This window comes from Aegilops tauschii, chromosome 6 (genome assembly GCF_002575655.3).
Source record: "Aegilops tauschii subsp. strangulata cultivar AL8/78 chromosome 6, Aet v6.0, whole genome shotgun sequence".
NCBI classification, from domain to species: Eukaryota; Viridiplantae; Streptophyta; class Magnoliopsida; order Poales; family Poaceae; genus Aegilops; species Aegilops tauschii.
This window is the reverse complement of record NC_053040.3, coordinates 130,723,355-130,787,432: the sequence shown is the minus strand read 5'-3', so window position 1 is coordinate 130,787,432 and position 64,078 is coordinate 130,723,355. Positions and strand designations below refer to the sequence as shown.

Sequence of the window (64,078 nt, the reverse complement as noted above, 5' to 3'; positions counted from 1 at the left end):
AACAATGGAAAGGAAAACATGATTATCAGATTAAACCGAACAATGGAAAGGAAAATGTGCTTAAACACATATTTCAGGGGTATATCTTTCCCAAGGACAAACACAGCATGATATCCATGACAGGATATAATGTAGAAAACTCTTTAGGTAAGGGGAGAGAAATTTCATGACATTACCCATACAGCGGTGTTTGGATAATTGAGCAGGAAACATTTAGCTTTGGGCTTCAAATGTTCTTGTTGAAAAACGGAGTACCACAGACATGCTTCGAGATAGCATTGACATGGTCTTCAAGCAATGTCAGACGTTGGATACACAAGGGATCCATCAGGAACATCTCATAGAATAAGTCTTACAATTTCCTCATGGAAGAATGGATAACCTTGCTAAAAAGGAAACTATAACAGTAGGTCCTTCGGCCAGGTGTGCTGGGCATGACATCACCTTACCGGGTCATATAAAGACCAACGTTATAACTCTTGGAAATATGTTCCAACCATCATATCAGACCGAGATTCAGTTCTGATAGGTGGCAGGATACCTCAGACTCAGGATGCCTGAGAGGAAAGGTGCAACACAAATTGTCGAGATGACATTGTAAGGTTCTCAGGCAAATGAACTATGGAAGCGAGTTCCGAAACAAGAGTTCATCATTAAACCAAGGAGAGGATGAGGAGGTGGTTGATGGACTCAGCGATGATGGATTCCCACAATTATGTGAACAAGGAGATAACATTTGTCAGATCAAATGATATAATGATGTATGCCCGAGGAGAACATCCACGAGTAAACATTGGTTGAAGGGTGCACCCAAAATATGGGCTTAGGTAGCATGACCAATGTTAGAATGGTGATTCAATAACCAATACACCAGGAATACTATCGTTCATAACTTTACAAGCAATAGGGTTGCTGGAAGTTTTGAATTATACACATCACAGTCCATGTGTGGGTACTCCAGTTAGAAACAACACAGAGATCAAGAATGAATGGAGACGGCGATAAGTATTACTATATCAAGAATTTCTTAAGAGGTGGTGAAATTCTCACAACATTCTTGACATAAAAGATGGTAATACTCCAAGGTAAAGAACAAATGTTGGATAGCAAGGAACTCAAGGTATAACACAAAACACGAACAAGTTTGTGTTGGGGGGAGGCAAAAATGTTGTCGATGATAACACAAATCATCGAGGGGCAAGGATGGTATTTCCCATCATGAATTCGATTGATATACTAGAAGAGCTCAAAATGTTGATGATGATCACGACAGAATTGTCGAGAGATTTCATGAAGGTGTAATCGATCGGCGATGACATCAAGTAAAAGGAATGATGAAGCGAAAAGTTATTGGAACCACGAGTACGTCACAAACTCGGAATCCAGCTTGTTGCTCAAGGCAAAAAGATATGACGAGGAAAATCGACGTAAGCTTAGCTCATCGTCAAAAATTGTGCTCAGGGAAGAAGGACCAGGTAGCACAGTTAAAATTAGCATGATAATGATGTAGCCGATCAGGCTCGGAATGCCGTGATGGAGTATTAAACTTCTCAACAATGAAGTACTGGAAGTACTGAATCACAGTGTTGATTTGATTCACAAATCAGTGTTCTCGATTGACGACAACCCTGAACCCGTGGAGTGACCATGACGGGGAAAGGTACTACTTCATCAGAAATTCATAAGATGTAGTGTAATGGGTTGATATCCTCGAGATACCAGGGGGTATTACTCGAAGGTAGATCAAAATAGAGGTTGGGCAGGCGTATTGATCTGCACAAGGCAAGTACTTCAACTTGTTCGAGAAAAGGATCAAAGATGATCAATCATGTTTGGAACCACGTTTGCAAAGGACCAACATGGATACAAGATGAACTTATAACAAGGGGACCATTATTAATACAAGAAGCTTCCATGATAAGTTCCACATCGGGTCCATGGGCATGAACACAAGTTCAAGGTCGACTCCCACTTCTCCAAAGCACAACCTTACATTCACTTCTCATTTCGATAATGGCATTAGTGTTGAAAGTTTTACCTAGTGAAATACCAAATGAGTATGGCCCGTGAAATCTTTCGGACTCACATAGGTTAGGTAAGGCATTGGTTCAACCCATCGGGGCATCTTAGGAACATATACCACAAGCTTCGAGAGTAATTATCACCAGCTCGAAAATAGAGCATGGTTGGCCAAATCAGAGAATAGGATTTACCAATGGCATTATGTATCAGGGATAGAACTTCCAAAGTGATTGAATATGAGGGACGTTGTCGGATAAAATCCAACAAAGGATCCGATGGTCCTCAAGGGATCTGATGTGAGCATCGGTACTCAATCAAAAGAAGAATGAATGCAATGAAATCAGATTGTAGATACAACTGACTAATTCACAGCTCAAATGTAAAGGAATTAAGATTTTCCAAATCAAGGGATCAAAAGCAAACGCTCTGATTAAGGATGGATAAGCTGAATAGACTTAGAGGTACAACCGACGGCAATTGATTGGTCGAGAACCAGCTCATGTTCAAAAATGACGTCTGAGCTGGAAGGATGAATTCTAATTGCGACTGATGATTGCGAACATCCGCATCATACTGAATCAACGGTCTCAAAATGCTAGTGCAAAGGATGTCAATGAATAATGCTATGCATTTGGATTTAACCATAATGCATGCAGACAAGAATTTCTAGAGCCATAGGCTGCAGAGGATTCTCGAAAGGTCGGATAATATTTCGAAGAATTTTGTGAAACACCTGAACAACTGGGGAGAAATAAATCCTCGGTAAGTGTGAGGATTAATTTGTAGGTGTATTCAGGCAACAAGGAACTGCAAGGCAGTAGGCACAAAGGATTATCGAAACAACGACAAATAGTTCGGGGTATCTTGTAATAACAAGACCAACTGGGGATGAATATAAGAATGATAACTGCATGTAGTTATCCATAAGGGTTAACAATGGAAGGGGAATTGCAAACGCGATGAACACAAGTTCTCGGGTTAACAGCGGAGAGTATCTTCAGGGTCTTCTGGTGCAGCAGACGATCATCGGTAATAAGGTGCTCTCCGCGTGAAAGTGATAACGAGATCCTAATGTTAGATTTAGCAAAATTCATTTTAACCCGAATAGAAGAGAGATCAGAGTCCCAGAGTATAGACGAGGAATAAAAGATCCTAATACCACCCAATGGCGACGTGGGCCCGTAAGGCACACAGCCATGTTAGTAAAAGTTTTGTAATGACTAGACTCGACTTCGGCCAAGGAGTGTGGAAGGGCGATTCCTACAGGCAGTCGGCTCTGATACCAACTTGTGACGCCCCCGATTCAATCGTACACTAATCATACACGCAAACGTGTATGATCAAGATCAGGGACTCACGGGAAGATATCACAACACAACTCTAAAAATAAAATAAGTCATACAAGCATCATAATACAAGCCAGGGGCCTCGAGGGCTCGAATATAAGTGCTCGATCATAGACGAGTCAGCGGAAGCAACAATATCTGAGTACAGACATAAGTTAAACAAGTTTGCCTTAAGAAGGCTAGCACAAACTGGGATACAGATCGAAAGAGGCGCAGGCCTCCTGCCTGGGATCCTCCTAAACTACTCCTGGTCGTCGTCAGCGGCCTTCACGTAGTAGTAGGCACCTCCGGTGTAGTAGGAGTCATCGTCGACGGTGGCGTCTGGCTCCTGGGCTCCAGCATCTGGTTGCGACAACCAGGTAGAATAGAAAGGGGGAAAGGGGGAGAAAGGCAACCGCGAGTACTCATCCAAAGTACTCACAAGCAAGGAGCTACACTACATATGCATGGGTATATGTGTAAAGGGCCATATCGGTGGACTGAACTGCAGAATGCCAGAATAAGAGGGGGATAGCTAATCATGTCGAAGACTACGCTTCAGGCCACCTCCATCTTGCAGCATGTAGAAGAGAGTAGATGGTAAGTTCACCAAGTAGCATCGCATAGCATAAACCTACCCGGCGATCCCCTCCTCGTCGCCCTGTTAGAGAGCGATCACCGGGTTATATCTGGCACTTGGAAAGGTGTGTTTTATTAAGTATCCGGTTCTAGTTGTCATAAGATCAAGGTACAACTCCAAGTCGTCCTGTTACCGAAGATCACGGCTATTCGAATAGATAAACTTCCCTGCAGGGGTGCACCACATTACCCGACACGCTCGATCCCCTTTGGCCGGACACACTTTCCTGGGTCATGCCCGGCCTCGGAAGATCAACACGTCGCAGCCCTACCTAGGCTCAACAGAGAGGTCAGCACGCCGGTCTAAATCCTATTGCGCAGGGGTCTGGGCCCATCGCCCATTGCACACCTGCATGTTGCGAGGACGACCGAAAGCAGACCTAGCCTAGCAGGCGTTCCAGTCCAATCCGGCACACGCCGCTCAGTCGCTGACGTCAAAAAGAGCTTCGGCTGATACCACGACGCCGGTTGCCCATATCTTGTCCCACGTGGCGGTTAGTGCGTATAAGGTCAACGACCCAACTCAGATCAAATACCAAGATCTCGTTAAGCATGTTATTATGATGTAACCGCGGATGCCGACCAGGGCCAGGCCCACCTCTCTCCTAGGTGGTCTCAACCTGCCCTGTCGCTCCGCCACAGAGATCCACTCGCGGGTACTCCTACGAGCCGACCCGTCCTTAGTCACCACAGGTATCATGTAAAGTATATAAGTATATACCCATGATCACCTCCTGAGTGATCACGGCCCGATAGTATAGCATGGCAGACGGACAAGAATGTAGGGCCACAGATGGAATACTAGCATCCTATACTAAGCATGTAGGATTGCAGGTAAAGGTAACATTAGTAGTAGCAAGGACATGCTATGCAGCAGAATAGGATTAACGGAAAGCAGTAACATGCTACACTACTCTAATGCAAGCAGTAGAGAGTAGAGTAGGCGATATCTGGTGATCAAGGGGGCGGGCTTGCCTGGAAGCTCAGCCGAGAAGGAGGGGTCGTCAACACCGTAGTCGTACTGGGTAGCAGCGGCGTCGGTCTCAGTGTCTAGCGAGAGAAGAGGGGGAAGAAACAACAAATACAATGCAAACAAAAGCATGACGATGCATGACATGACAAAGCGTGATCCTAGGTGTGCCCAAACGCGGTAGTAGGTGATACCGGCGAAGGGGGGAAACATCCGGGAAAGTATTCCTGGTGTTTCGCGTTTTCGGACAGATGAACCGGAGGGGGAAAGTTGCGAGTTCGATAGGTTAGGGGTGTGTGGGGGACGAACGGGCTGCGTATCTGGATTCGTCTCGTCGTTCTCAGCAACTTTCATGTAGAAAGTATTTTCATCTAAGCTACGGTTTATTTTATATGATTTTCTAAAGTTTTAAATCATTTTTAGAATTTATTTAATTAATTTAATTCAACATTATGCATAATAGGGAATGCTGACGTCAGCAGTCAACAGAGGTATTGACTGGTCAAACTGACGTGTGGGTCCAGTGGGACCCACCTGTCATACTCTGTTTAGATTAATTAGGATTTAGCTAAACTAATTATTGTTTAATTAAACTAACTGATTAATTAGATTAATTAAACAGGATTAATTAAATTAATTAATTCATTAATTAATAATTAATTTTATTTATTTCATTTTATTTATTTATTATTATTATTTTTAGAAAAAACGTTTTGGGCGGGCCCCACGTGCCATAGGCACAGGGGCCATAGTGGGTTCGGGCGGGCGGTTAACGGGGCGGGCGCCCGATGCGGGCGCTCGTGCCCGAGGCCACCAGGGGGTGGGGAACACCCGGGCGCCCAGGAGGGCGCGCGCCAGCGGCCACGGCGCGACTGGAGCCGCGGGGGAGGTGGGGCGATGACCGAAGGCGGCGCGGGGGAGCCGCGGGGGAGGTGGGCGCGCGGCGGCGAGCCGGGGCGCGGCCAAGCGCGGATGCGCGCGCAGTAGCAGCGAGTGGCCAGGGGCGGATGCGGGTGGTGCTGCAGGGGCGAAGGCGGCCGGCGTAAGGAGCAGGTGCAAGCGGGTAGCGGAGAGGGCTGCCGCGGCAGACGGCGCACGGCCGCGGAGCAGAAGCGGCGTACGGCGCGGCGGAGGAGGGAATGGGCGCGGCCGGGCGGTGCGAGCGCGGCCTGGCGCGGCGAGGGAGAGGCGAGCGAGGCAGAAGCGAGGCCAGGAGGGCGCAGGCCGGCGCGGTGGTGTGCACAAGCGCGACCAGGGCGCGGCCGCAGGGGCATGTTCAGTGCGGCCAGGAGCGCGAGCTCCGCCACGCGAGCGCGGTCCGGACTTGGGAGCGACGGGGTCATGGTGAGCGTGAGGCGAGGGAGAGAACAGAGGCCGGGGGGCCTCACCGTGGGTGTAGGGCACGGGTAGTGGGGCGAGGGGAGGAGTTCGGAGACGACGTGCGGTGGGGAAGCAGGCCGGCGGGGAGGAGACGAGGTCGAGGGCGACGGGGTCGACGACGGAGTGGCCGAGGCGGTGACGGGGTGGCATCTCCGGGCGGTGACGTCCGGTGCCCCGATCCGATCTGGATCGGGGGGAGAGGGAGAGCGAGTGTGGGGAGAGTGGGGGTGTCGGTGGGTTAGGGTTTGGCCTGGGAAGGCCATATAGGGGGCGAGGTGGGCCGGCCTGGTAGGCCACTGACTGGGCCAAGGCCCAGTTGGGCCAAGGCCTAGTTGGGCCGAGGAGGGGGATTGCTTTTCCTTTTCTGTTTGTCTTTTTTTTCTTTTCTTTTATTTATTCTTTTCTGTTTGTTTAATCTTTCAAATTGTTTTAGTTATGTAAAACATATAGTTAGCACCTAAACTAGTAATAGTAATTATACCACTGCCACAATTATTCTTGTAGTTATAAAAAGTAGTTTTCAATAATTTAACCATTTAAGAGACGATTAAATAATTATTTCAGCTAATGTTTCTATTATTTAGTGCATCTAAACATTTTATAAAAAATTGGATTCACCACGACAACCATCTATGATTTACTTGCTACACTTTGAACATTTTAGATTTGACTTTTGAAAACTTTTACCGTTTGACTTGATTTTGAATTTGAATACGGAATGAGATTTGAATGATCGTGAAACTAACAACAGTAATCGTGGTGACGTGGCATCATTAGTAGATGGTTACTGTAGCTTAACTATCCGGGCGTCACAAAGGAGTTCATCATCAACACACCATCTATTACCTTTTGGAGAGTGGTGTCTCCTAGATTGGTTAGGTGTAACTTGGGAGCCTCCGTCAAGATTGTGGAGTTGAACCAAGGAGTTTGTACGGGCAAGGAGATCGCCTACGTCGTGAAGATCTACCCTAGTGAGGCAAGTCCTTCGTGGGCGATGGCCATGGTGGGATAGACAAGGTTGCTTCTTCATGGACCCTTCGTGGGTGGAGCCCTCCATGGACTCGCGCAACCGTTACCCTTCGTGGGTTGAAGTCTCCATCAACGTGGATGTACGATAGCACCACCTATCGGAACCACGCCAAAAATCTCCGTGTCTACATTGCGTTTGCTCCCTCCAAACTCCTCCCTTTACCTTCATGTGCAATGTTTTACATTCCGCTGCTATACTCTTAGATTTGCATGTGTAGGTTGTTTGCTTGACTAGTGCTAAGTTGCTAAAATCTGCCAAGACTTAAAATTGGGAAAAGGCTAGATTTTTATTTGGTCAAGTAGTCTAATCACCCCCCTCTAGACATACTTTCGATCCTACATTATATGTTCCAATCCATTATGCTATTTAATATCCCTCTGATCTTGAACATGAATATTATTTACGAGTAGTTGCTTTTGTTCTTGAGGACATGGGAGAAGTCTTGTCATAAGTAATAATGTGAATTTGGTATTCGATCGATTTTTTTTTGCGAGAAACTATCGATCTATTTATCTTCAATCATGGCAGTAGAACAAACTCCAAAAATAATAAAATTTACATCCAGATTCCTAGACCACCTAGCGACAACAAGCACTGCAGCGAGCCAAAGGCGCGCCGCTGTCATCGCCCCTCCCTCGCCGGAGTCGGGCACAACTTGTTGTAGTAGACAATCAAGAAGTTGTCGTGCTAAGGTCCCATAGGACCAACGCCCTAGACATCGATGATGTGACGCCCCCGATTTGACCGTACACTAATCATGCACGCAAATGTGTACGATCAAGATCAGGGACTCACGGGAAGATATCACAACACAACTCTAAAACATAAATAAGTCATACAAGCCTCATAATACAAGCCAGGGGCCTCGAGGGCTCGAATACAAGTGCTCGATCACAGACGAGTCAACAGAAGCAACAATATCTGAGTACAGACACAAGTTAAACAAGTTTGCCTTAAGAAGGCTAGCACAAACTGGGATACAGATCGAACGAGGCGCAGGCCTCCTGCCTGGGATCCTCCTAACTACTCCTGGTCGTCGTCAGCGGGCTGCACGTAGTAGTAGGCACCACTAGTGTCGTGGGAGTCATCGTCGACGGTGGCGTCTGGCTCCTGGACTCCAGCATCTGGTTGCGACAACCAGGTAGAAAGGAAAGGGGGAAAAGAGGGAGAGAAGCAACCGTGAGTACTCATCCAAAGTACTCGCAAGCAAGGAGCTACACTACATATGCATGGGTATATGTGTAAAGGGCCATATCGGTGGACTGAACTGCAGAACGCCAGAATAAGAGGGGGGTAGCTAGTCCTGTCGAAGATTACGCTTCTGGCAGCCTCCATCTTGCAGCATGTAGAAGAGAGTAGATTGAAGTCCTCCAAGTAGCATCGCATAGCATAATCCTACCCGGCGATCCCCTCCTCGTCGCCCTGTTAGAGAGCGATCACCGAGTTGTATCTGGCACTTGGAAGGGTGTATTTTATTAAGTATCCGGTTCTAGTTGTCATAAGGTCAAGGTACAACTCCGGGTCGTCCTTTTACCGAGGGACACGACTATTCGAATAGATAAACTTCCCTGTAGGGGTGCACCACATAACCCAACACGCTCGATCCCATTTGGCCGGACACACTTTTCTGGGCCATGCCCGGCCTCGTAAGATCAACACGTCGCAGCCCCACCTAGGCACAACAGAGAGGTCAGCACGCCGGTCTAAATCCTATGCGTGCAGGGGTCTGGGCCCATCGCCCATTGCACACCTACACGTTGCGTACGCGGCCGGAAGCAGACCTAGCCTAGTGGCGTTCCAGTCCAGTCCGGCGCGCGCCACTCAGTCGCTGATGTCACGAAGGCTTCGGCTAATACCACGACGCCGGGATACCCATAACTACTCCCGCGTAGATGGTTAGTGCGTATAGACCAAATGGCCAGACTCAGATCAAATACCAAGAACTCGTTAAGCGTTTTATGTCGAAGTAACTGCGGATGCCGTCCAGGGCTAGGCCCACCTCTCACCTAGGCGGTCTCAACCTGCCCTGTCGCTCCGCCACAAAGATCCACTTGCGGGTAGTCCTACGAGCTGACCCGACTTTAGTCACCACCTGTGTCATGTATAGAGTATATAAGTATATACCCGTGATCACCGCCCAGGTGATCACGGCCCGATAGTATAGCATAGCAGACGGACAAGAATGTAGGGCCACTGATGGAAAACTAGCACCCTATACTAAGCATGTAGGATTGCAGGTAAAGGTAACAACAGTAGAAGCAAGGGCAGGCTATGCATCAGTATAGGATTAACGGAAAGCAGTAACATGCTACACTACTCTAATGCAAGCAGTATAGAGAAGAATAGGCGATATCTGGTGATCAAGGGGGGGGCTTGCCTGGTTGCTCTGGCAAGTAGGAGGGGTCGTCAACTCCGTAGTCGAACTGGGCAGCAGCAGTGTCGGTCTCGTAGTCTACCGGAGAAGGAGAGGGGGAAGAAACAGTAAATACGAAGCAAACAAAGCATCACAAAACATAAGGAGGCAAAACGCGGTGCTAGGTATGCACTAACGCGGTAGGAGGTGATACCGACGAAGGGGGGAACATCCGGGAAAGTATTCCCGATGTTTCGCAATTTTGGACAGATGAAACGGAGGGGAAAGTTGCGAGTTCGATATGTTAGGGATGCGTGGCGGACAAATGGGCTGCGTATCCGGATTCGTCTCGTCGTTCTGAGCAACTTTCATGTAGAAAGTATTTTCATCTGAGCTACGGTTTATTTTATATGATTTTCTAAAGATTTAATCATTTTCTGATTTTAATTATTTATTTAAATCCAACATTATCCAGAATAGTGCATGCTGACATCATCATGACGTCAGCATGATGTCAGCAGTCAACAGAGGTTGACTGGTCAACCTGACACGTGGGTCCCACATGTCATACTCTGTTTATTCTAATTTAGGGTTTAACTAATCTAATTACTATTTAATTAGTTAAACAATAGTTAATTAGGTTAACTAATCAGGATTAATTAAGTTAATTAATTTACTGAGTTAATTAATTATTTAATATTTTTATTATTTATATTTTTTTTGTTCGGGGGCTAGGCCCACTTGTCATAGGCCCATGGGGCCAACAGGGTTAACGGGCGCGGGGTGTGGGCGTGGGCGCCCGTGAACCCGAACGGGGCAACAGGGGGCGCCGGCGGTGGCCGTAGCCCGACGCGGCGGGGCGAGGCCATGGCCTCGGCGAGGCTCGTGGGCCGGTGCGGGAGGAGCGGTGCGGGGCGGCGGTGAGCGCTGCCGCGCGTCGGGCTGCGACGTCAGCGGCGGGCGATGCCGCGGAAAGCAGCAGTGCAGCAGCGGGGCGCGCGCGGGGAAGGGCGCGTACGGCGAGGGCGAGGGTAGCGGGGCAGGGGCACGATCATGCGAGCGGGAGGGGGGAATGCCCAGGGAGCGACAGGCGCGAGCCGGGCAAGCCCAGTGCGCGGTCGGCGCGCCGTGGCCATGCGCGGGCATCGGGACAGCCGCGGTGAGAGCGAGGACGCGGACCGGATCCGGTGATGGGGAACAGGGGGAAAAGGAGGGGCGCTCACGAGGGGAACGCAGGGCACAGGGCAGTGGGCTCGGGGAAGTTCGGGGTGGCCGGCGATGGAGAGGCGGGGAGGCGAGGCGACGCGGAGCGGCTCCGGTGAGCGGCGTCCGACGACGAGGTCGGGGCGGGGATGAGGACGCGATCCGGCGGCGTCGTGGCTCCGGCGAGGAGGGCTCCGAGCGGCGATGGCGTCGGAGCCGAGCCCGAGTTCCAGATCGGGGCAGAGGGGACGAGGCAGCGCGGACGGGTGTCGGGGTCGGCTCGGGGGCGAGCGCCCCCGATTCAGATCCACGCGGGGAAGGGGAGAGAGATCGGGGCGATCGTGGGGAGTGGGGGGTTAGGGTTTCTGGTAGTGGGGGGTTATAGGCGGGGTGGGCCGACCTGGTGGCCCGGTTGGGCCGAACGGCCCAGGGGAGGGGGTCTTTTGTTTATTTTGTTTTCTTTTACTTTTTCATATTTTCTTTTCTGTTTTATTTTAGTTACACATTATTCTTAGTTTAGTAAAATATGACAATAGCTCCAAATTAGTGTTTCAAAACAACCCACTACCCTAAAAAGTTTTACCTCAAAATAAAATAGTTTATGATTTTATAAAATATCAAAGGCATTTATTTAATAGTTTTACCTACTGTTTTAATCATTTAAGTGCATTTAAACCTTTTATAAAAATGTGGTTTCTCCACAATAATTACATATACATTATTTGGCAACACCCCAACATTTTAGTTTTAATATTTGAAAATCTTTACCGTTTGACTTTAATTCAATCTTGAATTTGAATCGGTTTTGAACTAACCCGAGATTAACTACAGTGACAGAGGTGACGTGGCATCATTAGCAGGGAATTACTGTAGTCTAATTATCCGGGCGTCACAATTCTCCTCCACTACAAGAAATCTCGTCCCGAGATTTTAAGAAGGGGAGTAAGGGGGAAAGGTCTGGTTACGATATTCTAACGGATCTTCTCGTCTTGGTTGAGCTTCTCGAAGAGGTCTATCCACTATGTTGATGTGTTCACTTCTCTGCTTCAGGTCATCATGATGAAGCCGGCATCCTTTCTTAAGGATCTCCATCGTAATACGAATAGGAAAGGGGCAGCTTGATAACGATAGAACGCTACCAGGGGTTATCCCACGAATGAACATTTGAGTATCTCTCGAGTTGAACAAATGAAACACAGCGAGAGCAAAGTAGGACAGTGCAATAAGAAGTTTCGAGCGGATAGGCAATCGTTCATTGCCTGAAACAGAGTGTGAAAGGGGTTCAGAGCAACGGGAATAAGTATTGTGTCCGATACCAGAATTGATCACTAGGAAGGTGGCTCGCAAATTACATACGAAACGAAGCGCAAGGGATAACTTCGAACAGGGATGTACAGGAGAGTCAGGTTTCGATCCTGTGGAATTGTGGGTTATGGGCCCACAATGTGGGTTAAAATTAGAAAGGGGGCTGACATGTTGCACGGTCATGATAGCAAGGCATGTCAGAGGGTAGCCTGCCAGCTATGTTGGCAACAACGCTGGTACCAAGGGCAAGGGACGAAGAGAACCATTTTCCTGCTCGTTGAACGAGGCGGACCAATAGGCAAGGTTCTCGTCCATCGGTGGCTACCGGAATGTCATCAACAATAGTAACAGGGTCTTATTGACAGAATTGTACACCGAGGTGTTTACATAAGTAGGAGAATATTATTGCTTAGATCATATAGATCACAAGAATGGTTAATCCAAACAAGGGAAAGGAAAAATATGATTATCAGATTAAACAGAAGAATGGAAAGGAAAATGTGTTTAAACACATATCTCAAGGGTATATCCTTCCCAAGGACAAGCAGAGCATGATATCCATGACATGATATAATGTAGAAAACTCTTTAGGTATGGAGAGAATTTTCATGACATTACCCATACAGCGGTGTTTGGATAATTGAGCAGGAAACATTTAGCATTGGGCTTCAAATGTTCCTGTTGAAAATTGGAGTACCATAGACATGTTTCGAGATAGCCTTGACATGGTCAACAGGTGAAGATCAGACTTTGGAAACAAAAAGGATCCATCAGGAACAACTTATAGAATAAGTCTTACAATTTCCTCACGGAAGAATGGATAACCTTGCTAATAAGGAAACTATAACAACAGGTCATCCCGCCAGGTGTGCTGGGCATCATCACCTTACCCGGTCATAAAAGACCAGTGTTATAACTCTTGGAAAAATGTTCCAACCATCATATATGACCGAGATTCAGATATGATCGGTGTTTGGATACCTCAGACTCAGGATGCCTGAGAAGAAAAGGTGCAAAACAAATTGACGAGATGACATTGTAAGATTCTCGGGAAATGAACTATGGAAGCGAGTTCCGAAACAAGAGTCCATCAGTAAGCCAACGAGAGGATGAGGAGGTGACTGATTGACTCAGCGACAATCCATTGAGATTTCCAAAAGATGGATTTCCACAACTATGTGAACAAGGAGATAACATTAGCTAGATCGAATGACTTAATGATGTATGCTCGAGGAAAACATACACAGTTAAACATTGGTTGAAATGTGCACCCGAAATATGGGCTAGGTTGCACGATCAATGTTTAGACTGGTGATTCAATAACCGATAGGCTAAGAATGAACTATCGATCATTAATTTCAAAGCAATAGGGTTGCTAGAAGAGCAGAATCCAAACAACACCGTTCACTTGTGGGTACCCCGGTTGGGATCAACACGAGGACCAAGAAAGAATGGTGATGGTGAGAAGTATCATTATAGCAAGAATTCTTAAGAGGTGGAGCAATCCTCACAACATACTTGACATCAAATATGGTAATACTCTCCTGTAGAACTTAACATAAGTTGGATAGCAAGGAAATCAAGGTACAACACAAAACACGAACAAGTTTGTGTTGAATGAAAGGCAATAAAATGGTCGATGATAAAACAAATCATCGCGGTCAAGGATGGTATTTCTCATCCAGAATTCGATAGATATCTTGGAAGAGCTCAGAATGTTGATGATGTTCACGACACATTTGTAGCGAGAATTTATGAAGAGGTAATCGATCGGCGATGACATCAAGTCAAAGGAATGATGAAGCGAAAGGTTATTGGAACCAGGGGTACGACACAAACTCGAAATCAAGCTTGTTGTTCAAGGCTAAATGATACGACGAGGAAAATAGACGTAAGCTTAGCTCATTATCGGAAGTGGTGCTCCGGGAATAAGGACCAGGTAGCATAGTTAAAATTTAGCACGCTGATGATATAGCCGATCAGGATAGGAATGACTTAAATGCTTATTAAACTCATAAGCAACAAAAATTACTTAGAGTTATTGAATCGGAGTGTGGAATTGATTCACTTATCGGTGTCCTTGAGGGGTTCTAACAACTCAGAACCCATTGGAAAAATGGAATCGGCAAGAATATTATTTGATGAAGAACTCATAAGAAGTTAAGTAGTTCCTTGGCATTCTCGAGATACCAGGGGGGTAATACTCGATGACAGACCAAAGTAGAGGTTGGACGGGGGGTATTGCTCTGCAGAGGACAAGTGCTTAAACTTGCACGAGAAATGGTATTTAAAAGAGAACATGGTCGGAACCACGTCCACGGATACCAGATGAACTTATAACAAGGGGATAATTATTTTAAGAGAAGCTTCCATGATAAGGTATACATCGTGTCCATGGGCATGAACTCAGGGTTCAAGGTCGACTCCCACTTGTTCAACGCAGAACCTTTCATTCACCTCTCGTATTTCAAAAATGACATTAGTTGTTGAAAGTTTTTACCTGGTGCCATACCAGATAAGTATGACCCGTGTAATCTTTCGGGTTCACACGGATTAGGGAAGGCGTAGGTTCAACCCATCAGAGCATCTTAGGAACATATACCACAAACTTCAGGAGTAAATAACACAAGCTCAAAAGTAGAGCATGGTTCACAAAGCAGAGGATACAATTTACCAAAGGCATCATGTATCCGAGGAAAAGCTCACAAGCTTATTTAATATGGAGGACATTGTCGGATAAAATCCGACAAAAGGGTCTGGTGGTCCACAAGGGATCTGATGTGAGCATCAGTACTCAACCAGAGGAAGAAAGAATGCAAGGAGATCAGATTATAGAAACAACTGACTAACTCAAAGCTCAATGCAAAGGATTTATAATTTCAAATTCGAGGGATCAGAAGCAAACGCTCTGATTGAGGATGGGTAAGTCGAGTAAACTTACGGGTATAATCGATGGCAAATTTGATTGGTCGAGATCCAGCTCATGTTAAAAATGATGTCTGAGCCGGAAGGATGAATTCTAGGATCTGATTGAGGATTGCGAGCATTCGCAACATATTGAATCAATGGACTCAAAAATATAATGACAAAGGGTGCCAATAAGATTTCGAGACTTATGGGATTAATCATAATGCTAGTAAGCAAGAATTTCAAGAGCAATAGGCTCCTGAGGATTTTCGGAAGATCGAATAGTATTTTGAAGACTATTGTGAAATACATGAATCAACTGGGGACGAGTCGATACTCGGTAGGTGCGAGTAATTATCCGTATGGGTATTTCTGCGGCAAGGAACTACAAGGCAGTGGTACAAGGGATTCTTAAAAAGCCGGAGAGCAATTCGATGTATCTGGTAATAACAAGAGAAACTCAGAGTAATTGTATGAACTACAAGTGTATGTTGTTATCCATATGGATATATCGGTAGTAGGGAATTGAAAAGGCAGAGGGCACAAGGGTCTCGGGAATGATCGAAGAGTATCTTCAACATCTTCTGGTGCAGTCGGCGACCATCTGTGATAAAGGGCTCTCCGGGAGAAAGTATTTACGAGAGCCTACAGTTAGTCTTTTTAGCAAAATCATTTAACCCGAATAGGAGAGAGATCAGAGTCCCAGAGTATAGACAAGGAGTAAAAGATCCTAATACCACCCAATGGCGACGTGGGCCCGTAAGCCACACAGCCATGTTAGTAAAAGTTTTTCAATGACTAGACTCGACTTCGGCCAAGGTGTTGGAAAGGGGGATTCCTACAGGCGGTTGGCTCTGATACCAACTTGTGACGCCCCCGATTTGACCGTACACTAATCATGCACGCAAATGTGTACGATCAAGATCAGGGACTCACGGGAAGATATCACAACACAACTCTAAAACATAAATAAGTCATACAAGCCTCATAATACAAGCCAGGGGCCTCGAGGGCTCGAATACAAGTGCTCGATCACAGACGAGTCAACAGAAGCAACAATATCTGAGTACAGACACAAGTTAAACAAGTTTGCCTTAAGAAGGCTAGCACAAACTGGGATACAGATCGAACGAGGCGCAGGCCTCCTGCCTGGGATCCTCCTAACTACTCCTGGTCGTCGTCAGCGGGCTGCACGTAGTAGTAGGCACCACTAGTGTCGTGGGAGTCATCGTCGACGGTGGCGTCTGGCTCCTGGACTCCAGCATCTGGTTGCGACAACCAGGTAGAAAGGAAAGGGGGAAAAGAGGGAGAGAAGCAACCGTGAGTACTCATCCAAAGTACTCGCAAGCAAGGAGCTACACTACATATGCATGGGTATATGTGTAAAGGGCCATATCGGTGGACTGAACTGCAGAACGCCAGAATAAGAGGGGGGTAGCTAGTCCTGTCGAAGATTACGCTTCTGGCAGCCTCCATCTTGCAGCATGTAGAAGAGAGTAGATTGAAGTCCTCCAAGTAGCATCGCATAGCATAATCCTACCCGGCGATCCCCTCCTCGTCGCCCTGTTAGAGAGCGATCACCGAGTTGTATCTGGCACTTGGAAGGGTGTATTTTATTAAGTATCCGGTTCTAGTTGTCATAAGGTCAAGGTACAACTCCGGGTCGTCCTTTTACCGAGGGACACGACTATTCGAATAGATAAACTTCCCTGTAGGGGTGCACCACATAACCCAACACGCTCGATCCCATTTGGCCGGACACACTTTTCTGGGCCATGCCCGGCCTCGTAAGATCAACACGTCGCAGCCCCACCTAGGCACAACAGAGAGGTCAGCACGCCGGTCTAAATCCTATGCGCGCAGGGGTCTGGGCCCATCGCCCATTGCACACCTACCTGTTGCGTACACGGCCGGAAGCAGACCTAGCCTAGTGGCGTTCCAGTCCAATCCGGTGCGCGCCACTCAGTCCCTGACGTCACGAAGGCTTCGGCTGATACCACGACGCCGGGATACCCATAACTACTCCCGCGTAGATGGTTAGTGAGTATAGACCAAATGGCCAGACTCAGATCAAATACCAAGAACTCGTTAAGCGTGTTATGTCGAAGTAACCGCGGACGCCGTCCAGGGCCAGGCCCACCTCTCACCTAGGCGGTCTCAACCTGCCCTGTTGCTCCGCCACAAAGATCCACTTGCGGGTACTCCTACGAGCCGACCCGACTTTAGTCACCACCTGTGTCATGTATAGAGTATATAAGTATATACCCGTGATCACCGCCCAGGTGATCACGGCCCGATAGTATAGCATAGCAGACGGGCAAGAATGTAGGGCCACTGATGGAAAACTAGCACCCTATACTAAGCATGTAGGATTGCAGGTAAAGGTAACAACAGTAGAAGCAAGGGCAGGCTATGCATCAGTATAGGATTAACGGAAAGCAGTAACATGCTACACTACTCTAATGCAAGCAGTATAGAGAAGAATAGGCGATATCTGGTGATCAAGGCGGGGGCTTGCCTGGTTGCTCTGGCAAGTAGGAGGGGTCGTCAACTCCGTAGTCGAACTGGGCAGCAGCAGTGTCGGTCTCGTAGTCTACCTGAGAAGGAGAGGGGGAAGAAACAGTAAATACGAAGCAAACAAAGCATCACAAAACATAAGGAGGCAAAACGCGGTGCTAGGTATGTCCTAACGCGGTAGGAGGTGATACCGACGAAGGGGAGGAACATCCGGGAAAGTATTCCCGATGTTTCGCATTTTCGGACAGATGAAACGGAGGGGAAAGTTGCGAGTTCGATATGTTAAGGATGTGTGGCAGACGAACGGGCTGCGTATTCGGATTCGTCTCGTCGTTCTGAGCAACTTTCATGTAGAAAGTATTTTCATCTGAGCTACGGTTTATTTTATATGATTTTTTAAAGATTTAATCATTTTCTGATTTTATTATTTATTTAAATCCAACATTATCCAGAATAGTGCATGCTGACATCATCATGACGTCAGCATGATGTCAGCAGTCAACAGAGGTTGACTGGTCAACCTGACACGTGGGTCCCACATGTCATACTCTGTTTCTTCTAATTTAGGGTTTAACTAATCTAATTACTATTTAATTAGTTAAACAATAGTTAATTAGGTTAACTAATCAGGATTAATTAAGTTAATTAATTTAGTTAGTTAATTAACTAATTAATATTTTTATTATTTATATTTTTTTCGTTCAGGGGCTAGGCCCACTTGTCATAGGCCCATGGGGCCAATAGGGTTAACGGGCGCGGGGTGTGGGCGTGGGCGCCCGTGCACCCGAACGGGGCAACAGGGGGCGTCGGCGGTGGCCGTAGCCCGGCGCGGCGGGGCGAGGCCGTGGCCTCGGCGAGGCTCGTGGGCCGATGCGGGAGGAGCGGTGCGGGGCGGCGGTGAGCGCGGCCGCGCGTCGGGCTGCGACGTCAGCGGCGGGCGATGCCGCGGAAAGCAGCAGCGGCAGTGCAGCAGCGGGGCGCGCGCGGGGAAGGGCGCGTACGGCGAGGGCGAGGGTAGCGGGGCAGGGGCACGATCATGCGCGCGGGAGGGGGGCATGCTTAGGGAGCGACAGGCGCGAGCCGGGCAAGCCCAGTACGCGGTCGGCGCGCCGTGGCCATGCGCGGGCATCGGGACGGCTGCGGTGAGCGCGAGGACGTGGGCCGGATCCGGTGACGGGGAAAAGGGGAAAAAAGGGGGGCGCTCACGAGGGGAACGCAGGGCACAGGGCAGTGGGCTCGGGGAAGTTCGGGGTGGCCGGCGATGGAGAGGCGGGGAGGCGACGCGACGCGGAGCGGCTCCGGTGAGCGGCGTCCGACGACGAGGTCGGGGCGGGGATGAGGACGCGGTCCGGCGGCGTCGTGGCTCCGGCGAGGAGGGCTCCGAGCGGCGATGGCGTCGGAGCCGAGCCCGAGTTCTAGATCGGGGCAGAGGGGACGAGGCAGCGCGGACGGGCGTCGGGGTCGGCTCGGGGGCGAGCGCCCCCGATCCAGATCCACGCGGGGAAGGGGAGAGAGATCGGGGGGATCGTGGGGAGTGGGGGGTTAGGGTTTCTGGTAGTGGGGGGGGGGGTTATAGGCGGGGTGGGCCGACCTGGTGGCCCAGGGGAGGGGGGTCTTTTGTTTATTTTGTTTTCTTTTACTTTTTCATATTTTCTTTTCTGTTTTATTTTAGTTACACATTATTCTTAGTTTAGTAAAATATGACAATAGCTCCAAATTAGTGTTTCAAAACAACCCACTACCCTAAAAAGTTTTACCTCAAAATAAAATAGTTTATGATTTTATAAAATATCAAAGGCATTTATTTAATAGTTTTACCTACTGTTTTAATCATTTAAGTGCATTTAAACCTTTTATAAAAATGTGGTTTCTCCACAATAATTACCTATACATTATTTGGCAAGACCCCAACATTTTAGTTTTAATATTTGAAAATCTTTACCGTTTGACTTTAATTCAATCTTGAATTTGAATCGGTTTTGAACTAACCCGAGATTAACTACAGTGACAGAGGTGACGTGGCATCATTAGCAGGGAATTACTGTAGTCTAATTATCCGGGCGTCACAGATGAAGAGAAGTTTAGATCGGAAGGATCCAACCTGAAGACACATGAACAAAGACGAACAAAGACTCCGAGCGGATCCACCAAAGACAACCACCGACCAAATCCCGCGAGATCCGTTGGAGACACACCTCCACACGCCCTCCGACGATGCTAGACACACCATTGGGACAGGGGCTGGGCGGGGAGAATCTTATTCCATCTTCAAGAAGCCGCCGCCGTCTCGTCTTCTTGAGCTGGACACAAATCCTAACAAAACTTGAAGAAGCACATGAAAACGGAGCCCTCCCGCCGGCTACATGGCACTTCACCATCTTTGATATTTTGATGATGTGTATGTTGTGATTCCCTTAGTGGTGTTATGTGAACGTCGACTACTGACACTTCATCATCTTTGGGCCTAAGGGAATGCATTGTGGAGTAGTTATTAGATGATGGGTTGCTAGAGTGACATAAGCTTAAACCCTAGTTTATGCATTGTTCCGTAAGGGCCTGATTTGGATCCATATGTTTAATGCTATGGTTAGATTTTATCTTAATTTTTTTTCCATAGTTGCGGATGCTTGCGAGAGGGGTTAATCATAAGTGGCAAGCTTGTTCAAGTAAGAACAACACCCAAGCACCGGTCCATCCACATATCAAATTATCAAAGGAGTGCATGCAAATAAAACAAACATGACGAAAGTGACTAGATAAAATTCCTATGTTTCCTTGAGAACGTTTTACTTATTATAAGAGACCGTTCCCACCCGTCCTTTGCTACAAAAAGGATCGGGCTACCTTGCTGCACCTATTGTTACTATTGTTACTTGTTACAAATTATCTTGCTACCAAACTATCAGTTACCGATAATTTCAGTGCTTGCAGAAAATACCTTGTTGAAAACCGCTTGTCATTTCCTTCTGCTCCCCGTTGGGTTCGACACTCTTATTTATCGAAAGGACTACGATTGATCCCTTATACTTGTGGGTCATCAATGGAAGACGGGAAGATTTGTTGAACCAACTTTCAAGACCGACAACCGAAGATGAAAACAGTTCGGAAGAACCGAGGAGCGTCCCTAACTTGAGGACCGGTTCAGGGGGCTACTGACGGTGTCTTGGACTAGGGGTACTCACCACGTCGTCTCCCGACCAGGTGGATCGGGCCGAGGACCCCCATGGCGGTTCACTAACGGGCCACTTCGGACAGCACATGACATATACGAGGAAGATACCACAAGACTTGGTGATCAATACAAGGACTCCTCTCCACCGACGTATCTGACTAGGACTCTTATTGTCCTAGGCCTCTGGTACATTATATAAGGCGAGGTCAGGCTAGTCAATAGATTATTATTATGGCCAGGGCCGTTTCCAGAAATTAGAGGCCCACGTGCGAAACGCAAATTGTGCCCTAAAATCTGAAAATTGCTATAGCTAAAAAACACTCACTTCTTCACACAGAAAAAACACACTGTACTATTTAAATTATATAACTTTTTTCATACCATATCTAGATATATATCTCATACTGACTATCTCCCTCCAAATAGTTCGATCACTGAGCAACGAACATATAGCAATTTGTTAATTAATTGGAGAACTAGATTCACATGTTTAAGTATACTCGTTAGTCATTAACTCTTGGACAGAAAAATAGCCTAAAGAAATCAGCTTTGACGCACCTGATGGGCATGGACAGTTAGTCTGTGATGCGTAAATCCATCGGCGGTTTTCTGCTTTCCTTGGCGGCGTTGGCCCCTGCTAGCCCGGCGCTGATTTCTGTTCGAATTCATGGCGTGAATTCTACCGCCTGGCACTGCCCTCCTATCCTTGCGATCGCGCCGATGCCAGGCAGATACCGAGATACGATCAAGCCGGGGAACTCGGGAATGCCGGAAAAGAAGCGACGACCTAACTAATCGGTAGCAGGCCCACATCGTGAGGGATTTCGTTCAGAGGAGGCTCGGGCTATTAGGCTAGGCAGGCCGAGAACCATGCAAACAAAAGGAAATAGCCTACTAAAAAATATAACTAGGCCCAAAACGGGGGCCCCTGAAATATTGGGGGCCCTGTGCGGTCGCACTGTTCGCACAGGCCTGTGGACGGCCCTGATTATGGCATCCATATAGCCATTCATCATATCTCTAGGGCTTATCTCACAACTCGCGATTTCGTGGTAGTCAACTATGTACTTTGACACTTATATAATACTCCCTCCGTCCCAAAATTCTTGTCTTATATTAGTCTAGACAAGAATTTTGGGACGGAAGGAGTACAAGCAAGAGTAGGACGTAGAATTTTACCTTCATAGAGAGGGCCCGAACCTGGGTAACTTTGTGCATGTTTTCTCTTGTTACCCATTGATCTGATCTAACAGTTCGAGCCCCCCTACTCAAGATCTACCGGTTTTGACACTGACACATGGACTTGGTGTAATGTCCTTTTACTTCTATAGATCTGCATCCTATCTAGAACATCCATTCTCTTGACAAGTAATCTAGGACGAAGGGAGTATTACTGTTGTTACATCTCGTTCCTCCGTCTGGGAATACTTGTTGAAGAAAATAGATATATTTAGACGTATTTTTAGTTTTAGATACATTATTTTTTATTTTTTTATTTATTTCTCCGACAAGTATTTTCGAACAGAGAGTAGTTCGGAATTTACATTTGGGTCCCTTCCCACCTCCCTCGGACTGGGTCAATTTACAACCCCACATTATCTATATAGCATGAAAGATCACTAAAAAAATTCAAAAAAGAAGAAACATTAAAACCTGTCATTCAGACATTAAGTAGGTTCTTGTCAGGCTGCGCTGTGAGGAATACAAGAGCTGCTGACAGGCTAAAACGGAAATTCTCATGACAGGAACGTGACGCCTGAACATTTTGTATTCCATTCTTGTCAGCGGCGACACCACCAACACCAGCCCACCGGAAAAGGAAATCAAATTCCATCTCACGCTGCATCTTATCACCTTCCTTGCCCCTCCGCAACCGCAAGGGCCGCCCTCCTCCGTCCCGCGCCGCTTCCAAAACTCCAAATCGGAATCTCCTCCCCCCCTCCCCGCGACAGCCCGGCACACGCGCACCCGGCCGTGATCCGCCACCTTCAGCTGCGCGCGCCAGCCGTCATGCAAGGTACAATAAAATCCTGCCAGAGAATCTGCTTCCTTTCTCGATGCAGCTGGTTTCTTGGCCTGTGCATTCTTCTCCGTTCTTCCCAGCCCTCTGCTGAGGTCGGGTTTCTCGAGGTGGGCTGCTGACTGCTGGTGTCATGGTCGATCTTGGGATGGGGTTCTTGTTGCCAAATTGGGAGCTGTTGGGGGGTGGAGTGGAGATGATAGATTTGAGAGCCGGGAATGGTTTCTGTGTAGTGGTCGTATCATTATATGCCCTGTCATCATGGGGCATTTCTCGTTTATTGGCGATGGATTTGCGCGAATCTAACTTAGAATGTGCTCCATGGGTGGATCATACGAAGCAGTATAGGTGGCTGCTTATTTTATTCAATTATTATCTTGATAAAGAATTCACCTGCTGCTTATTTTATCAGAAAAAATATATGTGTTTCCAGGACGTTTTTTAATACGTACCACCTTGTGTGTTACATTTTGAAAAGAATTATCATAGTAGTATTAATTGTGATAATTATTGGTGGTGGTTGACGAAAGTGCCTTAGCTTTATATGGTAGCCATGGGGGTTAGGCTACTTCTGCTTCCGTGCAGGTATAATTGGGGTTTCGCAGTTGTTCGCTTGTGACTTCTGATGTCTGTCGTACAATGATTGGGTTTCTTATATGGAGGGCTCGAAATGTCTTGATGATAAATTGGAGTTGGGAAACTATATATGTCCTTGTTGGTGATACATGGCACTTATATCCGACTGTCTTAGGTTCTTGTCTCTGCTATTTTCTGCATCTGTTATGTGGTAATTTGGGTAGTTGCGCTCTTGATCTTTTTGGCCTATCATGCTGATGCAGTGTCTTTCTGTTGCTATTTGGGCTTGTTGTTGGTTGATTTTGCTCTTCTGTTTGGTGATGATTCTTGCCATCTTGATTGTCTTCAGGAACTTTTTAGCTTCCTATGGAACTGTAATCGAAGCTTGAGATTTGATGCACTGGAATGTTGTTAACAAGGTTCAGAGCTACTTGAACTGTGGTATCCATTCTACATCACAGGTTTATGTTTCACTGTTAGCAAATGTGTCTGTCGGTGTAAGTGTCATTCAGAATGACCTGATTAATTTCCAGTACTTAACTGTTCTATTATATTTCCATTTTGATGATATGCAGATTTCTTTCCTTGCCAAGATGGGAGTTTACCTCAGTACTCCAAAGACCGATAAGCTATCCGAAGACGGGGAAAATGATAAACTCAAATTTGGTCTTTCATCTATGCAAGGATGGCGTGCAAGCATGGAAGATGCTGTGAGTTTTCCACTTCAAGGCTATTCTAATTGTTTTAACAACACTGAACATTGAGTTTTTTTTTCTAGAACACGTACCTTGATGCGTGTTGTTGTGTATTAGAAGAAAAACGTCAATATAAAGCTTATAAAGTACAAACAACCAATGGTGGGAACGACCAAACGAAAACAAAGACAAAAAAAAGAGGAAACCAAAACAACATTGAGCTCATGAAAGTGGTTTTTCTATTCCCACGGACATTGCACCCATGATCGAAAACATAGCAAATAAAATAAATGAAAAATATGAAACTTTCTGGCTTCGATTATGACCAAATGTTCTAGGTGCTTGCAAAATTTGGTTGCCAAATGAAATCCAAGGAGCTCTGTACAAGAAAAACAAAATTTGTGCTCAAACACATGTCCACTGTTTGAGCGGAATTTGTATTTCATTTGTGTGGAGATCATTTGATGTTATTTGGCCACCAAACTTTGCAAGCACCTAACATTTGTTCATAATCAAAGCCACGAGATTTCAGATTTATTTGCTACTTGTTTTGATTTTACCGGGGTGCAATGAACTTGGGTGTAGCTACTACTTTTCCTTGAGCTCATTTCTTAATAGAAACCTTGTTGTCATGATCCAACTTTCTTATCATGATTGTACTTACTACCTGAAAATAATGCTGATACTGTGAAGCTGGTGGGGCCACACATTCTAGTTTTGACTTTGACTAGTGCTTCTATGCTCTCCCAGCTAGTGTAAAGCCAGCACTGTAGAACACATTAAACTAAATGCTTGATTCACAACCACCCCTGCCTGTGACATAATGTTGATACAGGATTTGTCCAATCTAGTTCCTGAGAGCAGTACAAAACATTAAACTGAATGTCTGATTCACAACCACTAACTGCTCCTCCAGTTACTTTGCGTGGCTTCAGGGTTTGTCCAATCTAGGTCAAGAGAGAGCATAGAAGCACTATTATTTATCTTCCACGGCAACTTGGCGTGGACTTTGTGGGCACATGAAACATTTGACGTGTAATTTATTTTCACCATAAAAGAGATGTCCATTCCCAATATCCAAAATTGTTCATTTAATGAATTGACAAAGAATAGGTATGCTTTTGTTTTAGTTTTGGGTCATAGGTTCAGGCTTTCAGTTTAATAACAATCATTATCGGATGCATAAGCTCTTGTTTATCAATCTTTCCAGATTCTAATGAATCAATGTTGCAGTGATAGCAGTGATGCTTTTGATATGTGCTGTTGCTTTAGCAAAGCGATCTGACCTATTTTTCTGTTGCACAATAAAGCATAGTTGATCACTTCCAAATGCTGCAATTTTGTTGATATTATAAACTAAACATGTTTCTGAAATATTGCAAAAAAAACATATTTCTGAAATCTTTCTCTCATGTACTGTTTAATGTCCTGTATAATTTTTCAGCATTCAGCATTGCTAGATCTTGACAATGAGACGGCATTCTTCGGTGTTTTTGATGGCCATGGAGGTACTTGCAAAGATTGGTGCTTTTCTTGTTTGTACCTTAAACCTAAATCTTTCAAATGTTGCGCATCCTAATATTTCTTCATTTTGCAGGAAGGGTGGTTGCCAAATTCTGTGCAAAATATCTACACTCTCAAGTTCTCAAAAGTGAAGCATATTCTTCTGGTGATCTAGGAACTGCTGTTCATAAAGCTTTCTTTAGGTATATGGGTCATTGGATCACCACATGAAACAATATATGGATTTGGCATTTGACATTACCGATAGCATCAACATGATAAAGACTAATTTTGTTGTATTACTTCAGAATGGATGAAATGATGCGAGGACAGAGAGGTTGGAGAGAACTATCTGCACTAGGAGATAAGATGAACAAGTTCAGTGGCATGATAGAAGGGTTGATTTGGTCTCCGAGAGGCAGTGATTCGAAGAATGCAGAAGATGACTGGGCTCTAGAGGAGGTATATGTGCAATGGGAGCAACCCTACTTTATATTGTAAAATAAGGATACACATTATATGATACTGTTGATGTGTGGACCTTATTTGTGTTTGATTCTAAAAAAGAGTTTCATACTAATTTTGTATTTGGGCCACTAAGCCATCTCACACTGATAATCTTTGAACAGGGACCCCACTCTGACTTTGATGGGCCAACATGTGGAAGTACAGCATGCGTAGCACTAGTAAGGAATAACCAACTTGTCGTGGCAAACGCTGGTGATTCCCGGTGTGTTATTTCTAGGGCTGGCCAGGTATGTATTCTCGTTCCTTCTATTAGTCACATAATTAGTCATAAAGATATGTCTGACAGTCAGACTGTCTGTTCTGTGTCACATCCATGACAGGCATACAATTTGTCCAGAGACCACAAGCCAGAGCTTGTAGCTGAGAGAGAAAGAATACTAAAAGCAGGCGGGTTCATACGCATGGGGCGGATAAATGGAAGTTTGAACTTAGCGAGAGCGATTGGTATGCATTTTTTTCTTCTCTTTTATTAGTATGTTCTGCCTTGTTGGTGACTTATCTATATGAGTGCCTTTGTGTAGGAGATATGGAATTTAAGCAGAACAAATTCTTGCCTCCTGAGAAGCAAATAGTGACTTCAAATCCTGACATCAATGTTGTAAGCCCTCTAAATGCTGGCACCACCTTAAATTTCTGCACTTAATCATGATCTGCAATGATCCTTATGCTACATTCTAAGATAATGCAATCTCGTTTTTAGGTGGAACTTTGCAATGAGGATGACTTTCTTGTTTTAGCATGTGATGGCATTTGGTAAGGCTCTCCACCTGTAGTGTGCATAGCCACACTTTCCATCATTGCTCTCTTGTTTCGTGTGCAGCTGAAGTGCATAACTTAGTAGCAGCTTGGTGCTATGCTTCATCTGACCTATGCACTCAAGTCCTAACAGAAGCAACAAATTTATTTAATGAACAGGGACTGTATGTCAAGCCAGCAGTTGGTGGATTTCATCCATGAGCATATACACACGGTGAGTGCCAAGTTATTTTCCTATCTAAACAATGTACTTTGGAGAAGATTACGTTGCATGTTTGTCAAATACTCCCTCTGTAAACTAATATAAGACTTTTTAGATCAGAGGGAGAAGTAGTGATCTAAAAAGTCTTATATTAGTTTACAGAGGGAGTACTTCTTATGTTTAACAATGACACAAAAATGCAGGAGAGCAGCCTTTCTGCAGTGTGTGAAAGAGTGCTCGACAGATGCCTGGCTCCATCAACAATGGGTGGAGACGGATGCGACAACATGACCATGATCTTGGTGCAGTTCAAAAAACCAGTCAGTGACAAGAAAAAGGCTGACGTGGGGGAGCAATCTGCGAAAGGCAAGGAAGAGTCTTGAGGTTCAGTGAGTATACGTAATGAGAAGGCTCCACTGTTGCTGAGGTCTACGGCTCTTGACACGGGCTAGGATGCAAAGTTGTCAATGTGAAATTGTGTGCACTCTGGCTGGGGTATCGACTGTATATCAGTCGATTGCTGTGGTTGGCGTGCATTCTGCCTGCGAACCCAGGATAAATCACATTGTTTGGCGCAACATCGAAATCCTGGCACTCAACTTCTGTGAGCCGCTCTGTTCGTCATTGTACAATCCATGGTTTGGATCATCCACGCCTCCCAAATTCATAATTTGGGATGTTTTGTTATGCTATAGTTTGTGTGTATGCTGTAAACGTGGCTGAGGTGTTCCTTTGTTTTTTGGTGGTATATTCCATGCCTCTGCGGCTGTGGCTGTTTTTCTGATCTTGTAATGTATCAAATCTGAATCCAGTGTGTTTCTGTTCTTTGCCACGAATATATTCTTTATTTGTTTGCCAAGAAAATATCTAGCCTATGTTTTTTTCTTCATATTTCAAGATAGGTCAGAATCAGTTCAGAGATGCAAGTATTCAAGAAATTGTTTAATGGTTTATGCATGCAATAGTTCATATGAACTTAACCCTTAAAAAACTGCCATGATTGTCAAACTTTCAGTTAAAGCTTGGGAAGAATTAGACAGGGAAAAAACCCTCTGATGCACATATAATTCTGATAAGGAGTCAGAGTGTCCCCCCTACATGAATGGTTTAAGATCTGCCTGAATAAACCAGGACGGTATCGATATATGGCCTGTCTAGGACTAGAACTACAAGGCCCATTCAGCTAGGAAACAAAGTCAGTCAGCCATCTCTACACAAAACCAAAACAACCAAGACGATAAAAAATTTACAACGCAGGTTTCACTTAGGGTTACGGCTGTGAGAATTCTGTTTCGCCTTCTCTATCAGGGGCTTCAGTTGCTGCTTCTCCTCGAGGATCTTGAGGAAATTGAACAAGAAAGGCACGTAGTTGTGCTTCCTCCTGATGTTCTCTGTCTTCCACTTCTTTGCCTTCTCTTCCTCCATTATGATCTTCTCGGTCACAGCCTCAATCTGAGCAGCAACCTCTGCGAGTGACCGCTCAACGGATGGCCTTTGCCGATTGGCAGAAGGATCACCCATTTGTGATAAGAGGTTCTCCCTCTTCCTCTGAAGTTCCTTGAGCTCCATGATGAAAATTTCCTTCCGGTTCTTTGTGATAGCCATGACACTGAACCTTATCTCATTCTGAGAGAACTTATCAACGCGTTCCTGGATGACAGGCTGCACCATCTTCAGCCACCCCATCTCCCCAATACCACCTGGGCATTTTCCCAGGCTAATCGGTCCTTCCTTTAGTCCATCAAGCTCATACAGGACGCCGTCAACAGGAACATAGCTAATGAAATGGTAGACATCATCATCCTTGGATTTCTGTTCCTCAGAGTAGTCATCTGACTTTGCAAATGAGTTACTGGTCATACGAATGCTTTCACAATTCACTATAGCCAATCCTTTGAGCTCTGGCGGCATGTCCTTTGCAAACTCCTTGAGCTTTTTTAGGTCCTCGCTAAGGGTGATGCCAGAAGAGTTCAACAGAACAGAAACAATAGCTTGGGTTGCACATGCACTGTTAATTATCTACGAGTAAAAAAAGATTTGGTTATAAAACTGATGCAGAGTAAACGCGGCGCAAACAAACTCAATCAACGTAACTACCCTGACCTGATTAGCAAAGAACAGATTTGGGACTGCATCCTTGATAACAGGGCGCTCATCTTTTTCTGGAGGTCGCCATTTGTACAGAACTATAAGCCCATAAATTGGCCTGCAAAAACACCAATTTGTTTGACACAGTCGATTCAGGAAAAATGACATTAATGGTAATGGGCAGCAGGGATAGCATACTGAAGATCATTGAGGGCATCAAGATCAAGTGAGTAGAGTTCATCAACCTGTTAAGGAAGAATAACATAGAATATTATAAAATAACAGCTTTTGAGGAGGTATAAAAAGATTTCCATGTTTCGTAGAAAGAAGCACATGTAGAAACCAGAAACAGATTATTAGCTCCGAAAACTAAACCAGATTGTTGTGCAACATTTTTAAAAGAAAAGCGTCGATGTGCTTCAAAAACATAGTTTTAGTAGTATTTGTGAGCCTGGGTGAATAGAGAAGCCTATAAGTCAACCAGATAATGAAATAGAAAAGCATGCTTAATTTTCCTACTTGGTCAAAATAGCAAGTTTTTTTTATCATATGGGAGAGCTGAATGCAAAAATGTTCTTACCCTTGTACTAATGCATCGAGTGATTAGTGCCCAGCTGACTTACGAAAGAAAAGTGAACTCATGGTAGGTGATTACTTACTTGGAGACCCTTCAATTGCAACTGTTGCAACAGCTCCGTAAAAACACCTACACAGTATGCAGAGGTTGAGAGTTTTTCCTCTTTCCTTGGAAAAGAGTAGAGGCAGAAATTAAAAATGTTCTAGTTAGAACATGTAGCTAACATATAAAAGTATGCTTGGGAAGATAAGTCCAGTTTTTTTCACCAATCCGATGATACTTGTTAAGAGAGGGGGAATCAATACACACTTGAGTAACTTAGTACGAGAGGAATTTCCTCTTGACTCACAATGAAGACAAATTAGTACTGTGAATTTTGAATCGCAAACAACCATTTTATTAGCCATATCCGTAGTAAACTTCAAACAACAACCTACTTGGCAAGCCTCTGTAGGACTACAAACAACCTGAGCAAATAGTTGGGCACTTTCCTGAGGTGAAATAGGCAACACTGCACATGTCTCAATCTTCTATGACTAACAACAACAACAACAAAGCCTTTAGTCCCAAACAAGTTGGGGTAGGCTAGAGGTGAAACCTATAAGATCTCGCGACCAACTCATTGTTCGGGCGCATGGATAGCAAACTTCCACGCACCCCTGTCCATAGCTAGTTCTTTGGTGATACTCCAATCATCTATGACTGTTAAACACAAAATTAAACAGTTATATTAAGTAACAGCTCACAAGACGAAGGTCCAAGATGCCATCACAAGACCACACATGATGGTTTCTGGCATATCCATCCACATCTAGTAAATTTCCGGTAAAACCAGAAACAAGTAGCACCAGTGAGGACTAATGACCATGGAGGAGCCTTATCAGTACACCGCAAGACGGAATGCACAGAGCAAACCTAGTTCAACTATTACCAGATAATCCATCCATTCAGTTATAAAAGTAATTTTTACCAGGGTCATTCTCGATTGGCGCCCAAGACATGTCGACGAGCCCTCTGCAAACCTGCAACCGACAGCAGGGGCGGATCTAGACACCATAAATTTCTGGAGATTAGCTCGGGATTGAAGTAATCACTGGATGCGTAAAGTTCATACCTCAAAACCGAAGTTCAAGATTGCGCGTGGGGGGAAGAGAGCAGGGACGCTACGAGACAGGGAGGGCGCCAGCGACGAGGGCGGGCGCGGCGGCAGTTCTAGGGCACAGCGGCGGTGGACTGGAGCTTGGGTAGGTCAGAAGGGAGAGGAGAGATACGGGATGGTGGAGAGGAAAAATAAGTCGAGGCCGTGGAGGTCTGGAGGAGATGGATTTGGACGGCTCAGATGGTTTGGCCGAATGACTAATGCAAGACGGACGGCAGATATTTGACTTTGTATTAGAAAGGAAAAAAGACTCCATTGGCGACATCCTGTCAAAAAATCAATTAAAGACATTAAAAAAATCGATTAGGGAAAAGGAAGCCTGAAGTTTATTTGTAATTAATAATATTCAGGAAAAACAATCATGAGTTTGTGATATTCTTGTTAATAATATTCAGGTTACGAGGCTTTCGGTAGCCTGCGTAGATTTTAACACTTTATATATGTGGTTCAACTCAATTATGTTGAGTGAAAACAGGGGAAAAAATCATGGTGTCACCTCTACTCCTAAAGGGGGCGTTGCTAGCGTCGCCTCACCTCCATTAATCCTATATTATCTCTACTCCTAAAGTGCAGCCAATTGAGTTGACCCATTTAACGCGCGCATTAACTCAATCAATCGGCACTTTCCCAAAATAACAACATGCATTAACTAATTGAAATAATCTCAACTTAATCCAAATTTTCTTTGCATTCCACTACTCATACCTAAATCAAATTAATTATTATCAGAACATTAACTATAATAAAAATTGGCCAGTCCATTTGATGCGTGTGTGCGGTTTTTTCTTCTTCTTTTTTCTATGTTTTATTTTTTCTAACCAACCTATTATTTTGTGATCAGCATATAATCAGAATCGGCATAAATCTGTACGCCATGGTGAGTTGGTAGCGTCATCTCCATTTTGGTTAAACCTCCCCCATCAATTTTTTCTATCTCATCAACGTATCTCTACTCCTTAAGGAAGAGTTGGTAGCCTCTACTCACCGATTTATGTTTGCCTCCACTCCCACCATCCCCCTTCCACTGGTTTATTTTTTCCTCATTTCCCACCACCCCCACCCACAGGTTTATTTTTGACCCACCTCCCACCACCCCCTCGCACTAGTTTATTTCCCCTTTCCATAAAAAAACCAAATCCAGGAGATCTTGTTTTGTGCTTGCTTTGGCAGGTGTTGATTCAATTCAATCATGTAAATAATAGGTAATTAAGAATTCAGAAATCGCATCATATATGTGAGATCACCTTTTTAAAAGACAAACATAAGATTTTTCTCGATGACCTTTCAAAACAAAAACAAATATTTCTCAATGTGCAGCCATTTATTATTTCATTGTCTCTACTATTAAATGACAATCACAACTTTCATAATACAACAAAAATAACATATCTTTTCTCTTATCTTACCAAATCACATATATTTTCTTATCTTACCAAATCATATATATCTTTACCATTAAAGGGGACTTGGCAGGCCGGTACGCATGATTTATTTTCGTCTCCACGGTTTATTTTTGCCTTCACCTCCCACCACCACCCCTTCATGCTGGTTTTTCCTTCCTTCACACTCCCACCTCTGTGGTGGCAGGCGGGTTGTCGGACTGTCACGTATAGGCGTTCGTGTATGCGGTCATATTATATTTCTTGTGAGTCATACAGAGAGCCAGGCAGGGTACATTCTAAAATCAAGTGTGTCGATTCAAATGTCAAGAAATTCTTCAAGGAAATGTGTCCTACAATACTCGTTAGGCCTGGCAGAATGAGTATACTGCAAGAGGCACGTCAAATGTGTAATATCTCTATTATGAAAGGAATATTCACATATCGTCGTTCGTAACAGCCATTAATGCGAAAATAATTTAGAAATCGAGTGATGTATCATTTTGGAAATCAAACCATTAATGCAATTAATTAGCTAGAAATTAATTACATATGCAATTATTTAGGTCCATTTAAATAGGAGTAGGATTTTTTCGCATCGAATCAATTTGGAAACCGAGTCATTAATGCAATTGATTAATTAGGCACATTGTTAATTATGCCTATGGATAACCAGAAGTAAGGATTTTTTTCAATTAGCCAGATAACTAATCGATTTGGAGGCAATTAATTAGGCGTGCAAAGAATTAGATATGTAGTTAATTATTTATGTAATTAATTATTTAAGCAGATAGTTAATCACGCCGAATCATTTTGAAAGCGTTCACAACCAAGGATAGTCAACGGGCTCTCAATGATATGGCCGAGCAATGCTTGCCAACATGGACAAAGGCCACCATGCGCTAGCGACATGGGCGACCAAGCGTTCATCAAGATAAATGCGGACCATGCTCTGCAGGATGTCCACACGCTGAAGGTTGCCGAAACGTTCGTGGGCGAGGACAAAATGACAATACATTGGCGAAGTGGTTCATGCTATAGTAGAAAGCAAGAGTGTTCCAAGAATCTCCACTACTTAAAAAGAACGTAAGGTTCCCATTTCATTTTCTTTCCATCATTCATTCGTCCAACTTTCCATGTATATGATAATCAATCACCTTAATTTACTTACCTTCTGAAACAATTCCACTTTAATTTACTTACCAAACTTATAATCAAAATATAAGGTAATTCACTATCAGAATTTGATGAACATTTATTTACAGAATCACATTATTATTGATAGGTAAATCACAAGATAACGTACTAGAATATTTATATCCCGTTACAACGCATGTGCATTGTTCTAGTAAGAAGGAAAAAAGAACTAAAGCGGCCAAGTGGTCCATTGTGTTGGAGAAGGAAAGAGTATTTCTCCACTACTTAAAAAGAACGTAAGGTTCCCATTTCACTTTCTTTCCATCATTCATCCGTCCAACTTTCCATGTATATGATAATCAATCACCTTAATTTACTTACCTTCTGAAACAATTCCACTTTAATTTACTTACCAAACTTATAATCAAAATATAAGGTAATTCACTATCAGAATTTGATGAACATTTATTTACAGAATCACATTATTATTGATAGGTAAATCACAAGATAACGTACTAGAATATTTATATCCCGTTACAACGCATGTGCATTGTTCTAGTAAGAAGGAAAAAAGAACTAAAGCGGCCAAGTGGTCCATGGTGTTGGAGAAGGAAAGAGTATTTCTCCACTACTTAAAAAGAACGTAAGGTTCCCATTTCACTTTCTTTCCATCATTCATTCGTCCAACTTTCCATGTATATGATAATCAATCACCTTAATTTACTTACCTTCTGAAACAATTCCACTTTAATTTACTTACCAAACTTATAATCAAAATATAAGGTAATTCACTATCAGAATTTGATGAACATTTATTTACAGAATCACATTATTATTGATAGGTAAATCACAAGATAACGTACTAGAATATTTATATCCCGTTACAACGCATGTGCATTGTTCTAGTAAGAAGGAAAAAAGAACTAAAGCGGCCAAGTGGTCCATGGTGTTGGAGAAGGAAAGAGTATTTCAGAAAATAAAGCCAAAAAAAGAAAGGAAGATTATTCTAGGAAATACGTAAGAATGAGAACTAAAACTACCAAGGAAGGAGGAAGAAGAAGATGAGGCGTCGCTGACGAATGCACTGATGTTGATTTGGTGTTGGTTGGCGCCAACGAAACGGGTTGACGAATAGGCTAGGAGTAGAAGATGCAGGGGAAGACGAGGAAGAGAAGAAGGACAAGTATCCCTTCTCGCAATGAATGGTGTGTGGGGTGGAGGTGTAGCTTATTGGTGACTAGGAATATGTTCAGGTTGCCACTCGCTTCCCACGTCAGTGTGTATGTGCATTTTTTCATTTCATCGGTTTAGAATTCAAGGGACATATGATGTCGTTTCATCATGACATTGACATGTTCAACTGAAGGTGTTGCAAACTCTAAATAGACATGATATATGAGAAATGGGAGAAAAATATTGGCACTTGTTTCGACACAATTAGAAACCCTAGAAAAGATGACATTTTACTGCGTGCATTTGCAAAATTGAATGAACCTTTGAGAGTGATCTTCATAGTTATTTGTTGTTTCGTGCCAATAATATCTGTTAATTTAACCCACTCTATTATATTGTAAATATGAAAAATGTCGTCCATGTTGCAACGCACGGAGAAGGTGGGGTGGGCGTCATCTAGTTTTAAAGGAGAGGGCTCCAGAAAGAAATGTCCTGCTATGGTGGGAAACCGAGCAGAAAGGGGAGGGTCCGACAGAAAAAGCGAAGGGTGCGTCATGGCGTGTGGTTTTTGTGTTGGGCCCGCGTGTTGAAGATAACTTGGCGGATAGCCGGACAATGAAATTTTCCCCCCACATATGGTCTGGATTTGGGGGAGTCCGGATTGTCCAGACGGTTGAATTTGGAGAGCCTATTGGGCACACATTTGATGCCCGAACACGCGCGGACGTATCATGGAGAAATGAGATTCGACCTTGGAGACGATCTTAATCATTTGTTTGGTTCATTAATATATGCACTATAACATGTAGCAACGCACGGGCGTCCTACTAGTATAGTTTGTTTGGATGCATCCCTCTAGGCTGACTGAACAGAAACACAAGAACTAGTGTTTGGTTGCAAACCTATTCTACGCAGATGCAAAGTGTTGTTGTTTGACTACATATACAAGACAATGTGATTTGGTAACCTCTTGTTCGAGTGGTGAAGTTATGAGCACACACAAACACAACATAGTCATACACAACTATTAACAGGCACAGCGTAGTCATAAGAAACTACTAATAACAAGCACATCATAGTCATATGCAACTAATAACGGGCACAACATAAATCAGAGTCTTAGGCAGTACTCAGATGTAGTGAAACTAAGAAACACTTGCAAAGTCTTAAACTAACCGTCCAACACAAACATCTTAAACTAACAGGCGCAGAAACACCCTAACTATCCATGGCAAATGCCTCCTTGTGCTCCTTACACTTGGCCACCACCTCAACGTCGTAGTCGTCAAAGACGATCACCTTCAAGGTGTTAGGGGTCACTAGTTTGAAGGTGATGAGGTACCTAGTCTTGATCTTGTGAGCAACGGCGAAGGGGGCCCAACCCTTATCAAGGGTGAGCCTGTTGTGCATTGTCCGGATAGTGACCTCCAGGCGCAGCCGGTGTTCGGCCTCAACACGAATTCCTGTGGGACATTATCAAGTGCTTGGTAAAGTTAAGGGGCATTGGCTGGCACTCCAACTTAGGTGCAAGGATGACCTTGTAGAAGTGAGTTGGGTCAGCATCCTCATCAAAATGGCCGTAATTCTTAGGCCTCTTTTGGGTACTCCCGGCTCCTCCATTGCCTTGCCCTTCTTGTTCGACAAAACCTCCTTGCCCTTCAAGGAGTTCACTGATGCAACATTGCCGAAGATGAGCTTGTCTTTATGAATTGAACATATGAACATGAGGTCAATGGAGGTACCTTGATCTATGCTCAAAATGTACTACATTGATCAGTTCAGCATGCGTGCACATTTACATTACTGCACTGATAGCATATAGCAAGCATATTCATAGTAATCGAACAAGTCACATAGATCCCACTAATGGGTATTCGTAGTAATCATGCAACCCTAGTAATGTCCTGCTTGTTCTACTGATACCATATACCAACCAATCGTACAAAGCATGAGAACGACACTAAGCTAGCAATGTAAGCACATAGCAAGAACATGTCATAAGCACATACCATGGAAGAACGTAGCATTGATCAACCCAGCTGGAGGCAAACGAATCAATTGGATTCAAACCAAATCAGATCGAAGTAAAAAACCTAATTGGATACATTTTGTTCGATCCCAAATCGAAGCCAAAAATAGAATCGATACCTAAATCAACGGCTACAACTACAATCGATGCCCAAATTGAAGCCTACAACTACAATCAATAGAATAAGGCTACAACTATAAGCATGTAAAATCCCTAGAGGGCTTACTGCCATTGCCGGACGTGTGGAGGAGGATTAATGAAATTATTGATGCTCCCTATCTAGATCTTACTTCCGATGCTCGCCGCTGGTACTCCCGTCCAGATCTTGTGGTTTCCGCTATAGGTGAGCGTGGAGAGATGGTAGAGTGAGCGGTGGGAGAAGGGCGATGGGATTTATGGCGCTACTTCAGGAAACAACGCGAGTCTCTCATGTGTCCCTACGCGTGCAGCCTCCAGCACCCACCTGTATTGCGTTGCATGGCTGGAGTCTGGCTCTAAAACCTGTCAATTCAAGCATTCGTCCAAAGCCAGGCCCAGATGTGCTTTAAGTTCCATGCGGGGCAAGATTTTCATGCGGGCCAGGCATCGAAACAACCCAAAATTGTATCCTCCAAAGCCAGGCCCAGATGTGCTTTAAGTTCCATGCGGGGCAAGATTTTCATGCGGGCCAGGCAGCCAAACAGCCCAAAACTGCATCTAGCAGGCTTGTTTGAGGTATATGTAGGATACCAAACGCCTCCTTAGAAATATCATAGTCAGATCTAAAAGGATCTCACAATAAATGGTAAGTATATGCACTAGATTAGATAGCCCATGCATGCGTGAGGCGGTTTGGATAGTTGACAAGTGGCATCCCATGGCTACACGCGTAGTGTTTCTTGTTGGTTGGTTGTCTGGAAACTCGTATCATGCCACCAATCCCATGGCCGAGGATGTTGCAAGCAAGTTGTAGATCAAGAGTTAACGTGCATCGTACTATAAGTTGTAGTCCTCGAGTAGTGCCTCTCTCCTTTTCTTTGTGTGAGCATTTATGCTAGGCCAAGTAGGCATGATGAACACGATACACATGGGGATCTAAAGGGAGATGCCAAGCCCAAAGCCAGGGATAACAAACTAGTGGGAAAAGATCACGGGGTGAAAGGACATGGATGTCGCCTAGAGGGGGTGAATAGGCGGTTTAAAAACAATTACGGTTTAGGCTTCAGCAAATACAGAATAAAACTAGCGTTTAATTTGTCAAGCACAAAACCTGAATATACTATGCGCAACAATGTGCACCAACAACTTATGCTAAGCAAGACAAGCAACTATGTGATAGCAAAATATATATCATGAATCACTATGGCTATCACAAAGTAAGTGCATAAGTAAAGGGCTCGAGTAAGAGATAACCGAGGCATGCAGAGACAACGATGTATCCCGAAGTTCACACCCATGCGGATGCTAATCTCCGTTAGAGCGGTGTGGAGGCATAGTGCTCCCCAAAATGCCACCAAGGCTGTCGTATTCTCCTCACACCTGCACACAATGCAAGGTGTTGTGACTCCACTCTATCTCCCATGGCTCAGAGTCGACTTCACGAAACTGGAAGACTAGGGGCAGATGATCCTTGTGCACCATGTTGTAGGTGGAGATCTGGATGATAGGAGGCATGCAAGAGGGTAATCAGAGGCGAAGAGAGAGGATTGTGTATGGCGAGAGCGAGCGGGCAGTAAGGCCGCCTATTAAACAGCGGCTCTGGCACCATTAATGGGGCAGTTCGGAGCAATGCGAGCGGTAGATGGAGGTCAAAGGACTCGACTCCCTGTGAGCCTGCGCAGCGGACTGCTCACACACCTCCTGGTGAGCCTACACAACAGAGTGCTCACACACCTCCCGTCTACTTAAACAGCTGCCCGCATGGCACCTCCTGGCCAATCAATAGCTGGACGCGTGGCGACATGTATATGCACTACTGGGAAAGGCCTTATAGGTGAACTCAATAGAGTGGCGGGCGGGCCGGGGCACCTGCCATAGCTAGTTAGGAGAAGCAGCAGTGGCGGGTAACATTACGCGACCGCCACAGCTAGGGGCACTACAGTGCCGGGCGGTACACGTCACCCGCCACAAGCAAGCACCGCTGAGCGTGGCTATGTTATGAATGTTTTTTTGTGGCAAGCGGCAAGGCCTACCCGCCACCGTTGTTAGAGGCAACAGTGGCGGGAAGGACATAGTCTTTGCCACAGCCAAAAGCCTCTGACCAACTATATATATACATACATACATATATATATATATATATATAGTGGCACTATTCTATTCTAATCTTGGGATTAGAATAACTATTTGGATCACGGGGCCCTATATAGGATCAGTGGAGGTGTTCTCGAACTCACAAAAAGAAAAAAAGAAATCTTACCCCCGAACCCCATGTTCCCCACCTCTCCCTCGCTCTCTCCCTGATCCCCGTCGTCGTCATCCCCGCCCCCGCATCGCCATCTACCTCAATCCACCCCGCGCGCCGATGCCACCGGGTCCCTCGCACCTCCCCACGCGCCAGCGCCGCTCCACTCCGCCTCACCAGCTACCTACCTCAATGATATGTACCGCCATAAATGCCCTTCAATGATATGACTGTTAGGTCGGAAGATATTTTGGGACAGCTGGCGCATAGCACAACAACGGTCGGAAATTTGACTATCAAATTCCTCAGGGCTATCATGTTCCTCACTTGTAGGCAATCCGCACTGGCGAATTCCTAACTCCTTAGTCAGAACAAATTCCTCAGAGACCAGAAGATCTTCGTCTCTGTCACTGAAGAACTTGACTGAACTGTATGAGATTTCCAATGGCTTCACTCGAAAAGATTGGGTAGGTGTAGGATTTTGAGATGAGCATCACTTGGAAACTTTTCCTTAGTTTTACCTCGACCCCTTTAACAGTACGGTGTTTCCTATGACTCAAGAAAGAGAAAACGAAACTACAAAGACAAGAGTCTTCACGCTTCATAATCCTCACATGAATATCAAGTCTTCACGGTCACACCAATTTCTTCACTTTCAAAGTCTTCAAGAAAACCAAAGTCTTCAGCTGAAGACATTCAACTTTAGGGGTCGACTTTCATCGTAAATATCAAACTCCTCATAGACTTATAGACCTGTGTATACTCACAAACTCATCAGTCCCTTAACCTATAAGTCTTCAATACACCAAAATCACTAAGGGGCACTAGATGCACTTACAATCTCCCCCTTTTTGGTGATTGGTGACAATATAGGTTAAGTTTTCAACGGGGATAAACACATGAAATGTAAATACTAATATTGAGGAGTTTGATTGCAAGATATAGAAGAACTCCCCTTGAAGATGTGCATATCTGAGGAATTTGCTTTGAATAGCAAATGCACGTTGTTGAGTGGAATCATGGAGATCTCCCCCTATATCTTGTAATTCATACACGCATTTAACATACGATATGAAGAATTTGAAATGCATGATGAAATATGGTGTCTGATGAAATTCAGCATGCGTGCATTAACGAACTTGAGGAAATAGCATGCAGAAAACAGAGCAAAAGTATCAGACCACCAATACGTTTACAACTCGATCAACAAACACTTCAGAAGAGCGAGAGTTGTAACTTAACAAAAAAAGGCCATATATAGAGACCCGCTTGAAGACTAACTCAAATTTCTTCCCCTTTGTCATCAAATGACCAAAAGGTACGAAAAGTGAGGACTAACACCCCTCAAGAATATCATCAAGATGTCGATGGAGGAGCGCCAACATTGTTGGGGTCGACCGTTGGAGTAGGACCTGCCGCGGTGTCGTTCAAGTCTTCAGCTTCATCCATCTCACGCGATGAAGAATATGAACTGACGACCAAGTGAGGAACTTTGACTTTCTTGAATTTCTTCAAAGGTGGTTGTGACCAGTCAAAGTCCTGTTTGAAGCCCACCTGCTTGAGATTTTCATCACCGTAAAGGTGAGACAATACGGCCCAAATGCGAACAAAAACTTCATGCAAGTAGTAATGGTTCTTCTTCACAGTGTTTTGCGTGATCGTCATGTTCTGAAGAATTGAACCAAACTGACGCTTGACCCACTTGTGGTTGAGATCGACCTTCTGATGAAGACTGAGGAGAAGCTCACGATCAGTCATCACACGCGGAGCTGTGGCTTGAGGATATTGCTTTGAAGCATTTGCGGCAGTATCATGTGTGGCAGAGTCATCATTGGTGGAATATGATGCAGCTTTGCGAAACTGTCCATCCAATGGATGAGTGCCTTCATCAATGACAGCAGCCTTGCCCTTCTCATCAGCTGAGGAAATAGTCCTTTTGAGGACTTCAATTGGCGGCAAGTAGCTGAGATGATTTGACAGTCAGCCTTATAGTTGATTGAAGACCTTGATCTGATGAATCTCATAATCCAGGGAGCATAAGGCTTCAACTCAAATGGTGACAGAGCTATCGTGGTAGTTGATAGGAATACCATGGATGATATTGAACAGTAGATTCTTCATTATGCCAACAACCTCTTCTTCATCAGAGTTGTGGCCCTTGATTGGACTGAGGGTTTTGGTCAATATTCTGTATACTGTCCTTGGCACATAAAGCAATTCCTTGATGAGGAATGTGGTCCTTGGAGCTTGGCCAGGCTTGAAATGCTTCATCAGCACTTGCATCAGATGATTTGAGAGTTCAGGTTCTGCATAGATGAGCCTTGCACCTTCAGTGGGAGGACTGACTGGGACGACATGAAGCAATTCAGAGGTCGGAGCTTTGTAGTGAGTGTTTTCGGTCATCTAGTCAAGCACCCATGAATTCACATCTTCAACATTGCCAGTGATGTGCAGCGTGGCATAGAACTGAAGAATGAGTTCTTCATTCCAATCATAGATGTCGGTGCAGAAGTTGAGCAGCCCAGCGTCATGAAAAACACCAAGGACTGGGGTGAAGCATGGAAGAGACTCCATGTCCACATGAGGAATTTGCTCATGGTCAAAGATCTTGTCCTTATCAAACAGCAGTGAGGAATATAAATTCATCTAGCTGGCAGTCCAAAAATGCTTGCGACGAAGTCGAGCAAAGTCATATGGATTGTAGTTAGAGAAGAAATGATGCTCAGCAAAGAAGTCATCAGCCTTGAATTTCTGCTTCTTGGTGTGAGGATTCTGTGGCTTGGGCTAAAGATTTGTAGTTGAAGTCTTCACAGCCTCTTGATGCACAACTTGTGGAGCCACATGCTGAGGATTTTCAGGAGCAGGTTCATCATCAGCAGCCTTGGCCTCCATTTCTTCAGCACTAGCGGCTGGAACTTCTTCTGGAACAGAAGGAAGTGAAGCTTGACGTCCTTCAGAGCCCGTATGAATTTCTTTGGTTTGGACCGGGGACTGAGGAAGTTGATGCAGAGGAGTAGTCAGTGGTGAATTGGAGTGATGACTTTCGCAATAGTCATCATTCAGAATTGGAGTTGTTGACCCAATGCCCACATCCTCGTCTTCTTCATCAAATTCTTCAACGCCTGCCTCTTCAGCTATAAACGGAGGCATGGGCGATGATACCAGAGGAGTTGAAGGGATATTATCCACTTCAATTTCTTCATCCAACTGCTCTGACGTAGCAGCAGAAGGATTTTGTTCATCCGAGTCACTGGGAATCACATATTCCTCACCAAAGGGAACAATCTCCTTTGATGGCATGCTTGATATTGGAACAACATCTATTGGGTTTGCATAAGAGCTCGTCAAAGTCTTCATTTTCTTTGGAGCTGAAGACTCTGAGGATGCAGATGCTTTCCTTTTCTTCACTGATGCCTTCTCTGCAGCTTTGGTCTTCTTCGCTTCTGATGCAGAAGGAAGGTTGATACTTGTCATCTAAGGTGACTTGGCAGGAGGAGCAGATGAAATTGGTTCAATTTCTTCAGGCACAACTGATGCAGTTGCCCTGGCATGGTCATTTTCCTCAGGCATAGTAGCAGTTGTTTCAACTCGCCTGGCTTGTTCTTCAGGCGCAACATTGGAGGTTGCCCTGGCTGTTTCTTCAGTGGCTGGAATTTCTTCAGCAGCCCTGGTACTTTCAGAATCAGCAACAGTCTGATTTTCATCAGCTATGCTTGCATGTTCTTCAGTAGGCTGAGCAGATGCCTCAGCCTGAGGAATTTCATGTTGCGATGAAGCTGCAACATTTGATGTAAATCCCTTCACCATTTTGATGAATCTGACTTTGGCTCCTAGCCAATCAGCATAGTATCTGTCAAATTTATCACCGAGTCCCTTGATTTCAGTTTGCAGAGCTACAAGTTCATCAGGGATAGCTTCAGAACATTGTTCTTCAAAAAGCGCTCTTTCTTGTACTGAGCCTTCTTGACTTTCCTCCCCTGTTCAAATTTCCATTTTTCCTCATCAATGAAGGCTGTCAATACACGACTTTGGCCAGGAGTGAGGTTCAGCTCAGGCAAGGGAGTATTGGGGTCCTTGTGCCATAGGTCGATGATGTCAAGGATCAACTTTGGATCTAGCATGAGTGGCACATCACTGCCTTTGGCTCTAGCGGCCCTTGTTTGTCGATCTCTGATGATCTCAGCTAATTCTTCATCACCAGCCTCGTCTTCACTTGACGGAACTTGAAAGGCAACCTGGTTCTTGTGAGGACTTGGTCTTGTGCCTCGTCCAGCAGGGGCCTTGTTCTTCAGCAAGGTTGGGCCTGTTGAAGACTGTGGAGGAGCTAAAGAACTTGCAGATGCTCCTGAAGCAATAGATATGCCTGTGGTCCTTTGGCAAGAGGCAAGATGTGCAGGTGCCGAGGATTTTGCAGCAGCAGCTGAGGATTTTGCAGTTGAGGAAATTGGAGCTGCTTTTGATGATGTAGCTTGAGGAACAAGCCGTGAGGGCATAACAGCTGAGGAACCTGGTTTGACAGCAGGTTTCTTTGGCATGGCCTTCTTAGGCTTACTAGCAGAGGCCTCAGCAGCGGCAGCAGCAGAGTCTTCATTGAATTTCTTCACTGCCTCTTTGGCCACTTTGGCCAACTTAGCTTGTCGCCTGGCCCACTCCTGGGGAAAATCCTCACCACTCTTGATGCTAGTGGGATCAGCTTCTTGGCCTGGTGCCAATGGAGGTCTTGGGCATGGAGGGCCACTGGTACGCGTTGGTGCTATACAAATGGTTTTTAATCCCTTTCTGCGACGGCATTTGGGACCATCGCCAAGTGAGTGTGGGCGATAGGGTGTCCTCACACGACCTAGAAACTGTCGGGGATATGGAGCAATGACCTAGAGGCCTTCCAAAATGTAATCGTGTGCGATGCAGCACACACTAAATTCTCTCGCACGTGTGGGATCGGTGATTAAATGTTTCTAATGACGCAGTGAAACCATACAGTGTGTCGTAATGAACCGTTTGGGAAATAGTATGTAAGGCACACGGGCCAACATATGAACTGTGTGCGATTTGTGCCCCATCGCACACGAGTTTTCTGCGTAACCCGTCTGCCATGCAGGACTCCATCACACATGTTTCCCAACAATTACGGTTTGCGATAATGTTCTATCACAAATGGTTCGGGAGCCCCTTCGCACACATACAAGTGCTGCAGACTGTTTGTGATTTGTTGGGTATCACTGACGTTGCCGCAAGAGTGACATGTGCTTTTCGTTTGGGATCCCACACGTTTCCTGAAAAAATTACGACTGGGATTGTATTTTACATTGGGCACGGTTTACTCCGAGTTCTCGTGTGCGATAGCGCGATATCACAAATGGTTCCGGAGACCCTACGCACACGTAGTAGCGCTGCAAATCGTTTGCGATCTGTTGTGTATCACCGATGGTTCCGCTACGATTGACATATGCTTTCCGATGTGGATCGCACACACTCATTTATTTGAACCGTGTGTAGAGCAATTGCCAGGTTAAAACAAAAATATCCCATTTTGAATCGGCATGAAAAAAGAAAATTTGCCACAATATTCAATTGAACAAATAAACAAAAATATCACATTTTGAATCGACACGCAAAAAGCAAATTCGCCACAATATTCAATTGAACAAATAAAAAATATCCCATTTTGAATCGGCACGCAAAAAGCAAATTCGCCATAATATTCAATTGAACAAATAGTGTTCACAGGAAGAACATTCATCAGATTTCGCAACAATTGCAATTGAACATATGGTAGCTAAATTCCAATGATTTGTCCACACATATATGCATTACATAATTAATCATAGTGTACGAAATACGAAGACCTCATCAGATGGAAAACAATGGGTCCATGTGTATATGTTTAGCGGCTAACTCTTACTCAATGTTTCAGGAGAAGGCATGCTGAAATCTTCATTATCACCAGTGGGATTGATGTAGTGATCCAGGAAGAAGTCGCTGATAAATCTCCGAACCATCAGCAATTCACCAGCCGGGAGCGGTTCAGGGGTCCTCGGTTTTAAGATGAGCTGTAGTATTTTTAAGATCAGAATGTGCCATATGAGTGGAGTAGAAGATATTAATTAAGATAGACTTACTGGTACTAATTCGCGAGGATCGTCACAACTACCAGCAGATTTGCAGATGGAGATCATGTGTGTGCAAACATAGTATCCACAAAGGTTGGTCCCTGCTTCTTGCTGAGGACACTGAAATTTTTTGTACAGAATTAGTCATGTATTTGTCCTGTTAGGAACAACCTAACCGGTGTTAGATGTATTATTTTTTCTTTGGACAAAATAGAAAGAGGTTTATTTAGAAGCTTGAACATTTGACTAGCGTAAGAAAAGGTATTTGCAGGCTGTTGGATAAATTTACCAAAAATAACAGATTTCGGTGTGTTACCAAAGCAACGATCTCGTGTTGCAGAGGTAGTTCCCTCTTGAACAGGTTCCCTGGTTTAGTTTTTCACAATGCGAGCACACTGCAAATGATGATGTATTTTGACAAATCAATTATTGAGCCAGATATGAATGCAAATTAATTTCAACATCATAGAATTCAATTCATACCCATGAATTGCTGAAGATGCGTTAGATCCTGAGCGTTTGTTGACTCTCTGGGAGAATCGATGTAGTAAACTGTGTTGTTGTTTGGAATAATGAATACCAATATCCAGTGATTGCTACATATTAAGAAAGCCATGAACTTACGAATTATGTCGAAATCTGAAAGACAATCAGTGTATGCGTGGTTGTTTACTTGACTTACCGTTCATGATATGGCCAGAGAAATGATTCTGTATGGGACGTGTTTTCGAAGACACGGACGACCGTGTTAACGGCCCAGTCCCGTAGGTCCTTACTGCTACCACTTGAGCATGCGTTGGTTTTCCCTTAAAGAGGAAAGGGTGATGTAGCAAAGTAGCGTAAGTATTTCTTTTAGTTTTTGAGAACCAAGGTATCAATCCAGTAGGGGGCTACATGCAAATCGCCTAGTACCTGCACAAACAATCAAGAACCTTGCAACCAACGTGATAAAGGGGTTGTCAATCCCTTCACGGCCACTTGCAAAAGTGAGATCTGATAAAGATAATAAGATAAATATTTTTGGTATTTTTGTTGTATAGATTGGAAAAGTAAAGATTGCAAAATAAATAGTAAACTAGAATTGTAGATCGGAAACTTATATGATGTAAAGTAGACCCCGGGGCCATACGTTTCACTAGTGGCTTCTCTCAAGATAGCATATATTATGGTGGGTGAACAAATTACTGTCGAGCAATTGATAGAAAAGCGCATAGTTATGAGAATATCTAGGCATGATCATGAACATAGGCATCACGTCTGTGACAAGTAGACCGAAACGATTCTGCATCTACTACTATTACTCCACACATCGACCGCTATCCAGCATGCATCTAGAGTATTAAGTTCATAAGAATAGAGTAACACATTAGGCAAGATGACATGATGTAGAGGGATAAACTCAAGCAATAGGATATAAACCCAATCTTTTTATCCTCGATGGCAACAATACAATACATGTCGTTTCCCTTTCTGTCACTGGGATCGAGCACCGCAAGATTGAACCCAAAGCTAAGCATTTCTCCCATTGCAAGAAAGATCAATCTAGTAGGCCAAACCAAACTGATAATTTGAAGAGACTTGCAAAGATATTAAATCATGCATAGAAGAATTCAGAGAAGAATCAAATATTGTTCATAGATAATCTTGATCATAAACCCACAATTCATCGGATCTTGACAAACACATCGCAAAAAGAATTACATCGAATAGATCTCCAAGAAGATCGAGGAGAACTTTGTATTGAGATCCAAAGAGAGAGAAGAAGCCATCTAGCTAATAACTATGGACCCGAAGGTCTGTGGTAAAATACTCACACATCATCGGAGAGGCTATGGTGTTGATGTAGAAGCCCTCCGTGATCGAATCCCCCTCCGGCGGAGCGCCGGAAAAGGCCCCAAGATGGGATCTCACGGGTACAGAAGGTTGCGACGGTGGAAAAGGTGTTTCGTGGCTCTCCCCGAGGGTTTCAGGGTATAAGAGTATATATAGGCGAAAGAAGTAGGTCGGTGGAGCTGCGAGGGGCCCACGAGGGTGGGGGCGCGCCTAACCCCCTGGGCGCGCCCTCCTACCTCATGGCCACCTCGTGACTTCCTTGACCTCCACTCCAAGTCTCCTGTATTGCGTTTGTTCCAAAAAAGATCCTCGCGAAGGTTTCATTCCGTTTGGATTCCGTTTGATATTCCTTTTCTACGAAACACTGAAATAGGCAAAAAAAACAGCAATTTGCACTGGGCTTTCGGTTTTAGTCCCAAATATAATATAAAAAGGTATATTAAAGCCCATTAAACATCCAAAAAAGATAATATAATAGCATGGAACAACAAAAAATTATAGATACGTTGGAGACGTATCAAGCATCCCCAATCTTAATTCCTACTCGTCCTCGAGTAGGTAAATGATAAAAACAGAATTTTTGATGTGGAACGCTACCTAACATAATTTTCAATATAATTTTCTTTAATGTGGCATGAATGTTCAGATCTGAAAGATTCAAGACAAAAGTTTAATATTGACATAAAAATAATAATACTTCAAGCATACTAACTAAGAAATTATGTCTTCTCAAAATAACACGGCCAAAGAAAGCTTATCCCTACAAAATCATATAGTTTGGCTATGCTTCATTTTCGTCACACAAAAATGCTCTCATCATGCACAACCCCGATGACAAGCCAAGCAATTGTTTCATACTTTAGTAATCTCAAACTTTTTTCAACTTCACGCAATACATGAGCGTGAGCCATGGACATAGCACTATGGGTGGAATAGAATATAATGATGGGGGTTGTGTGGAGAAGACAAAAAGGAGAAAGTCTCACATTGACGCGGCTAATCAACGGGCTATGGAGATGCCCATCAATTGATGTCAATGCGTGGAGTAGGGATTGCCATGCAACAGATGCACTAGAGCTATAAATGTATGAAAGCTCATCAAAAGAAACTAAGTGGGTGTGCATCCAACTTGCTTGCTCACGAAGACCTAGGGCATTTGAGGAAGCCCATTGTTGGAATATACAAGCCAATTTCTATAATGAAAAATTCCCACTAGTATATGCAACTGACAATATAAGAGACTCTCTATCACGAAGATCATGGTGCTACTTTGAAGCACAAGTGTGGAAAAAGGATAGTAGCATTGTCCCTTTTATTTCTCTTTTTTTGGCCTTTTTTTATATTTGGCCTTTCTTTTTTTCTTTTTTTGGGACAATGCTCTATTAATGATGATCATCACACTTCTATTTATTTACAACTCAAAGATTACAACTCGATACTAGAACAAAGTATGACTCTATATGAGTGCCTCCAGCAGTGTACCGGGATGGGCAATGAATCAAGAGTGACATGTATGAAATTATGCATGGTGGCTTTGCCACAAATACGATGTCAACTAAATGATCATGCAAGGCAATATGAAAATGATGAAGCGTGTCATAATAAACGGAACGGTGGAAAGTTGCATGGCAATATATCTCGGAATGGCTATGAAAATGCCATAATAGGTAGGTATGGTGGCTGTTTTGAGGAAGATATAAGGAAGTTTATGTGTGATCGAGCGTATCATATCACGGGGGTTGGATGCACCGACGAAGTTTTCACCAACTCTCAAGGTGAGAAAGGTCAATGCACGGTACTGAAGAGGCTAGCAATGATGGAAAGGTGAGAGTGCGTATAATCCATGGACTCAACTTTAGTCATAAAGAACTCACATACTTATTGCAAAAATCTACAAGTCATCAAAAACCAAGCATTACACGCATGCTCATAGGGGGATAGATTGGTAGGAAAAGACCATCGCTCGTCCCCGACCGCCACTCATAAGGAGGACAATCAAAGAAACACCTCATGCTTCAAATTTGTCACACAACGTTTACCATACGTGCATGCTACGGGACTTGCAAACTCTAACACAAGTATTTCTCAAATTCACAACTACTCAACTAGCATGACTCTAATATTACCATATTCATATCTCAAAACAATCATCAAGTATCAAACTTCTCATAGTATTCAATGCACTCTATATGAAAGTTTTTATTATACCCATCTTGGATGCCTATCATATTAAGACTAATTTTATAACCAAAGCAAATTACCATGCTGTTCTAAAGGACTCTCAAAATAATATAAGTGAGTCATGAGAGATCAATAATTTCTATAAAATAAAACCACCACCATGCTCTAAAAGATATAAGTGAAGCACTAGAGCAAAATTATCTAGCTCAAAAGATATAAGTGAAGCACAAAGAGTATTCTAATAAATTTCGATTCATGTGTGTCTCTCCAAAAGGTGTGTACAGCAAGGATGATTGTGGTAAAATAAAAAGCAAAGACTCAAATCATACAAGACGCTCCAAGCAAAACACATATCATGTGGTGAATAAAAATATAGCCTCAAGTAAAGTTACCGATGGACGAAGACGAAAGAGGGGATGCCTTCCGGGGCATCCCCAAGCTTAGGCTTTTGGTTGTCCTTGAATTTTACCTTGGGGTGCCTTGGGCATCCCCAAGCTTAGTCTCTTGCCACTCCTTATTCCAAAATCCATCAAATCTTTACCCAAAAACTTGAAAACTTCACAACACAAAACTCAATAGAAAATCTCATGAGCTCCGTTAGTATAAGAAAACAAATCACCACTTTAAGGTACTATAATTAACTCATTATTTATTTATATTGGTGTTAAACCTACTGTATTCTAACTTCTCTATGGATACCCCCCGATACTAGCCATAGATTCATTAAAATAAGCAAACAACATACGAAAAACAGAATCTGTCAAACGTATACTTCTGTAACTCAAAAAATTCTGAAATAAATTGGTGGAAGTGAGGAATTTGTCTATTAATCATCTTCAAAAAGAATCAACCTAAAAGCACTCTCCAGTAAAAATGGCAGCTAATCTCATGAGCGCTAAAGTTTCTGTTTTTTACAGCAAGATCATAAAGACTTCACCCAAGTCTTCCCAAAGGTTCTACTTGGCACAAACACTAATTAAAACATAAAACCACATCTAAACAGAGGCTAGATGAATTATTTATTACTAAACAGGAACAAAAAGGAAGGAACAAAAATAAAATTGGGTTGCCTCCCAACAAGCGCTATTGTTTAACGCCCCTAGCTAGGCAGAGGCTAGATGAATTATTTATTACTAAATAGGAACAAAAAGGAAGGAACAAAAATAAAATTGGGTTGCCTCCCAACAAGCGCTATTGTTTAATGCCCCTAGCTAGGCATTGAGAATTTTGATGATGCTCACATGAAAGACAAGAATTGAAGCACAAAGAGAGCATCATATAGAATATGAAAAACACATCTAAGTCTAACATACTTCCTATGCATAGGCATCTTATAGGAAAACAAATTATCATAGCAAGCAAAAACTAGCATATGCAAGGAAGTGGAAAGAAACAATAGCAATCTCAACATAACGAGAGGAAATTTAGTGACATGAAAATTTCTACAACCATATTTTCCTCTCTCATAATAATTACATGTAGGATCATAATCAAATTCAACAATATAGCTATCACAAAACATATTCTTAACATGATCCACATGTATGCAAAGTTGACACTCTTCCAAAATAGTGGGATTTAACATTAACTAAAGTCATGACCTCTCCAAACCCACTTTTATCAAAAATTACCATAAGATTGAACATTCTCAAAATATGTGGGATCTAAAGTTGACACTCTTCCAAACCCACTTTAAATATTATTGCAAACACTATTATCAATCTCATAATTAAATAAATTTTCAAGATCATAAGAAGAATCACCCCAATCGCGATCATTGCAATAAGTAGTAGACATAGCAAAACCATCATCCCCAAGCTTAGGGTTTTGCATATTATTAGCACAACTGACATTAATAGAATTTATAATACCATCATTGCAATCATGCTTTTCATTCAAAGATCTACCATGAATCACTTCATAAAGTACTTCATCACAATTTCTAGATTCACGGATTTCAAGCAAAACCTCATAAAGATAATCTAGTGCACACAACTCACTAGCAATTGGTTCATCATAATTGGATCTCTTAAAAAGATTAGCAAGGGGATGAGGATCCATATCAATAGATTTTTAGCAAGCGAAGATGCAAGCACATAGAAGGCACATGGCAACACAAGCAAACGAAAAAGACGAACGGAAGAGGGGTGAAGAAAAGGCAAAGGGTGAAGTGGCAGAGAGGAAAACGGGAGGCAAATGGCAAATAATGTAATGCGAGGGAGAAGAGTTTGTGATGGGTACTTGGTATGTCTTGACTTGTGCGTAGATCTCCCCAGCAACGGTGCCAGAAATCGGCACGTCGACGGGAGATCAAATCTTGACTTGACTTGGCGTAAACCTCCCCGGCAACGGCGCCAGAAATCATTCTTGCTACCTCTTGAGCATGCGTTGGTTTTCCCTTCAAGAGGAAAGGGTGCTGCAGCAAAGTAGCGTAAGTATTTCCCTCAGTTTTTGAGAACCAAGGTATCAATCCAGTAGGAGGCTACACGCAAATCGCCTAGTACCTGCACAAACAATCAAGAACCTTGCAGCCAACGCGGTAAAGGGGTTGTCAATCCCTTCACGGCCACTTGCAAAAGTGAGATCTGATAAAGATAATAAGATAAATATTTTTGGTATTTTTGTTGTATAGATTGGAAAAGTAAAGATAGCAAAATAAATAGTAAACTAGAATTGTAGATCGGAAACTTATATGATGTAAAGTAGACCCGGGGGCCATAGGTTTCACTAGTGGCTTCTCTCAAGATAGCATATATTACTGTGGGTGAAAAAATTACTGTCGAGCAATTGATAGAAAAGCGCATAGTTATGAGAATATCTAGGCATGATCATGAACATAGGCATCACGTCTGTGACAAGTAGACCGAAACGATTCTGCATCTACTACTATTACTCCACACATCGACCGCTATCCAGCATGCATCTAGAGTATTAAGTTCATAAGAACAGAGTAACACATTAGACAAGATGACATGATGTAGAGGGATAAACTCAAGCAATATGATATAAACCCCATCTTTTTATCCTCGATGGCAACAATACTATATGTGTCGTTTCCCTTTCTGTCACTGGGATCGAGCACTGCAAGATTGAACCCAAAGCTAAGCACTTCTCCCATTGCAAGAAAGATCAATCTAGTAGGCCAAACCAAATTGATAATTCGAAGAGACTTGCAAAGATATTAAATCATGCATATAAGAATCCAGAGAAGAATCAAATATTGTTCATAGATAATCTTGATCATAAACCCACAATTCATCGGATCTCGACAAACACACCGCAAAAAGAATTACATCGAATAGATCTCCAAGAAGATCGAGGAGAACTTTGTATTGAGATCCAAAGAGAGAGAAGAAGCCATCTAACTAATAACTATGGACCCGAAGGTCTGTGGTAAACTACTCACACATCATCGGAGAGGCTATGGTGTTGATGTAGAAGCCCTCCGTGATCGAATCCCCCTCCGGAGGAGTGCCGGAAAAGGTCCCAAGATGGGATCTCACAGGTACAGAAGGTTGCGGCGATGGAAAAGGTGTTTCGTGGCTCTCCCCGATGATTTCAGGGTATAAGAGTATATATAGGCGAAAGAAGTAGGTCAGTGGAGCTGTGAGGGGCCCATGAGGGTGGGGGGCGCGCCTACCCCCCTGGGCGCGCCCTCCTACCTCATGGCCGCCTCGTGGCTTCCTTGACCTCCACTCCGAGTCTCCTGGATTGCGTTTGTTCCAAAAAAGATCCTCGCGAAGGTTTCATTCCGTTTGGATTCCGTTTGATATTCCTTTTTGCGAAACACTGAAATAGGCAAAAAAACAGCAATTTGCACTAGGCTTTCGGTTAATAGGTTAGTCCCAAAAATAATATAAAAAGGTATATTAAAGCCCATTAAACATCCAAAACAGATAATATAATAGCATGGAACAATAAAAAATTATAGATACGTTGGAGATGTATCACTTACCATGTATTGTTGTGCCATTTGCTAATTCAGGATCTATGAAATACACACTCTCCCTTTTTTTCTCTGCGCGTTCAATCCCCTGAGAGGAATAAAATGCAGTTAGCTGTTTATCATTTACAACCTTGTATGGAGAAGTTGATCAGAGTTTGTTAAGTACTTACAAAATCAGGCATCTAACAAGAGTGGCATTGCGCTCGTTGAAGTTGAAGAAGAGATGTAAGTCCTCGAAACTCACATTGATGGAACCAGCATCGTGTCGGAAATGATTTCTATTGTAGTGGACTAGAAAACCATGAAGACCTGCTGACATTTGATCCATGCAATATTCATGTAACTCACGGCAACTAGAGCTGCACTCATCAAAGTATTCACCAACAAGAAATGGATGGCCATGGACGTAATTGCGTGCTTCAAGTACGTCTGCTTTACTTTTAGCAAGCAACAAACGTACTTCTTCATCATCCATGCCGTCAAAATAATATTACTCCCCGATTCGAACAACCTGCTGTTAATTTGGTTCTGGACGATGAGTGCTTTAAGTAAGAGGCAATCGTTCTCTTTCCTCTTCACTTTCCCGCTGCGCTTCCTCGTGGGTGTAGCCTTTTTGGCCACTTCCTTCTTCGTACTTGAAGCATTTCTGGCAGAACGTCTGGGCCTGCAAGGTAGACTGCCGAGCAGACGGTGAAGCTTGGATGGACTGCTTAGCAGACGGTTTATCTATGCCGGACCGCTGAGCTGGCGGTGCTGCTGTGACAAACTGCTGGGCTGTAGGAGCAGAGGCATCAGACTGCTGACCATGTGTTGAAGCTATGTCGGGTTTCTACGCAGGTGGTGCCAACTTGTCGGTGTGCTGAGGAGGCCGTGCGGACGCATTGGTTTGCTGAGCAGGAAGTGCTGACGCATTGGTGTGCTGATCACGCGACTGCAGACCAGCAGACTGATGAGCAGTCGGTTCTGGACCTACAGATTGCTTAGTAGGCGGTTCCAAAGCATCAGACTGCTTAGCAGTCCGTTCTACCAGGTTGGTCTGCTGAGCATGTGCTGCAGCTGGGTCTCCCCCCGCTGCTTCAGCGGCCGGCATCTGAACCGGTGGTGCGTCTTCAGCAGTTGTAGGCCTTGCCACTGGCTGCTTTGGTGCGGAGGATGACATGGCCTGTATGCCACAAAGTTGGGCCGGCTGATCACAGGTTGATGCATCATCCCGCGAGAGCTGCTGTGGCAAGGAGAGCGTCACCGGTTGAGGGGCGACAGTGGTTGCTCTTGGCGGGGCTTCAGGGATCTCATCGATGAACTCTATTTCCTTTCGTGGCCACTGGATGTGATGTAATAGTGTTTCTCCCAAGGTCCTTTGCTCATCGAAGTCTCCTAGGACATTCTTCAGGGCAAATTCATTGAATCCAGGCTTTACTTTAGTCACATAGCACTTCACATAGCCCGGCTTCAATGGCACATTGTCCAACAAGAGGCCATCTTCCAAGAAGGGTGGGCAAACCCAGGCTGTTGCACATTTTAATGTACCTTCATAATGTGTAAGCATGCCCTTCAATCTATCTTTCATTCCAGATAGATCAGATATAGCATCATCACGAGCAGCTGCAGTCTCAGTGTCACTGGGGTAAGCTGATGCACACCTACTCTTGTGCAGTGTTGTCGCACAATAAGCAGCATCCTCCATGCCCCCTCCCCTCCCATCTGCTAGCTATCTGTCAGTGTTAGAGTCTTCTGCATCATCATTGACTCCTCAACATCCTTTCGAACAGCTAGATAAATCTCCTTCTTCAACCTGTCATACAATGCATTCTGCTTCATTTCACTCCTCGCTTTTTTCATGCTGAGCCTCTCTTCTTTGCTGAGTGTGAAAGCCCTCTTGTGTGGGACATTAACACCTATACCCCTTGCATGGCCAGGGGGCTCTTTTATTTCCAGAGCAACGGACAGGATGTCACATGGTGTTGAGTTCTTGTAGAACCTTCCAAGGATCTTGGAAGCCTCTAACATCACTTGATACAGTTCGGCGTCATGTGAGTTTTCAACGTAATAAGTTCTGTCATCACGCCTCTTTGCATGTGCCCGCAAGTAGTCTCTGGCGCGTTGGCCCCTGATTTCACTAAATGTCGGATTCCCACCCACCGCTACTGCTTCTTTGTCCTCCTGGTCCCATATCAGTTTCATGTCATAGTATCCTGCCACACCCATACAGTGGGAGTGTATGTTCTTCTTCTGAAGTTCCGATTGCTTGAAACTCTTCTCAGCAAACTCTTTAGTTGCCCCGACCCTTTTGAATTCTGCCCAGTCTGCCTTTGTAATTTGGGGGTATGCGGGTATTGGGTCCTTGCCTTCACTCAAGTACTTCTTGTACAACACGTGCTTCCAGTTTCTCGAAGAATCCCTATCCTTCTTCAGTGTAGTGTGTTCCACCTGCATTCTCCACTGCTGTGGAACGTTGAAGTGATCCATGATATCCCGGACTATCCTTCGCCGTGTTTCTGTGTCAGCCTTCCGAAACCCTGACAGATTAATGTTGGGCCTTGCCTTGCCAACAAATCCACACACACTCCTGAACCTCGTGCGTGCTTTATCTAGTTTAGTTGGATCCCAAGACTAAATCAATCTCGGTTACTTCATATACACCTTTAGGCTGGTGTGTGGGCTTCCTTGGAGCATTCCTTCGTGTCCTGACCGGAAGGGTAATTGCAACAGCTCTATCCCGTTCAAGATTACTTGATCCCTCACAATCTGCTGAAGACCTAGGGTTGTCAGAATCAGATGAAGATACATCGCCTGAAACATGAGTGCTGTCGCTGCTACTCGGCATCTATAGAGAACACATGCGAAACTCAGGAAAGGAGGATAAGCATAAAACTAACAACTTGGTATCAAGCTTTCTAAACATGTCATGCGATAATTTAGAAAATGTATGGCTAATTTGTTAAGTTTGTGTGACTTGGGCGCCCGCGATCTATAAATAGGCAGTAACATATTGGAACAAATATAGCTTATATGTAGTAAGGAAGGTAGATAATGAACATATATATGCTCTCCGTTATTTTATAGACAATTTGGGAACATACGAAACGAAATAAGAAGAGGGATTGCAAGGAAATATGCCTCACCGCGATGGAGAGCAGTAACTAACAGGCTTCTTAATGCAAACCCGGCCGGACCACAGGATAGGCGAGGGTTACATCATCGATATGCTCGAGGGTGGCTGGCGAGCAAACGAAGATGGCGAGGTGCGGGCCGCCGCGTGTTGGGAACGATAGTGGAGGTAGGCTTGACGCCGAAGAGCGGGCGCACGGCCGGGGTGAGCACGGCGGCGCCGGAGAGGGTTCTCTGTGGATCTGGGGGAGGGGGGGCTGGCAATGGAGATTGGGTGGACTAGTTGAGTGAAATGCGGGCGGGCGGTGGGGGGGGGGGTGTTGGCGGCCTAGGTGAAAAGGGTGAAAATATCCCCGGTCGCCGCGCGGAAAGGCCTATGCAAACGGTTGCCTCTAAGCGCTCATGTGCACAAAGAGAATAATTTCGTTTGCAATGAAGACATACTAATTTTGAAATGAAGACGTGGGTTCATCATTTCGCCTCTAAATTTTTCCCACGTAAAGCAATCACAATTATACCACGGGTTTGATTTGCTGGCGCATTTTAGGTCTCGTGTGCTATACGTAAGACATTTTTTGGCATTTACCGTGCATTTTAGCATATAAATCAATTCCAAGCCGGATTGCATTTCCTGTCGAAACGGATGAGGATTGTCGTTCGATCTGGGAGCATCCAACGGTGCAGACATACGATCCGTGGGGTTTGGGTTCTGGCCAATCAGAACGCACGACTCAGATCATGCGCACAGCAAAGGGGGGGCATCAGCCACGGTTTGGTAGGCACACGGCTTTCATGAGTGAACCGTGTGCTATTTGAAACATTTTTTGCGAGGGGCTATTTGAAAACATTTACATGAACTAACAGCACATTTTCATTTGAATGAAAACAAGAGTTCATCGTTTCGCCTCCAAATTGTTTTCCACGGTAAGAAATCACCATTGTACCCTATGGTTCGATTTTCTCATGCATTTGAGGTATCGTTTGCTATATTTGAGTCGTTTGCTATAGTCGCAACTACACGTGGGTGCTAGCTAGCTAGCAAGATCATTTGTGTGTCGCTTTGGGAGTTTTCATTCATTGTTCGAGAAACGGGAAAAAGTTCAAATAGTTCGGCTACAGGGTGCGGCCAGAGGCGTATGCCTTGTTGGTATTCTAATTACAGGAAATGCATATAGTGTCCGGAAATAACGAAAATCGGTGTGTCATTGTGCCGTGTTCTCAGGATCACATGGAATTTTTTTGGTAAAGATGGCACGAGTTTTGATGCTCGCACCTTCCAAATCGGAGCATCTCACAAGAAGGATCATAGTTTCCAAAAGAAGACGCGGCACTTTGGACTCCAATCGTCAGTGACTACATCGTTCCGCTTTGAATTAGTTTCACGGTAAACAATCACGTATATACCCTAGGTTTGATTTGTCGGTCCATTTCAGGTCTCGTTGCTATATTGAAGTCATTTTTTTGCACTTACCTTGCACTTAGTGCATATTATAATTAAATTCAAAACCGTTCTACAACTACATCTGGGGTGTTAGTTAGCAAAGAAGGTGTACAAATCATTTGTGTGTCGCTTTGTGAGTTTTCATCCATTGTCTGAGAAACGGGGAGAAGATTCAAACATTTCGGCCGCGAGGTGCGGCCACCGGCGTAGGCCTAGTTGGTATTTTAATTATTGGGAAGTCAGATGGAGTCCAGACTTCATAAAAAATGGTGTGTGCCCGTGGCGTGCTCTCACGACCCCGGGGAATTTTTTTGGTAAAGTTTGGCACAGGTTTTGATGATCGCTCCTTCCAAACCGGAGAATCTCACATGAAGGACCATGGCTTCCAAAAGGAAACGTGTCAATTCAAACTCCAGTGGTCGGTGGCTTCATCGTTTGGCCTCATAAAAATTTCCACGGTACACATTCACCATTATACCACGGGTTTGATTTTCTAACGCATTTCAGGAATTGTTTGCTATATTTAAGGCATTTTTTGAATTTAACTGTCGGTGGGAAACGACACCTATGGGATCACAAGAATCCCTACTACGGTTGCCGGGGCGCGGGGTTGTGAGAAGAGCAGGATTAGCAGTCAACACAAGGATCGTTTACCCAGGTTCGGGCCGCGAGGATGCATAATACCCTAGTCCTGCTTTGGTGTGTATTTGAGAGAGTTCTTGAGCTCTCGAACTAGCTATGGTCGATGCGTAGTTCAAAAGAGCCGAATCCCCTTCCAGTATGCCATGGGGCTCCTTTTATAGTCGAAAGGGGCTGCCATAGTGGCACACAGGAGGTGGAAAGGCCTACAGTGCTGCGAGCTTATCGCTCGTGTTACAGGACAAGACGCATTTAATGCATAGCTTAGGTGTCCCTTAGCTTTATCGGGGACGGAAGCGAGGCCCGTCCGTCGCCGCTCCTCTTCGCTTCGACACGCGCCCTGGCCAGCGATGCATGCGGTGCTATGTAGGCAGGCAGGCAGGTGAGGTGGCGCGGTGGTAGGGTCTTCACGAAGATCTGCATGCCACCACGCAGGTGCTTGCTGAGTTGGCGTAGAGGCCGCCCGTCACCACGCAGGTGCCTGCCCAGCTGGTTGAGCTAGCAGCTGCTTGGGGACGGCGGTGGAGTCTTGGTCGACACGGGCCTGGCTGTGGCCCCGCTGACGCCCTCGGCAAGGGCCTTGCCGGGGGCCCGGCAAGGGTCTTGCCATGGCGTTGCAGTCGTCCCCGGCAAGGCGCTTGCCGGGGGTCTTGTGGCTTTCCCCGGCAAGGATCCCGCCGAGGGTCGCCGTCTTCTGGTCCTCATCTGATCTCATATCTCTATGGTCTTGACAAAGATTTGCATGCTGCCACGGAGGTGCCTCCCGAGCCCTAGTTCCAACGTGGTTGGTTGAGTTGGAACCTGTGGGCTCAAGGGTGGCTCGCTCTGTTAGCATCGGGCAAGTTGCCCTGGCAAGGCTCTTGCCGGGGCCGCGGAGGCTGCCCCGGCAAGGGCCTTGCCGGGGGAGTCCACCTCGCCCTCTCGCTCTTTGGTATCTTTGGTCTTGGCGTTGCCTTGGCCACCTTGTGCTTCGGCTTCTCTCCGGCTCCCCTCCTCTGCCCTGCTTGGTGTGGCCGTGGCGCGCGGCTCCGACTATCCGTGCACAAGTAAAGGGGTACAAAGGTGTGCCCTACTTTTGTACATCGACAGGAGCCCCCGGGCCTGGGCCACACATAAGCGCAACACGTTGTTGGGCCAGGCCCAGAACGGTGCGCGGGCAGGCGGGGCGGATTTTCACCGCAGTAATTCTTCGTCCGCTGCGCTTCCCCACGACCCCCGTTGAGTGCGCGTCGTGGAGGATCGTGCGTGACATGGGGGGGCATGCGTGGGGCGGTTCTCGCACGCATGCATCACATCGGAGTTAATGGGAAAGGAGGCAGCCCGCGCCTTCCCCATAAAAAGGAATAACCGCGGGCGCGCTGCTCACTTTACCCCCTTCCCTGCATCTTCTCCAATATCAGAGCCGCCGCCCCCTTTCTTCCTCCTTCTCGGGTTCTTGCCTTCACTCGCCGCTGCTGCGTCTCCGCCGTCCTCTGTCTCTTGCTCCCCCCAGCCGCCATGGCGCCCAAATCCACCAAGGGCAAGGGAGTGGCCAAGGACGCCGGAGCGACGGAGCCGCCGGAGAGTGCGCTGGCGGCTCAGCGGACGCAGCTCGCCTACTTCCCCTCGACGGTCGATGCGATCGAACTGCGGGATTACTTCAAGCCTCTATGGGGGGTGAAGACGGGGGGAGAGACGACGGGGCATCCAGCCATGCGTCATCCCCGCCAACTGCGCCGAGGCCGCCCCAAATCGGAACCCTTTCTTTGTCGACTACTTCTCCTTCGGGCTCTATCCCCCTTCTCTGATTTCTTCAGCGACGTCATGCACACCTACGGCTTCCACCTTTTGGATTTTACTCCAAATGCCGTGGCGTGCATCCCAACACGGCGCTCTTCCGCCACTACTTCACCCCTCGGATCCAACCGGGGGGCGCCATTTCCAGTTGCGTCACCTGGATCCCAAGGTCCAAGGGGGCATACCCGGAGGGCGCCATGAAGGAGAGGTGGGAAGAATGGCGGGGCCGGTGGTGCTGGAATGAGGAGAAGGACCCGCCAGAATTTTTTCGGGTCCGCAAGGTGCCGCCGGTCCGCAGAAGTGATTGGAGCGATGTCGATGCTGACGACGCGAAGCTTACGGTCGCCACCACCAGGATTCTCTGCCTCACCGAGGCCGGGCTCACCCTCGAGATGATCGGGGCGGATTTCATCCGCCGCCGAATCGCTCTGCTGCATAACAAGGGGAGGCCGGCCTGGCTCTTCACGAACGCCGCCGACATCATGAGGCTCCGCCCCGGCCTCGATCACAACCTCACGGTGATGAGGCATGCCCATCTCTGCCAGCGGCTCTTCCAGCTCGACGTGAACCGCGATGGTGAGGTCGAGCGGACCGGCAAGGCCGCGAGGGCCGTCGCGAGCCAATGGGCCCTTGTTCAAGTTGCCGGCAGGAGTGGTTTCGCTGAGGAACAACTCACGCCGGACCGACATCATCGCCAGGATGCCGGATTTCAACGCGCAAGGCCTTGACCCGAACTGGGTCGAGCCGGAGGACATTCAAGTGCAGGAGTTCTTCGACACCTTGCACGAGGGGTACGTCACCGCCAAGCCGCGGCTCGTCCAGGACACCTCCCAGGTGGAGCTGGACTACATCGCCGCTAGGGCGGTGGAGGCGAAGCTCGCCGAGGAGGCCGGCAGCGTGGAGGACAAGGCCGCGGCGGAAGTGGAGGAGAAGGAGCTCTCCTAGTGGGTGGAGGCCGCCGAGGAGGCCAGCAGCGCCGGCACCGGGGCTCCCCTCGTCGAAGACATGGTCGGTGAGTCGTCATCGGAGGAGGCCGAGGAGGAGGAGGCCGTGGCCGTCGACCCTCCAGCCACGGGGAGAGGACGGGTTCTGCGGCGGGCCACCTCCGGCGAGCCGGTACGGCCCGTCAAGGCCGTGCGGCGGCCAAAGTCTCCGGAGGAATCCGCGCGTCAGACGAGGGCCACGGCGGCGAAGAAGGTCGTCAAGCCCGCGGTGGCGAAGAAGAAAGCATCTGCCTCCTCTTCATCCAAGCGCGCGCAGACTCCGCCCTCCTCCCCTCCTCTGGCAGACGTCGATGCGGGGGTCACCTTTGACTTCGGGTCCCTTAGCCCAAGGAGGAAGAGGAAAGCAACAGAGGAGGAGGTGGATGACGAGTAAGTATCTTGCTCTTTTCTGTCATCTCCGTCCCCTCAATCTGTACCGCTTGTCTTGACTTGTTTTCATCTTTGCAGGGATGCAGAGATGCTGGCCCAGAGGGTGAAGAGGGCCAAAGCCTCGGCGGGCGATCAACCCCCGGTGGGCACTTTGAGGGCACCACTGGTGGTGCTGAGCAGCCCGGACAGCAGCCCCCAACACAGCCCCCAGCGTAAGTTCATCATTCACCCCTCGTCAACATGTGTTGGGGGCACGATCTCCTGGTGCTGACCTTGCCGTAGTCGCAGGAGGAGGACAGTAGCAGGAGGAGCCACAGAGGGCTACCCCTAACAGACCGCCCCCATCGACCACGCCGCCCCGAGGGGCGTCCCCGACAAGGGCGTCAAGCACCGAGCCCATGCACACGGAGGAGGGGGAGGAGAACTCGGGTGCCGGTGGCTTTGCCTCGACGCCAAATGTTGGCGGGGAGGGGACCTCTGCTCCCCAGCCCGGCACTGGTAAGCCGCTCGCCTTTCGTCCCTGTTCTTTTCCTTTTCTTGCTGATTCTTGGTCTTGGCTTTGTCTCATTCCCTTCTTGGTGTCCAGATCGTCCATCGGCGGATCAGGAGGACATAGACGCCATCATCGAAGACGTCGCCAAGGATGCCGCAACAGAGGCCGAGAAGGTCGCTGCCGAGGAGTCCGCCAAGGGCGCTGCCGAAGACGCCGGCAAGGGGCCTGCCAAAGAGGCCGGCATGGCCGCCACCGAGGAGGAGGTGGTCGATGACCAGCCTTCCTCCTCTGCTGCCTCCGGCTCCGGCAGGTATATGAGGGTGACCGACGACCTCTTCGTCCACCTCCCGGGGGCGTCCAGCTCCAGGGCGCCCGTCGAGGGAGAGGTGTTCGACGAAGAGGTGCTTGCCGCCGCCGGGCTCGAGGTCGTCGACGAGCCGAGCGCCGGTGGCGACGGCTCTCAGGAGGAGCGGCTTCTCCAGGCCATGGGCGCTAATTTCCGGAAGCTCCGGGCGCTCCACCGCGCCCGCCTGTACAAGACCAAGTCCAGGATGGCAACGGTGGACAAGGCGGACCTCAAGGTGCACGTCGCCGAGGCGCAGACTTGGTTCTGCCAAGCTAGCGAAGAGCTGAAGGCCACCCAGGGCGAGCTGGCCAAGCGCGACGTGGAGCTCACCATGAAGCTGGCCGACATCGAGAAGGCCCAGGAGACGGCGGAGGGCTTGGCCGCTGCAGCCGAGGCCGCTCGGACCCAGCATCAGGCCGTGCTGAACTCCCAGGAGGAGGACTTCGCCAAACGCGAGGCGGACCTCGACGCCAAACTCCGCGCCAAGGACGAGGAGGTGGAGAAGCTTGTCGCACAGCGGACCCAAGAGCTGGAGCAGAGGCACAGGGATACGCTCGATGCCTAGGCGCTGGTTCATGTCGGCAAGGTGAAGGAGGTGGAGGTGGAGCGGGACGGGCTGAAGGAGCAGGCCCTGAAGCTGTCCCAGGAGAAGGACACGCTCAACGGCGCCCTGACGGAGGCGCAGGGCACGGTTGTCAGCAGGGCCGGGGAGCTCTCTGAGGCCAACAACTCCATCAAAGACCTCAAGCTGAAGCTGGAGGGCCTCGAGGAGATGCTCTCAGAGGCCAAGGCTCAGGAGGAGGCCCTGGCCAAGGATCTAGAGGCCGAGAAGCTGCAGCGGAGGAACGAAGCCGCCAGCCACAAGGATTTTGTGGAGGGCGAGAATCGCTGGATCAGCCGCCTCGAGGACGTCGCCGGCAGGATCACCACACAGCTGGCTACCATGGGGATGCCAAATGTGAGGTATGCCCCAAAGCGCAGCGGGACTCCCAACGCCAAGCTGACCCTATTCTTTGAGGGTGTCCTCGGGGCCCTGGAGCAGCTTCACTCCAACCGGGAGGCCTCTCTGGCCGATGAGTCCCGGAGGCTCTGCCGGGGTGCCATGACCAAGGTGCTTGCCAAGGTGGCGCACTGGAATCCTGACCTCGACTTCGAAGCTGCGCTGGAGAGCCTGCCGGAGGATGCGGACATCGCGGCGCTCAAGGAGCGTATCAAGCCCATCATCAGACGCATCGACGGAATCCAGAGGGTGGAGGGCCAGCGCCGGGATTAGGCACCCCGTTTCTTTCCGTTGCTGCAGGTTCACAACCAAGACGATTTTTATCTTTAGTTAGAACTGCGGCAACAAGTGATGTAATATAACTCTGTAGTACTTTTGATACAATGCATGTTATTTTCCTGTTCAATTTTCCTTTGTATGTCCACCCTACGTTAATCGGGTAGGCTCGCCGGCGCGTAAACCCAGGGCGGCGTCTTGAGGACGGATCCCCATTGGCCTGTCGGGTGTGCTTGTTGCCGGGCGAACCACCTTACCGCCCTTAGCACGTCCGCTCGAACTGTCGAGCTTGACTCGAGTCAGAATCGAGAGTGTTGCCAATTGCGGAAGGCTACCCTGCCACTCTCGACGCGGCCGCTTGAGCTATTGAGCGGACTCGAAACAGAACAAGGGCATTGCCAATTGCGGGGGGGGGGGCCCTTTGCGTGCAGGTTTTCCATACAAAGAACGGGATCTCCGAGGGGAATAACCTCATATATAAAAAGGAATATGCTTAAAGTTTCGCATGACTTAGCTTTCTTGTTGCTG

The 64,078-nt window shown here is 45.9% G+C and overlaps 2 protein-coding genes across 8 annotated transcripts; one reads left to right on the top strand and one right to left on the bottom strand.

Annotated features, from left to right (window-relative positions):
- Positions 1-22,573: 22,573 nt before the first annotated feature.
- On the top strand, positions 22,574-27,967 carry LOC109745913 (probable protein phosphatase 2C 11). Of its 5 annotated transcripts, none has more exons than XM_020305029.4 (12): positions 22,574-22,840; positions 23,769-23,880; positions 23,995-24,129; positions 25,559-25,622; positions 25,712-25,820; positions 25,926-26,079; positions 26,247-26,372; positions 26,466-26,589; positions 26,667-26,743; positions 26,846-26,898; positions 27,061-27,115; positions 27,307-27,967. In XM_020305029.4, exons 2-12 carry the CDS (start codon positions 23,815-23,817, stop codon positions 27,484-27,486), a joined length of 1,143 nt encoding a protein of 380 aa, XP_020160618.1. In that variant the 5' UTR covers positions 22,574-22,840; positions 23,769-23,814; the 3' UTR covers positions 27,487-27,967. The 5 variants fall into 5 exon arrangements, with proteins under 5 accessions (XP_020160618.1, XP_040248129.2, XP_020160623.1 ...); XM_040392195.3 differs by having other exon boundaries at positions 23,769-23,916; XM_020305034.4 differs by having other exon boundaries at positions 22,633-22,840; positions 23,769-23,860.
- Positions 27,968-28,135: 168 nt separating this feature from the next.
- LOC109745894 (ubiquitin carboxyl-terminal hydrolase 2) lies at positions 28,136-31,109 on the bottom strand. Of its 3 annotated transcripts, none has more exons than XM_020305006.4 (6): positions 30,883-31,109; positions 30,739-30,814; positions 29,851-29,897; positions 29,390-29,436; positions 29,207-29,309; positions 28,136-29,122 (listed from the first exon to the last, which is right to left on the bottom strand). In XM_020305006.4, exons 2-6 carry the CDS (start codon positions 30,767-30,769, stop codon positions 28,364-28,366), a joined length of 987 nt encoding a protein of 328 aa, XP_020160595.1. In that variant the 5' UTR covers positions 30,770-30,814; positions 30,883-31,109; the 3' UTR covers positions 28,136-28,363. The 3 variants fall into 3 exon arrangements, with proteins under 3 accessions (XP_020160595.1, XP_020160600.1, XP_020160607.1); XM_020305011.4 differs by having other exon boundaries at positions 30,739-30,790; positions 30,883-31,107; XM_020305018.4 differs by having other exon boundaries at positions 30,739-30,831; positions 30,883-31,019.
- Positions 31,110-64,078: the final 32,969 nt, after the last annotated feature.

Bases quoted from the DNA above. Each gene is read 5' to 3' on its own strand.
- LOC109745894 (XM_020305006.4), bottom strand. From the start codon at position 30,769: ATGTCTTGGGCGCCAATCGAGAATGACCCTG. The intron at 29,437-29,850 runs GTAAGTAATCAC...CTTCCTTAACAG, and splicing joins TGCAATTGAAGGGTCTCCAA to GTTGATGAACTCTACTCACT. The intron at 29,123-29,206 runs GTCAGGGTAGTT...TTTTACTCGTAG, and splicing joins ATCTGTTCTTTGCTAATCAG to ATAATTAACAGTGCATGTGC.
- LOC109745913 (XM_040392195.3), top strand. From the start codon at position 23,815: ATGCACTGGAATGTTGTTAACAAGGTTCAGAGCTACTTGAACTGTGGT. The intron at 26,590-26,666 runs GTATGCATTTTT...GCCTTTGTGTAG, and splicing joins GAACTTAGCGAGAGCGATTG to GAGATATGGAATTTAAGCAG. The intron at 26,899-27,060 runs GTAAGGCTCTCC...TTTAATGAACAG, and splicing joins TTAGCATGTGATGGCATTTG to GGACTGTATGTCAAGCCAGC.